The 52,500-nt window shown below is 41.8% G+C and overlaps 2 protein-coding genes across 7 annotated transcripts in view; both read right to left on the bottom strand.

The window, feature by feature from the left end:
* Positions 1 to 9,353: 9,353 nt before the first annotated feature.
* On the bottom strand, positions 9,354 to 44,450 carry ep400 (E1A binding protein p400). Of its 5 annotated transcripts, none has more exons than XM_053503605.1 (53): positions 44,331 to 44,450; positions 42,576 to 43,841; positions 41,772 to 41,936; positions 41,600 to 41,675; positions 39,168 to 39,529; positions 38,672 to 38,965; positions 38,253 to 38,438; positions 37,375 to 37,515; positions 37,182 to 37,260; positions 37,032 to 37,081; positions 36,886 to 36,943; positions 36,696 to 36,785; positions 36,415 to 36,528; positions 35,228 to 35,418; positions 34,757 to 34,934; positions 34,106 to 34,242; positions 33,835 to 34,004; positions 33,561 to 33,735; positions 33,219 to 33,355; positions 32,094 to 32,280; positions 31,806 to 31,975; positions 30,941 to 31,134; positions 29,930 to 30,109; positions 27,741 to 27,905; positions 27,146 to 27,298; positions 26,937 to 27,025; positions 26,444 to 26,742; positions 26,156 to 26,358; positions 25,008 to 25,177; positions 24,447 to 24,643; positions 24,195 to 24,306; positions 23,790 to 24,074; positions 23,596 to 23,670; positions 23,378 to 23,512; positions 23,236 to 23,280; positions 22,984 to 23,137; positions 22,152 to 22,387; positions 21,829 to 22,002; positions 21,689 to 21,736; positions 21,460 to 21,596; positions 21,299 to 21,355; positions 19,888 to 19,966; positions 18,870 to 19,067; positions 18,730 to 18,775; positions 18,491 to 18,600; positions 18,177 to 18,375; positions 17,103 to 17,248; positions 15,960 to 16,148; positions 14,863 to 15,022; positions 14,567 to 14,730; positions 14,146 to 14,274; positions 12,265 to 12,318; positions 9,354 to 11,251 (listed from the first exon to the last, which is right to left on the bottom strand). In XM_053503605.1, the coding sequence occupies exons 2-53, from the start codon at positions 43,797 to 43,799 to the stop codon at positions 10,880 to 10,882; spliced, it is 9,138 nt and encodes a 3,045-aa protein (XP_053359580.1). In that variant the 5' UTR covers positions 43,800 to 43,841; positions 44,331 to 44,450; the 3' UTR covers positions 9,354 to 10,879. The 5 variants fall into 5 exon arrangements, with proteins under 5 accessions (XP_053359580.1, XP_053359582.1, XP_053359581.1 ...); XM_053503607.1 differs by having other exon boundaries at positions 14,600 to 14,730; XM_053503606.1 differs by having other exon boundaries at positions 18,491 to 18,597.
* Positions 44,451 to 48,851: 4,401 nt separating this feature from the next.
* ulk1a (unc-51 like autophagy activating kinase 1a) overlaps positions 48,852 to 52,500 on the bottom strand; it is a 24,327-nt gene continuing 20,678 nt past the window's right edge. For both annotated transcript variants that reach the window (XM_053504562.1, XM_053504563.1), the window contains exons 23-28: positions 52,009 to 52,172; positions 51,600 to 51,775; positions 51,383 to 51,501; positions 51,055 to 51,212; positions 50,753 to 50,888; positions 48,852 to 50,639 (exon numbers count right to left, since the gene is read on the bottom strand). In XM_053504562.1, the coding sequence (XP_053360537.1) occupies positions 50,584 to 50,639; positions 50,753 to 50,888; positions 51,055 to 51,212; positions 51,383 to 51,501; positions 51,600 to 51,775; positions 52,009 to 52,172 (809 nt within the window). In that variant the 3' untranslated portion in view covers positions 48,852 to 50,583. The remainder of the gene's footprint in view (positions 50,640 to 50,752; positions 50,889 to 51,054; positions 51,213 to 51,382; positions 51,502 to 51,599; positions 51,776 to 52,008; positions 52,173 to 52,500) is intronic.

The raw sequence follows: 52,500 nt of genomic DNA, 5'->3' as shown, positions 1-52,500 counted from the left end.
GATCACCGTCTGACCCCACAGAACTCGATCAGGCGACTGAATATTTAGAGTCGACATTTCGCTATACCCTAGATAATGTAGCTCCAGTCAAAAGAAAAATTATTAGAGATAAAAAACTTGCTCCCTGGTATAACGATCACACGCGCACTTTAAAACAGACCGCTCGGAAATTAGAACGTAAATGGCGTCAAACTAAATTACTAGTATTTCAAATAGCATGGAAGGAGAGCATCCTGAACTATAGAAAAGCTCTTAGTGTAGCTAGATCAACATATCTCTCCACTCTTATAGAAGAAAATAAAAATAATCCTAGATTCTTATTTAATGCTGTAGCCAAATTAACCAGAAATAAGACCACTGCAGAAATCTCCACAACAACATCATGCAATAGTGAGGACTTCATGAACTTTTTTAATAATAAAATTGTAAATATTAGGCATAAAATTGAGGTTTTGAAACCGAACAATGTAATTGATGCAGATGTTAATCTAGCCATGTCAGACCAGAACCTAGAATACTTCACTCCCCTTGAAGAGAATGAACTAATTTCACTCATCTCTTCTTCAAATTCATCAACCTGTATATTAGATCCTGTACCGACACATTTTCTTAAACAGATAGTACCAGCAATAATAGAACCCCTGTTGAGAATAATTAATTCTTCACTCAGCATTGGATATGTTCCAAAATCTTTTAAATTAGCAGTTATCAAACCAATAATTAAGAAACCTGACCTCGACCCCTGTCAGCTGTCCAGTTACAGACCAATATCAAACCTCCCCTTTATCTCTAAGATCCTGGAAAAGATAGTAGCGGAGCAGCTATGCTCATATATACATAGGAATGGCATACATGAACTGTATCAGTCAGGATTTAGGCCTCATTACAGTACAGAGACGGCGCTCGTTAAAGTAGTAAATGACATTCTATTGGCCTCTGATCAGGGTTGTGTAACTATGCTTGTATTACTTGACCTCAGTGCAGCTTTTGACACTGTTGATCACGCTATTCTTCTTCACAGATTAGAAAATGTAGTGGGAATTAAGGGTACAGCCCTCTCCTGGCTCAGATCCTATCTGACCCATCGTTATCAGTATGTAGACTTAAATGGTGATTATTCTGCATGTTCTCTAGTGGAGTTTGGCGTTCCGCAGGGTTCAGTTTTAGGTCCACTGCTTTTTTCCCTTTACATGCTTCCTCTGGGCAACATAATCCGTAAGCATGGTATTAGTTTTCATTGTTATGCTGATGATACACAGTTATATGTCTCAGCAAAACCTGATGAGAAAAAACAGCTTACTAAAATTGAGCAATGTGTGCAGGACATAAGAAATTGGATGCTAACTAACTTCCTTCTGCTAAATCCGGATAAGACAGAAGTTCTAGTCATAGGACCGCATACAGCTAGGAGTAAAATTTTAGATCATACCGTAACTTTAGATGGCCTTTCTGTTCCATCAAATGCAACAGTAAAAGACCTTGGTGTGATTATTGATTCCAGCCTTTCATTTGAAGCACATGTAGATAATATTACCAGGATAGCATTCTTTCACCTCAGAAATATTGCCAGAATAAGAAATTTATTGTCGCTAAACGACGCAGAAAAACTAGTTCATGCTTTTATCACCTCTAGGTTGGACTATTGTAATGCCTTACTGTCTGGTTGTTCAGCTAGATGCATAAATAAGCTTCAGCTAGTCCAAAATGCAGCAGCGAGAGTCCTCACCAGAACCAGAAGATATGAGCACATCACCCCTATCTTATCTTCACTCCATTGGCTCCCTGTGAAATTTCGCATTGATTTTAAAATACTACTCTTGACATATAAAGCATTAAATGGTCTCGCGCCGCAGTACCTGAGCGAACTGCTAGTGTCTTACGATCCGCCACGCCTACTTCGATCAAAGGATGCAGGCTGCTTGTCAGTACCGCGTATTATGAAAAATACAGCTGGGGGCAGAGCTTTTTCTTACAAAGCCCCAAAGTTATGGAATAGTCTTCCAAATAGTGTTCGGGACTCAGACACAGTCTCAGTGTTTAAGTCCAGGCTAAAAACCTATTTATTTAGCCAAGCATTTTTATAAATAGATTTGCCATAGGTAAAGGAGCAGATCTGGGGGACTCATGGACGTAGAGTATTATGGTAAACTGGTATGTTTGGATGCTGTCTTCCTCACTCTCATTGATCACTCAGGTTTGCTGATGGTGAGGTGATTGTTTGCTTTACATGTCAGGAAGCCCTCATGTTTGTGTTTCCTTCTGGCTCCTCCCTTTTAGTTATGCTGTCATAGTTAGTCCTGCCGGAGTCTCTGCTTGCACGCTACAGTTAATATACATTCACATTATACATTGTGTGACTGTGACCATACCTAACTGCCATCTCTCCTCTTCTTCTCTTTCCCCCCCTCTTTCTTTTTCCTCTCTCCTCCTGTCCCCCCCTTTCACTCTTTCTCTCTCTCTCTGTCGAGCTACACATGTCGTTCCTGAGCTGCCAGTGATCCAGACTCCCTCTGCCCTCCGGACCTGTCTAACCCATCCTGGTGCCCCGCTTCTGGCTGAAGATCTCGTCACATGGATGCCCCGTGTGTCTCTCTGGGATGCGTCTGGTGTCTGGGAATGATTCTCTCTACCTAGAAAATGGTTCTGGCCTTGACTGGTGTTGGCAACTGTTTCTCTGGGGACTTGACAGTTCGATAGTTCATGACTGGAACTTCTTACAAGTCTACCTGGGTCTTCAATAACTACCTGGACTCCATATTAACATCAATTAACATCAGCTATTATAGCTGACATGCCTCCCACCCTACACACTGTATAAATGCAGATCATTTACTGCTTTTTGTTTCACCCAAATGAGGATGGGTTCCCTGTTGAGTCTGGTTCCTCTCAAGGTTTCTTCCTCTTACCATCTCAGGGAGTTTTTCCTTGCCACTGTCGCCCTCGGCTTGCTCACCAGGGACAAACTGACCATTTTGATTCATACAAATTCACATTTCATACAAACCTAAATAATTCTTTTGACTATGTAAAGCTGCTTTGCGGCAATGAAAATTGCTAAAAGCGCTATACAAATAAAATTGAATTGAATTGAATTGAAGTTACCTGAACACATTCCTTCCTATCAAATATCCCACACGCCACACGTTCAACAGGAAGCTGCGTCATCCAGATAGTGCTGACGATATCACCCATACCGTGGCCCTAAAGCATGTAGCGTGATCTTTTCTTGGAGGGTCGCGTAATAATCACGTGATGATCACATGGTTGTGTCAATCACATCTTGCGTACCGCTATGAGGAACAATAACCACTGTACTAATAGAATGTACTAATATGTACTGTATGATCATTAAATTTAGTTGTATATTCATTTCAACAATGGACGTAATCACAGAGCGGCCTTATAGAGAGAAAAAAAATAATCAGGATATTAATTGAAATCTTTTTTCAAGTTCAAGTAGCGGTGAAAATGTTTAAACGACGTGGCAATAACTCCCAGCTGAGGTCCTATAATGTGCAGGTAGTGTTGGTGTGCGATTGTCTGTACAGTACACACAGACAGATTAAGTTCTCCATCGATTTTCCAAGGATCGGGTGTTCCACTCGCTGAATGTTCACGGGAGCGACTGCAGTGGGCTCCGAGCCTTCTTCTTCGTTTGCCCTATTCAAATGTTTTACCGCGGCTAAGAGTTTCATCACCGTACCGTGCTTGAAGTCTTCTTTAAATCTCAATCAGGCTTTTACGCCTTCATTCGGCAGAAATCAAGTCCTGGTTTGTCTTGAATGGCCCGCGTTGTAAACAGATCCTCAGAGCGACGGCAGCTGCTGCACTTATCATAGGCATTTCCTCAGGCGTTTCCTACTCCTGATTTAGCAGTGCTTAGATAAAACAACAACAACAACAACAACAAAAAGACCAAAATAGGAACAACAACAACCTGTAACTCTTGTTACACGAGTCTGCGAGCGCGCGGTGCGGTTAAGTGTTGTTTCTACAGTATGTTTGAAAAAAAAACATTTCTAAATAATTTTTGTTTTTTTACAGAATGTTTCTACAATTTACTTGATACATTCTTATCTTATAATAAGAATCCACTGAATTAGCCAAGGCGGGTTTAATGTGTGAAGGAATAATTGCCCAGGCGACAGTAACCAGGCTAATTGAGCTAATAGCTGCGACTTAAACACCAGGGATTAAGAACACTTTTGTACAGTGAGATCCTGTTTAAACTGCAAGATAAAAAAAGATACAATTTTGGAACAATCACCAAATAAAATAAAAGTTTTAGAATGTTAAAAAGAGCATTATTAAGCACAATGCTAAGCTGCTAGCGACAAGCTATTTCTCTTTGCTAGCTTTGCTAGCTGCATTATGTTCAGGGAGTCAAACTAAAGGAGGAAACGCAGTAAAAGTCTCATTTTGGCGTAACTTTTGATTTGAGGAGAAAAAAAGCATAAATGCATAAATGTTTATCTTTTGGTCATTATGTTAGCTAGCTAGCCAGTTATGTTAGCTTTTAACTTCAAGCTTTCAACTTCTTAAGACTTCACCAACAAACCAGTTTGAACCAGATTACGCTGACAGCGCTAAGGACAATAAGGCTCCTGGGAGAACCAGGGCGTGATTTACTGGTCGCTGTCTGAGCGGCCAATTTAACTGGCTTTGTACATGTATTTTGCACATGACGCTAATGTGATCTGATCTAATTGAATCTAATATGATTTAACCTGATCTGATCTAATCTAATCTTTTCTAACATAATCTGATCTAATTGAATCTAATATGATTTAATGTAATCTGACTAATCTAACATGATCTAAACTAGTCAGATCTAATACATTTTTTTCTAACCTAATCTGATCTAATCTAATCTGATCTAATCCAACTTTTCTAATCTGATCTAACCTAATCTGATCTAATCCAACTTTTCTAATCTAATCTGATCTAACCTAATCTGATCTAATCCAACTTTTCTAATCTAATCTGATCTAACCTAATCTGATCTAATCCAACTTTTCTAATCTAATCTGATCTAACCTAATCTGATCTAATCCAACTTTTCTAATCTAATCTGATCTAACCTAATCTGATCGAATCCAATTTTTCTAATCTAATCTAACCTAATCTGATATAATCTAATCTGATCTAATCCAACCTTTCTAAACTAATCTGATCTAATCTAATCTGATCTAATCCAACCTTTCTAATCTAAACTGATCTAACGTAATTTGATATAATCAAATCTAATCTAATCTATATAATATTTTAGGTTTTTGCAAATAAGTTTTTTAGAGCTTAAAATTTTGAGGTACTAAAGATTTTTGTCAAATGTAGAATTGAAAACATGGCTCTGTGGTTGGCTTGGATTCTGTCTCGTGTAGCTTTGGATACAAGTGTGTGTGTGTGTGTGTGTGTGTGTGTGTGTGTGTGTGTGAATAAATGGAAATAAATGGAAATGTAAACATGTTCATAATAAATGTCCTGTTAGAAAGCACTGTCTGTTGCAACTGTGCTACCATGTTTGTGTGTGTGTGTGTGCCTGTGTGTGTGTGTGTGCCTGTGTGTGTGTGTGCCCCAGTTGATTTGGTAAGCAGGGAGTAGGCTCATATTGCCAGGCTGTTTCATAATCTGATTACGCAACAGCCTGAAGCAAACACACACACACACACATATACACACGCGCGCACACATACACACACGCGCGCGCACACACACACACACATGCACAGCAGGAGGCAGGAGCGTATCAGGCTAAGATCAATGACACTGTCAGACTGAGCAAAGAGGCTCCAGCAGATTTGAAGCATGACCAATAAATAACATCCTACCGTCCCTCTTTCTCTCTCTCTCTCTCTCTCTCTCTCTCTCTCCCACACACACACACACACACACACACACACGTCAGGTTTTAAAAAGAGTCTACTATTACAACACAAAGACAGAGAGAAGAGGAAGTGCAGGGCCTGCTGACCTTTCACCTCCATCCGCTAAATGTGTGTGTGTGTGTGTGTGTGTGTGTGAGTGTGAGTGAGAAGACAAGAAGCTGAACCTTAATGGTGTCTGCAGACACAGCCATCTCACTTTTTCACATGTTAATGTGTGTGTGTGTGTGTGTTTAAACTCTGTGCTGATGGCATCAGATTAACAGCCTCTCGCTGAACCTACAGTAAATGTCGCCATATTTGGTGAAACAAGGCAGCGGATGAACACCAGCCGACTTGCACGGGCACAGCGCGGGTGTGTGTGACGGAGTCAAGGCGGCGCTTTGCAGATGTGCAGCTGACGCCTATATGATGTCTCATATAACGAGCCGAGAGGCCGTGTTACAAAAAGCACAAACGGCATTTAATTCCAGGCCGAAGCGCTCATCCGATTGTCTCGTGTTCCTCAAAGTCACCTGAGGGACATGACGCTTGAAGGTCTTCTCCCCTGAGACGAGGAGTAACCTGAACCCCCCGGTCTCGGCGGGGAGATCACCGCGAATAAAACACAACCTCCATCGACAACCTGTTTCTCTTAACAAAGAGCAGAGAGAGAGAGAGAGAGAGAGAGAACGGATAAGCTCTTATTACATTTCTACCTTTTCTCTGCATTGTCGCAGACTCACAAATTCATCAGACATTCATGGGAAGCCACGGGTGCCAATACTTCTGGGTGTGGAGTTACCCAACTGTGTAGAGAAAGCCCTTTTAGGATTTGATGTTATTGGGGCGAAGAATGCAAAATTCAGGTAGATATGAAGTAAAGGAACACTTTACTGTGGGTGAATAAGGTTTAATCTGAAATGCAAGGGGCGTTCGAGTCAAAGCGGGACCTTTCATTCCGCAGAATAACAGAAGAGTTAAAACTCCCTTAATGTCTCTATATCATCCCCTCCTACACTAATGCACTCATCCCAGTGTTTCACTAGTTCTTGGACACCACCAGGGTGGAACGTTTTTCTATCGGACTGCCTGATTCACGTCTGACACGCCGGCCTCCCAGGAACTCCTTCAACGAGCCCAAACATGTGGAAACGGCAATAACTCCCGGTTCCTGAGTTCCTGTAATGTGCAAGTGGTGCCAATCCATCACAGGGCTCACACACTCATTCACAATTAGGGAAACTGCATGTCTTTGGACTGTGGGAGGAAACCGGAATCCCCAGAGGAAACCCACCAAGCACATGCAAACCCCATGCACACAGACCCCAAGGTGAGAATCGAACCCTTAACAGTAAACAAACACGAATAAAAAATAAATAAATAAATAAATTTTGTCCGTTTTTTTAAAAATGCAAATTGTCAAAGTGCTTATTCGCTCACGATGATCAAGAACTTCAAGAACTCATGTTGTCGGAAAACTCTCCAGATCTTCAGAGCCACACACACACACACACACACACACACACAAATTTCTCACAGTGATGTTGAATGTATGCAGGCTCAGATATATTCCGTACGTGCAGCCAAGTTTCTCTCACTCAAAGCGGGTGAAGAATCCACAGGCCAGTCTGAGACACTAGTCAGGCAGGAGAGGACGAGGAGGACGAGGAGGAGGAGGACGAGGAGGAGGAGGACATAAAGGAGGAGGAGGAGGATGTCAGTCAGTTTTGACATCTGGACAAATCTCTCTGCTATTGTCCTTGTGTTTTGTCCACTGGAGCTCAGATATGGACAACAGCGCCCCCTCTGGTCCACTACAGCAAATTGTGCCTTCTTCATTTAATTGTACTCATCTTTTCAGGTAAATGTGTTTCCAGACCCGCCCTAATGTTTCCCATATTACTACGATATCTTACATTTATGCTTCACAGTTCATGAGATCAAAAAGCTAATCGGTTCTTCCAAAACTTAATAACCTGAAGCTAGCTTAACATGATTGCTTTAGGTTTTATATATTTGAACTTTATCACTTGCCATAAAGCTTTAACCCTTAAAGCTCAGAGCAGTTTTAGTTTTTTTTTTTTGCATCACTGTTTTAATGATTATATTAAGGCTTATATCAAGGATTGCGCAATATAGTGTGTGTCATAGCCTTTTTTCAGCACAACCCAGGCAATATGATAATATATTACATACAATCTTGAACAATCCCTCCCACCCGCTATACAGAGTTTCTCTCCGAGCAGAGGAGCGATTTCAGCCAGAGACTGATTATGACCAGGTGTTCTACAGAGCGCCACAGGAAATCTTTTCTCCCAATGGCCATAACTACGGGATGGGGACTGTCGGTAGTTCCTGTTCAATAATATTTTACGACACTACTGTTCCCACAACTCAAGTTCCAAGTGTAAAATCTGATTACCAATACATTTACGCAACATTTCTTTTCCTTTACACAACATTTCTAGTGCAATATGTAACTTAATTGTGTGAAAATCCCACAATTTCTTTTTTAAATAAATTGTCAAACACACACACACTGATTACATCCAGCATAATGTGTAAAAAGGTTCTTACTGACTCACGACGTCCAGCTCTCGTATTGTAACATCAATTAATATCATTATTATTATTATAATCACCTTCATTGATAGAACGATTGTGGGAATGGTCATAGGGTTGGAGAGCCGATGGGGATGAGGACGGAGTAAAGGACAGAATCACAATCAGAATGCGGATCGTGTAATGATAGGATGAGGAATGAGAATAAAATCGAGAATGTTCATTATAAAAACGAGTGTAGACAAGAAGAGGATGGTGATGGAGTAAAGGATGAGCATGGGGATAAAGATGAGCAAACGTTATAAATGATGCATTTTAAACAATAAATAAACACAGATGGTACATAATCTCCCCTCGTTCCTCTGGAATGAAATGTGGTTTTTAATTAGTTTCCAGCGTGCTGGCTGAATCCTGCAGTGAGACGTCTAACACCAAAATTAAACCCGCTACTGAGCTGCAAAATCTGAATATCCACTCTGAGGCTCACCTCAACAGGGAGCACATGACACTGCAGAACTAGCGATTAAAGACTCGTGCGAACATGCACGATGTGACCGTCACATTCTTTTTTTTTTCTTTGCCGTCTAGAACGTCTTTGCTTGCTGTAGCTTCACTGGAACAAAGACGCCCAAACCCATTCTTGCATAACCGTGAATCTCAAAGACGTACTGTGTAGAAGAACTGGGGTACCGAGAAACCTCAAACACTTAGGTTTACGTGTTACCTCTCAGACAAAAAGAGCGAGAGCTTCTCCTCTCACTCCACGTTTTTTTTTTTTTTTTTTAACAATAAACATTAATAAATAGCAATGGCAACAAAAACTCAAATGCTAAATGAATAGCAATGAGAACGACAAGCAGGAAATGGAACTGCTTTTTAATGTCACGTCATCTTCAGAATCTCTAAATCAGAAACGAACACAGTGTATTGGTATAAAAACAACACTTTATATAGAGTTGAAAAAAAAAATCCAATGAAAACACAACTGCTTTACAGTTACAAATGTCTTCCCTTCTGTTATTTACACATTTGTTCCTCAGGAGTGAATTAAAAAAACAAACAAACAAAAAAAAATAATCACGACAAATTTCTATGAAAGATGAAGGAAATCTGAAACCTTACAGAAACATCAATACAATTTTACAGTGCAGCTGGTAGAGAATTAAGAGAGGAAAAAAACCCAAAAGAAAACGTCATTTGCACTCCGACGTTATGAGCCGTTCGACTATCAAACGTCAGTCACTGCTTAAATGTAACGTCCTCATACACACACACACACACACGGAGATGCACCAAACCTGTCTTTACTTTTTTTCCATATATATATTAAACACGAGGAACATTTTCCCTAATGTTTTTGTGTGAGTGAAATGGCTGCTGGATTCATTTTAGACCAAAGACGGATGGTTGAAACATTAGATGCCGGCCATGACAGTGACATTTTTTCAATATTTGTTGTGAACCACTGTGCGAGACGCTGTACCAATTCATTTATGTCTCACCCACTAGCACTACGCCATCATGCTGTCTTTAGCATATCTTCTCCTCTTCTTCTTCTAGGATCGGTGCGTCTCTGGTAAACAACATGACAATCGCACGTTTACGACACTTCTAACTTTAAAAAAAAAAAAAAAAAACGGTAAAATAAAAGAACGATGAGCAGGAGCATTCATAACACCAAACACTTCGTCTCCAAAGACAGATTTCGACCTGCTCGTTAATCCAACGTGGCGCCCGAGACGGCTAATCCTACACCCTGGACAGGATGTTCACGCGCTACTAGTCTCACCTGACCACGACTAAAGAGGACGTTCAGCTAAATATATATATATTTACACGAAGTGCACAGATGCACAAGGGATCTCAAAAAGGTCCTGGGGCTTTTAACTTTAACCCCCACACACATACAAACCTCAAACATCTAATCAGCAGATTAGTCCATCATCGAGACTGTAGAGTGGAGAGTAGGGACATGATTGCAGTGTATAATGCTTACACACTCAGACTTGTGTTTTAAAGGCTCGTGATTTTTGTCAGGATGTCTAGAATTACCTCAAAAAAAAAAACAAAAAAAAACGCTCATACGTAACGGGCGTCAGGGACACATTCGATTAGTTTTTTTGTTTGTTTTTTTTTCTTTTTCCAAAGATAACAAACGTCTAATGTTACTAGGTGTATAAACACAGAAAGATTGGTGTGACAACGTAAAAAAAAAAGAAAAAAAAAAAGACAAGTGTTAATAATCCTGTTAACATCTACGCTGTGGTGTGTCTTTTTTTTATTTTATTTTTATAAGTGTGTGTGTGTTGTGATCCTGTCCAGAGGGGTCTTTGCTCAAGTCTTTAGCTTTATGACACACTGATGATGATGACGACACTGGAAATGTGGAGGATGTCTGCTCAATGAACTCACAAACTGTGTGTGTGTAGCTTTTTCTGTGTGCGCGCGCGCGTTTAGCTGCCTCCGCCGGGTTTGGCGGGTGTTTTAGCGCGCATGGCGGTTCCTGCGCGGACGTTCCCTTTGCCCGGTTGTGGCTGCGGCGTCCCAGGCTGCTGTCCCGACGTGTCGGCTGCGGGGGTCACTGCAGAGTTCGGCTGCTGGGCGGGGCTTTGAGGAGCCGGCACCGAGATCTGAGGTGAGGACGCGGGTGCTGCCACGGTAACGGTAACCTGCTGCTGTGGCTGCTGGAGGAGTTTCTGATGGACTACCTTTGCGGCCGAGGCGGCGCCTGCGGGGATCACCTGCGCCTGAGGCTGAGGAGACGATCCGGCCGGAGCTGCGGGAGCTGCCTGGGTCAGAGTCACCGTCTGAGCCTGAACCTGGACCTACACGCATACACACACACACAAAGCGGAGAAAAAAACAGATAAAAAGGATGAATACAGATGATTAAACTCAACATGATGCTTGTGTGTGTGCATGTATGTATAATCTTTAGGTTCTCAAAATACACAATGCTAAATAACGTTCAGTCGATATAGTGTGTATATAACAAGCGCAACAAATAAAACTCCCAGTTTACATCGAATCATAAATCGGACCCATTTTTCAGATTAGCAACAGAATAACAACTTTTTTTTCCCCATTTATATAGACACACATAGAACTGGCACACTTTCAGGATGTCCAATGTTCAAATACAAATATTCAATACTCGGTTGGTAAAAGTGCAATGAGGCATAATGATTTATTTATTTCTGTGGACGCTGAGCCTTCTTCAATTTAAAAACAGTTAATAAAAAATAAAGAAATCGATACAACAAGTCAATTTGTCTCAGAGTCCACACATGTGGCACAAAAACAGCCAAATCAGGGACTTGAGGCTGGTTAGATCTGCTTGGTTGTTTCCTTTCCAAAAAAACTATCAGAGTTCACAGCATGTTGTCTTGCTGCCAGAGTCGGGTGTTTTTCCTGTAACCGGAATGATAGGTTGGAAGAAAAATAAAAATAAATAAAGGGTCTTGGGCTCGTAATAAGAACATACATTTGGTTGTATTGGAGTGGGGAGGTTTTTCTGCAACGGAAATGGGGATTTAGATTGTGTGATCTGGCAACCCTGGTCAGAGAAAGATCGACTACAGTGTGTTACACCATTACAGACGAAATACAATCCCCAGTGTTGACTGAACACTCAGCGCTGCATGGACTTTTGCTGTGTACTTAACACCAGACTAAATCTGAGGAGGTCAACAAGTTGCTAGTGTTTATTTATGCTATGTATTTGAAACCACAGTGATTATTAAACATCAGTTTAGCCTGCTAAAGTGTTGCATTCTAAACTGTAGGAGTGTAACATTCAAAAGATAAGAAGTGTGACGTCACACTTGGTCAGTCTTACCTGCTGGGGTGAGGAGACTATCTGCTGCTGCACTATCTGTGGCATTTTATTGACCTACAAGAATAGCAAAGGAGAAAGGTGGGAACTTAACCACAGAGCACGGGAAGCACATCCACACACACACACACACACTCAAATCTACACAAGTCGGTTAATAATCAGTGTTAAAATTTGAATACAGGTAGTCCCCGACGTACGAACAAGTTTCGTTCCAGAAGCAGGTTCATAAGTCGGATTTGTTCTTAAGTCCGACAAAGTGAGTCTTGTACACCTTTGACGTGAACATACAATGTAAAGCATAACAATCCACTTGACTAAATCTCTGTCCTCTATGGCGTCAGATTTATGTCAAAAGTCATGAGCGCGTAAGACATGCTCACGAGCACATTATGTTATTTCACACGCGCAAAAATGAACCTTCAGCTAGCATGATAAAAGTACTCGCGCACAAATTCAACAACCGGGAGGTGTACAGGCAGCTGCGCGCGAGCGCCTGGCATACTCTCATAGGTTAACTCTGCTCGCGCAGTGGAATCCTGCTCGCGCGCAGCGGGCTTCTGCTCGCGGAGCGCTGTTTTGCTCGCGCAGTGGATTTCTCCTCGCTCAGCTGATTTATGCTCGCTCGAGTCTAGATGACTTTTGACAATTTGGGGGCGGAAACCAAGGAGGGCACTGACTCTCTTATGATTGGTCACTTTCATCGTAATCACACCCACAGGGACATCCTTGTACCTTGATTGACAGCTCTCATTACAGGAAGGCACGGAGTCGTCTAAGATGCAGTTTTTAAAGATTACAAGTTTTAAAATGAGTGTCAGGCGATCAGCATCACAAGTGTTGGCTAAGGCGTTAGCTACAGAACGAATAGGCTAGCTAGTTACGTTACTTATTGCTCAAAAATATGGTAACTGATTTAACTATGATCTGCGCAGCATTTTATACGTGGATAGACAGTTTATGTATATTAGAAAATTAATTCCCACTCTTCTTCGGTGGTAACTTTAACCCAACTCCGTGCCTTCCTGTAATGAGAGCTGTCAATCAAGGTACAAGGATGTCCCTGTGGGTGTGATTACGATGAAAGTGACCAATCATAAGAGAGTCAGTGCCCTCCTTGGTTTCCGCTGAGCGAGGAGAAATCGCGCAGCTGCCTGTACACCTCCCGGTTGTTGAATTTGTGCGCGAGTACTTTTATCATGCTAGCTGAAGGTTCATTTTTGCGCGTGTGAAATAATGTGCTCGTGAGCATGTCTTACGCGCTCATGACTTTTGACATAAATCTGACGCCATAGTCCTCTTTCCCCAACACTGTGGGCAGAACCTGTTATGGCGCCCGAAGGAAATGGAATCTCACGTGTCGAATGTTACAGTCTTGTCTCTGTGCGAGGAGAATCCCCAACGCCATTTTGTCTCAGAGCTGTTTTCCACTGTATTGGACTGTGAACTGTTGAGGATTTTTCCAAAATGAGGATTTTTCTTTATCAGGACAGACATTTTCTATTACCGCGCTCCAGGACTGATTCTTTGAAACCGCTGAGGGCGACTCATTTCTCCTGCACCCCCACACATACTATACTGGACTTTAGACATTTAATACATTCACTTAAACACTGAAAATATTGTATTTAATTGTAAATATTATTTTACTATTTTTTGTACAATACATGCAAGCTATTTCCGCGATTTGTTCGCATCTACAAATGTTCATAGAACCACGATCTGTTCGTATCTATGGAAACTTACAACTCGAATGTTCATAAGTCGAGAACATAATCTAATTAAACTAATTCTGGTATTCTAATTTTATTGCAAATTATCTTTAACAGTTCTTTTGTGTGTAAGAGAGTTTAAGAGAGAGTGTGTGTGTGTGTGTGAGTATACCTGTAACTGCTGCGTGGCAGATTTCTGGAGCGGTATAGAAGTGAGTAACTGAGTCTTAATGCTCTGCTGGAGCTGCGTAGTGGTGTACGTCACCTTCTGAGTAGTCTGACCCGCCTGCTGAGTTGCCAGCTGCATCACACAGACAGAAAAACAAGGGCGAAAAAAAATTTAACCTAAGGATGAAAATGTCCCGACTCACACGATGTTCAACAACTGTGGCATTACAGATGCGTACAGGGACCTGAAACCGAAACTAAGTCTTATGAAAGCAGTGAAATGTTGGATTTTTTTTTTTTTTTTAATGCACAAATTAGTGACAAGACATTTTAATAAATCCCTTTTGAGCCTCATAATGGAAAGAACGTAATGTGTTAGAAGACAGACAGATATAATTATTATAAATAAAAAATAAATCACAAACTTGTGGTCTTTTCATATAAAGTGTGTGAGAGACCTTCTGCGGCACCGCAACCTGCGTCTGTTGCGGTTGTCCTGCTTTCTGCTGCACTGCCACCTGCTGCTTCTGTCGCAACAACTGCTGAACCTGCTGACCTTGATGAACGAACGAACCCACCATGGATCCAACTGCACACACACACAAAAACAATAAGTGTAATTTCATTCAAATTTAAGCCCAGAATTTAATCTCTTCAAACCTGCATCATCTTCATGTTGTGTTTTGAGACACGTGTGACGCGTTTCAGTTAGCACCTGTACCTTTCTGCGTCTGACCGATGGCCACGCTGATTCCAGCCACGGTCACGGGTAGGGTGGACGACACTACGGGCACAGACACCACCGGAGGAGGTTTGGTCAGAGTCACCTGGGCTGTCTGACCCGCCTGCGCTGGGACGGTGGCTGTAGCCGGGACTCGTGTCTGATACAGAGCGAGACAATAGCTTAATAAACCGTCTGTCTGCCTCTTATACACAGTCAGACATATCTAACATTTTAAAACAGTTTTTTTTTCTTTCATTGTAATTAAAATTAATGTTCCATATATCCGTGACAGTTTTTATTAGTCCGTTAAGAAGAAGAAGGAAAAAAAAAAACTTAACCGATGCTCGTCTACAAGAATCAATATAAATCTTGAACTTGAAACATTTCTTTTAATGGAAGGGCTGATTAAACTGTCGCAGATTTATTTCCCAAGTGAAACTGAGAAAACACTGAAAGGAAAATTGTAATAAAAAACAAAACAAAACACAGAAACCTTAATTGCTCTGGGACTTTAGACTTAAGCAAGTGCACTGTTATTATTATTATTATGTACTTGGGTTCGAGCTCCCCCGTCAGTGGGTTGCTACACCTCATGGGACAGTGGATGCTAAATGCTAAGGTACCGAGGTACTGATCGTAAGGTCGGCGGTTCGAGCCCCAGCTCCACCAGGTTGCCATTGTTGGGCCCTTAAGCAAGGCCCTTGCTCCAGGGGGCAACCGCAAAAATCTAAATTTCCCTTTCGGATTATAAACTAACACATTTGTTAACACAAATGTTAATTTTAAAAAAAGTAGAAGAAGAAGTTAAAAAAGCAATTTATTCTGATCTTTCTTGTTTTGGACCTGCGCATTTCTGTCATGAAAAAAAAATAGTGCAGTTGGTTGCTCTGGAGGCTAACTGGAGATTTCATTAAACTGCTTCATTTTCGCTCAATGTTGAGAAAATTACATGATAAATCTCGACCTGCTCTCGGAACAAAAACAAAAAATAATACGGTAGCACATTTGTATTCATACAAATTTAATTGGGCTGGTAGGCAGCAGTGTGTGTTGTGAGGGAGGAAGAGCAAGAGGGAGAGAGCGCGAACACTCACCAGTCTGGCCACCTGCAGGTTAGAGGCCGTGGTCCCAGTGATCATGGTTCCAGCTCTGTTCACGGTGGCCACTGCGGTGAGCTGCGTGCCCGCCTGAGGTGTTGCAGCAGTTTGGACCTGCTGGGGCTGCTGGGTAACGGTGGACTGCTGGCCCTGAGCAGCCACGACCTGCAACTTCTGTTTGTGCATCTTCAAAAAAAAAAACAACAACACACAAATACATTACTTCTAACCATCAACCTTTCATGTGTTTTGGCTCTCCACCAATTGTTCTCTTGGGTGACTTTATACCGATCTTTTTGCAAAAAAAAGCAAACAGCTCAGCTTTGCTTGGTTTGTGAGCCTTGATTCTGACATTCCAGAAGTTTATTACAGAGTAAATTGCAGTGGTCTCTTATTTCTCTCTCTCTCTCTCTCTCTCTCTCTCATATATATATATATATATATATATATATATATATATATATATATATATAAAAAAATTCGGACCTCGGCTCAAAGAAAATCTTATTGTAAGGACCCTTATTAAAATTTTTATTCAGTACCTAGGGCTTTAAAGAATATAAAGCATTATTTATAAAGAGAATAGAATGTTAGCTCCTGGCAAATCTATACCTGGCAAAGCTTCTGCTATTTTCTTGCTTATAATTTCTACAAGATTTTCTCACGGGAAAACGATTAACCATAGACCGCTTCCTGCGTGGTTGATGCCTGCGTTCTATGTTAGAACCTTCATATTACCTTGGAACAAGCTCCCATTTATAACAACACATCTGACCCATAGGAAATTAGAAAAGGAAATGAAACACCAACTCATTCGCTGTCTATGAAAAACTCGTCGTTCATTCGCAGATCGCACCGAACCGTTTTTGCGCTACTGATGACGGGACGCTTCTTGTGACAGAATGCGATTCGCACCCTGATGTTGTGTACTACAGCGAGAGGTGCTGACTCAACGTTAACCGCGTAGCAAACAAAGCGGCCGTTCGGCAAATCTCTGATCTGCATCTGCACTTCCTGCGTCGATGAAAACCGCACCAGTTTCAGACCTCCAGCGAAGTAGAGCGATGTCAGCGATTTGCTTGAGTGCAGCTGAGAGACAGGTGTGAAACCGTGTGTACGAGTGTGTGTGTGGGTGTGTACCTGTTGTGGTTTGTTCACTGCTTTGATCTGAGGAGACGCAGCCTGCTGCTGCTGAGGCTGTTGTTGCTGCTGTTGTTGTTGGAGCTGCTGCTGCCGGAGCAACTGTAGTTGAGCCGGGGAGAGTTTCGCCTGAGACATCCCAATCCCTGTTCACCAGGAGATAAAAAAAAAAAAAAAAAAATATATATATATATATATATATATATATATATATATATATATATATATAACAAAAAGGGATGTGATATGCACGATGGACTGATTCACGCTTGTGATTTGGGGCTTAAAAGTGTTTGGATATCTTCAGACAAAATGGACCGATACTCTGAGGAAGGTGAAAGTTGCTTAAAGAGAATCATCACTAGTGACGAGACACAGATTCATCACTATGACCCTGAGAGTAAACGCCAGAGTACGGAACGAAAACATCCTCAATTACGAACTGAGAAGAAGTTCAAAAGTCGCCCATCGGCTGGAAAACTCATCCATGTTTACAGTTTTCTGGGATTCTCAGGGGCCAGAAGTATTGGAACAATCAGGAAAAAGGTTTGACAATCAACAGTGCTCGTTACAGTGAGACGCATAATGAAGAGATGAAGACTAAACCTCAAATTAAATGCAGAGGGCGTTGTGATCTCGCATGACACACTTCTGCCCACACTGTCAATTATCCTCCCTACAGTCCTGATCTCGCTCCATCAGACTTTCATCTGTTTGGTCCCCTGAGAGCAGCCCTACAAGGACGAAGACAGCGGTGCATTCGTGGCTCGCAGCTTAGACCAAAACTTTTGTTTAATGAGAGAATAGAGAACTTGGTCGTCCTACAGCCAGAGTGCGGATAATTTTTGACTCACCCTCGTACTTTGTACTATGTAAGGAACAAAACGCTTGGGTGGTGTGCTGTTAAAAAAAACAACTAATCAGTGACATGGTGATGTGTAACAACTGGTAACAACGACTACCGTGAAGCTGATTAATTTCCTGTTAGAATCATGATGACAAATGGTTTAAAAACATGTCATATATTGTAATGCAAGTATTAAAAGAGGTGTGTGTGCGTGTGTGTGCTCATACCTTGAGCTACGAGCGAGCGTGCCTGCGACTGCACCTGAGCCAGACTCGTGGACACCACGGTCGAGGCGGTCACCGGGGTCACAGCGCGAACGCCCTGGTTAGTCGCTATGGCGACGACCTCAGCAGGGGTGGCGGTGGGAGCAGTAGCGACCGTCCTCTGCTGCGTGTGAACCACCTGAGCTGTAGCAGCAGCTGTAGCCTGGGGTAGAACGGTAACGTATTGAATCAGTGCATCAGTTACACAAAGTCAATATAAAAAAAAAATTAAATAAACAAACATCTCGATTGTGGTTCAGAGAGAAAGCATGGCTTACGGGTAAAGCTCCGGGAATGACAGGAGAAGCGAGTCGCTTGTTTCCTTGAAACTGGCCTGGAGGAACGCTGGCTACTGTGTTCACGATCACGTTCCCGCCAACTGCAGCTGCTGAGAGAAGGAGGGGAAAAAAAATATTAAAAAAAAAAATCCCCATCATCATCCTCACTTGAGTGCAAGACAGAGAGTGTCTGTCTTGATGTGACAACAGAGAGTGCAGTGCCCGAGACAAAAAGATACCTGTCTGAATGGCAGTGCCAGCAGCGGCTGTCTTAATAGCTCCGGTCTGAAAGTTAAGAATTAACGATACACAAACTTAATCATTTTTGCATTTTGCATAAATTCATAATAATAAAAATGTAGACGGGTTGAATCCTGACCAGCACGGCGGTGTTGGGGACTGCGGCAGCTCCTTGCTGTGTGCCCTGAGGAACTCCAGCAGCCTGTAGTCCAGCGGTGGCGACCTGCGGCTGGGCTTGAGGCTGAGCGGTGGCTCCTGGGGTCCCAGGGGCAGCTCCTGGTGCTTGCTGCTGCTGCTGCTGAGCTAACTGCTGAGCCCGCTGTTGCTCTGCCTGAGCCTTTGAAAGAGAGAGAGAGAGAGAGAGAGAGAGAGAGAGAGAGAGAGAGAAACGGCTCAGTGAAAAAGCTTTATTTATGCTGTTATCGCACAAACATGGTAGATGAAGCGAGTGCGTAATGACAGCAAATTCTCAAGATACTTAAAACAAATGCTACATTCCTTATTTCCACCGACTTCAGGACAGCAAAAGGATGTTACTAACCAGACACTAGTGCCAATCTAGCCGTAACTTTCAGCAAGAAAACCCATCTCACAATGTTACGCAATCTTAAACAACACTTTGTCAACTTTGTAACTGTGTGTACAGCTCTAACTAGCTTCTAACTAGCTTCTAACACAAGGCTCAATCCCAAATCCCTCTATAACCCCTGACCAAAGGCATAAGGTGTGGAACAAGGGGTTGTACACCTTACACAGCAAACTAGCATTTTATTGAACGCTATTTGGGATTCAAACCTGAAACTGTTATTAGCTATTGATTAAGCTCATCATTTTTTTCTTAAATCTTAAATTTGTACACTGAGGTAATCATAGTATGAAAACAAATAAAATTTCTGCAAATTAGTATCCTTATTGCCTTCATCAATTTCACACACTCTTTACTCTTTGAATAAGCTACCATGTGGTATAAAAAGGATTAAAAAGACTTCAGATGATGCTGTGATGAAAAAAAATTAACTATGGGTTGGCGACAGATCATTATTGATTATTTTTCTAAAAACAGCGAACCACTAAGTGTTTTATTGCGAGTAAATTTCAAGCACACATTTTATGTCAATAACAACAGCAACAATAATACAATTCCTCAGAAATCTCACCTTCTTCTCTTTAGCGATTCTCTCCGCTCTCTGAGAGGCCACCTGGATGGGAGGCAGGGGTTTATCATAGCTGATCCCGCTGTGCAACAGATTTAGAAAAGAAAATTTGGATTAGTAAAATCAGAAAGATTATGTGACAGTTTTTTTTCTACCAGACACAAGTACTCCTTAGGCTGCATTGTATCTCGAACATATTACTAGAACATGACCATCTTGATGATCATTCTACACTATGATCTTCTGGTGCCTTAGTTTTAGAAGTAAAGAATCAGGAAGTATCGATACATAGAGAAAATTCATAAAAGATTTTTTGGGTATTGTGACAACTCTTCTGCCTACCAACGGTCTCTCAAACTAAAGGCTAATATTCTTCACTTTCACCTGCAGCGCTGTTCTAACACTGTCGCGTACTGTAACTTTGGGCCAGTGTTGGGTCAAACAGTTATGGTTGTGGTTTACAGATCAGAAGGTCAAGGAGTTCAAGCCACCACTGTTAACCCTATCTGCTCCGAAGGACGCTGTATCCTGGCTGACCCTGCGCTCTCTGACTGGGATATGAGGGAAAAAAAATTTGAGCTGTAAGGTACGTGTGACACATAATTGAATCCTATCTCTTGTTATTTATGTTGTTTATTTGGAGAATTAAACAAAGTGTCCACTAAATGGCAGAGCAGAGCCAAAACATCTTTATATGTCCAATAGGTTTACAAGTTAATCTGTAAGTTTAACAAGTTAAGGTTAAGCAAAATTTTGAGCTCTATCTCTCTGGAAAAACCTTGTGCTATTGGTGTAATTGTTGTAGAGATTAAAAAAGGTTTTAGATTAACACTTAAATAATAACTGTAATTCAAAAACTAATACGACAATCTAAAATACAGATTCAAGTTACGAATATCCACAGCTACGGATGGACGGTGGGAACAAATTGTGTAATTAGCTCACGAGTACTGCGCAAAGAATAGACACTGCAGTGCACCAGATACCAATATTTACAATTATATATAATATTTTCAGCGTGTACGTGAATGTATAAAATGTCAAAGATTTAGTAAAGTGAATTGGTTTGCTTTACATTGTATATTCGTGTCAAAAGCGTATAAGACTCAGTTTGTCTGACTTAGGAACAAATCAGACTTACGAACATGCTCCTGGAACGTTTGTTTATTCAGTTTGGGACACTGTCACATGGCGCTATACCGCCTACATTGATTAAAGTGACATTTTCGACAATGTGCCAAATGACAAGAGAATAGCGGAGCATATAGTCGACATAGGGGAAAATACAATGGATACCAGTCCTAAGGCTGCAAATGTGTTTACTGAATATGACTGAGGTAATTACAATGCCAGGAAATACATAAAAAAAGCAAAAAAACAAGGCGGCACAGTTTGCATTATAGATCACACTTACCTTTCAGCCAAGACGGAAGCATGCTTAGGGTTCTTCTGGAACGGATTCATACCCAGCCTGGGGAAAGAGGGAAAAACAAACAAACAAACAAAAAGATGAAGAAGCAAGCAGGGTCATTGTGACCTCCTCCTTTTGAAGGCATATCCACTTTAAGCCCTTACAGAGGTTTTATCGGAGCACTCCTCTTGCTGGCGATGATCTTCATGAGCTCAAAGCGGTTGTTGTAGAGCTGGATCTGGGTGGCGTTGTCGTCCTGGGTGTAGATCTGACACGTGCGCAGCGGGCGGCTGTTTTTCGTCTGTAGAAGCAGGGGAAAAGGGAATAGAGATTGAGCATAAAAAACGTAATAAATAAAAATTTTTTTTAAAAATGCTGCATTTGTTATCCAACCTTATAGATGCTCTTGGTCTTCTTCTTGGGATTAGCCTCGTAAATCAACTGCAAGACGAGACGCGTGTTAAGTTATTACAATCAGGACAGACGCAAAAGAAAAACAGTTATGATGTGTCAGTTTAAACGCTCACGCGCACCTTGCCCTCCTCGCGGGGGATGATGACGTTCTCGTAGCGGCTGCGGCACTGTTTGGGCGAGCGGTAGATCCTGCTGCAGGAGCTCACCACGTCGCTCACCAAGTCCCAGTTGGGAGTGTGAGCCGGAGACACGATGGTCAGGTTCAGAGGGAGCTCGAGCAGCTGCTTCACAGCCTGATAAAGAGCACAGAATACACTGATCAGGATACACTGATATCTGTTACTGAGCTGAACCATTCCATAGGGGGGCAAGTGTGTGCGTGTTAAAAACGGTTAGAAAGAGTCCATTCGTGTGTGTGTGTGTATGTGTGTGTATGTGGTACCTGTAGCAGCGCCCAGTCTTCACTAATCAGCCACTCTGGGTTGTCCTGTCCCGGCTCCATGGTGGGTTTGACCAGCGAGGGCAGCGGCTTGGCGAACGGAGCTTGCTGTTTAAGAGAGAAGTTCTTCTTCTGGTCCTTTCCTTCTCTCCGCACCTTCAGCATGCTCGCCTTATCGAAGAGCGACCGTGGGGGGATCACCGCCTCGCCGTGACCCTTCTTCTTCTTACGACCCATGGCTGAGGAAACACCACCATGTGATATAAGTGTTGGCCAGAACAAATAAAAAAAATTTATGTTTCATTGTTCTGGTATAGCAGTTAGTCTAAAAAGTTTAGTTTTTTGTTTTTGTTTTTTTTAAGTTTGTTAAATGAAGTCATGTTTGTATCATTGGTTAAAATTAAATAAAAATTATGTTCATTCTGCACAATCCTGAGCCAGACAAAATAAAATGTATGCACACTTAAGGAAAAATAAAAAGGAGGGAAAAAAAAAAAAAACAGTATGAGGTATATTAATATAATATTAAAAATATTACCGTAGTATCATAATATCCTGTATATCAATATATAACCTATAGCAATAAATTTAATATAAAAATATTTATACGAGTTTTTTTTCTTAAAGTGTGTATAATTTTTTTGGGCTGATTCTGTGTATATATGAAAAATGCCGGCCTGGTCCGATTGCTACACCGCAAGTATATTTCAGAAATGTGATGCTTTGGAGGAGTTGATGTGATTTAAAAAAACAATACATTTTTTCTACTTATTAATTCACACTTGTTTGTCATCAACAAACTCTAATAACACTCTTCATGGTGTTGATTTCCTACCAGACGGGTCCATCTTGGGTCTCTTGTGCTCTTTGCGGATGTACACCGGGGGCAGTTTGGACTCGGGCATGGGGGCGGAGTCGTACATGAGGCAGATGACGGAGTCGATGTAGATGTCGTTATCGTCCTGAGGAGGCGTCGGGGGAGTCCACAGCTACAGACAGAGAAACGGGAGATCGTCATCGCACTGACACGTGACAAACACGGGCATGTGAGACGCTACACGGGAAAACGTACGCAGGATTAACTTACTGGCATCATTTCTGTCTGACCGTCTGCAGACTCGAACACGTACTCCTACAGAGCAGGAAAAAAAATGTAATAAAGAAAAAAAGAAGACTTGCAGAACCTTATTGGCTGACCATACAGAATTAAAAAGGGCGTGGCGGCGTACCATGTTGTAGGCATCCTCTCTGGTGTACGTGAAGAGATCCTCTTCGTCTTCCAGAGCAGCCTGCGCCTCTTCGTCCTGCTTTCGCTTCAGTTGCTGCCGCACCTCCCAGGTGCGTTTAGCGGCTTCGATGCGCTCCTAAAACAGGCACATCATAAAAATTATCTTTCTATAAAAGGATTTTTTTTTCCCCTTTAACATTTAAATGTCTCTCCTTTTACCTTTGCAGCAGCCTCGTCTTCGCTGATGTGAAGATATTCCAGGTACTGGAGTGCGTATCTCTCAATTGGAGTAAGCTACAGCAAATATATATATATATATATTTCTTACTTCTTCTAATAATAATAATAATAAATAATGATAAAAAACTGACAAAAATCTCCATTCCATTAGATCCGTGCTGGTAATTAATTACCTGTTCTACGACAGACGCCAGCTCTTCCAGCTGAGAAGTCTCATCCGTCACCTCAGACTCCTCAACCTGCTCCTTTTGCCCTTCCGCTTTCTCTCGCTTTTTCACCTCCAGCCCCTCGTCTGGGTGAAGCGTCTGCATCGTGATGGTGTTGAGGGCCTGGATGTACGGCCTGGCCACGTGAGGAGGGATGGATTCTGACGGAGACGGCTCCTGGTGCAGCACGACGAACTCCTCGACCTTCTCTCCGGATCCGGCTTCGACCTCAAACAGGTCTTGGATGGTGCGCTGAACAAAAAAAACCAAAAAAACAAAACAAAAAAGGGAACCCTTAGAGGCGATACTTCAAACGATGGGGAAAAAGAAGTTAACACGTACTATATAGCGTGTTGCTATAGGCGTGTGTACCTGTGTGAGGAAGGCGAGTGTGTAGTCTGTGCCTTGTGCTGCCACTTCTCTGATCAGGTCCTTAGTGCCGTTCTTCAGTAATTTCTCCTCTATGGAGTTTCCGCTCTCCAGCCTAAGGAAATCGACATTTAACCCTAAATTCCTCTTGCTCTTTCGGTTAGCATTTACAGTATATTCATTAAAATAAAGTTGGCCCAGATCTGTGTTTCATATTTTTTAATTTAATAGCGAGCCTCACTGTTAGACACGCACCTGTAGATGTGGATGTCTTTGGAGCGTCCGACTCTGTCACACCACTCCTGCGTGCGGGCGTCCATGCTGGGGTTGAGATCCGTGTCGTAGAACACGACCGTGTCCGCGTCGAACACGTGGCCCACGGCAGAGCAGCAACGGTTGGTCAGGATGGCACAGAAGAACCGCCTGTTGCAGTTAAACACCTTCATCTGATCCTAAAAAGGGGCGGGGCAAGAGTTGAAAAAGTTATAGCAAAAGGGTATACAAGTTCTCTGTTTTTAGAAATGTGATTGATGAAAGACAAAACACTTCTGAGAATCCAGAAAATTCTGGACACACATTAAAACTAAATTATTATCATCATCATTATCTACTGCTGGGAAAGGACAGGAAAACAAAAGCAACATGTGGTATAAGGATTGAGAAACCAGATTAAAAGATATTGCTTTTAAGACTTCTCGTGGTCCGTTTTTTTTATGTCTGCGTTAGAGAAAAATCATTCATATTCATCATACATACAAGCCTGCACTTTTTTTTATTCTCCCCGCCCCACCTCTTCTTCAAAATACACCTGTATACCTGTCTTTCATGGTGGGAGAGGCTTTCATCCAGTCGTACAAACGTAAAATGCCTGCGGTCCAGGAAAGTCTCCAGGATGTCGAGCATGCTGGCCATCTGAGTGAAGACGAGGACTCTCCTGCCCTCCGCCTTCAGCTTGTGTAGCAGGATAGACAACGCCTCCAGCTTACCTACACACACAAACACATTAAATCCGAAATTTCAACCAACAGAAAAATTAAATGTTTAATATATCACACACAGCGAGGTGTCGTTATATTACGTGTACCCTGTGATTATCCTTAATGGACAATCACACATATTTCAACTACGCTGTTTTACAGAAAAAACTTAAGTCCGGCACAAAACAGCCAAGCAGCTCTCCCGCTTACTACATACCTAAGGAGGATAAACATGCTGACGCAAATTCAATAACATTATAAAAATTTACAATATAAAGAGTTCTTTATGTAAATTAAAGTTTATTCCAAGAGTGAATAGCAATCATATGACTTTGCTGGCCATATACAGGGTGTTCCAAAAAACACAACATCATTTGAAATATGAATATCTAAGTAACTGAACGTCCTGGGCAAATGAAATTAAACAGGCTTCATGTTAAAAAACAAAAAATTTACTCATCAAATCCCAACAAAGTATTCGAACGTATATAGATTATATAACCGATTTCACAAAGCTGTAGCACCGGGATTTTCTTTCCCCCCAAATGCGAGGGTTATACCTTATTGACTTTGCCGCTCGTATGAAATGTAAACAAGATGCTTTTTCCAACTCCTCATCTTCAAGTTTTTTTTACAAAATTGGATGTAAAACAAACTTTTTGGGTTTTTACGCATCTCAGTAGAATCTGAGATCATTTCAGCGGGAATCGGCGATGTTGTTAGACTACAAAATAATGTGAAATTTTTTGGGACACCCTGTATTTGCACATCATGTATTTCTTCATCCATGTTTCAGCAGACTCTTTAACGTTCCCAAGCAACCACAACATCAGTTAGGTTAAATTCTTTTGGAAATATCAACGTTTTTATTATGACTTGCACTTTTGTCCCATTTGACTATATTATCTCTTTTATGAGGTCATTAATGCATTATCGATGGATTAGTGACTATCTGACATCATCAGACAACATGAAAACTCGTCCAACCTGAGTCCATCTCCAGCAGGTGTTTATCAGGGAGCTCAAACGTAACCGGGCACGCCAGAGCCCGGACCTCCGAGTTATAGGGGGCGGAGACTTCCCGAAGCTGACGCACCAACGATTTCTGCTCCAGACTGTATGGCGGCGGCGGGTTGGCTGCGTAAAGCTGAGGGGGCGGTGCTACAGAGACAGGAAGAATACAGGACAGCCTGCAAGGAGAAGTTTAGCTTTTATAATGTGACAATCACGAATAAAAAAAAATTGTTACTATGAGTCTAGCCAAAAAGAAAGCACCTTTTGATGAGGCTGCCTCCTTCCTGCAGTCTGTCTGTATGGGAGCGAAGAGTCAGTCGAAGTGAGTCTGTGGCGTAAACGCTGTTCTGCTGGGCCTTCAGACAGGCATCTCTGCCCACCCAGGCCCAGCGCGAGTGCTTGGGATCAGCGAGAGGAGGAGGAGCGCGTCCCCTGGTCACTGAGCAGGCCTCGATCAGGTCGGCCCCGTAGAGGACGGAGCGCTGGACGCGCCGCTCGTTAACGCTGAACAGGCGGCTCAGGCGCTCCTTCAGCTGCCTCTTCTTCTCCTCACTCGACTGCTGATGAGAGAATTTTTTTATTATTATTTTTTCAAGTGATGTGAAGTACAACCGGATTTGTACTTTTTTATTCTGGCCTTAAGTATGAACGGATCCATTAAAACACAAAAAGTCATGTTCCACATCTCTTGGTTAAAATTTAATAAATAAATAAATAAATAAATAAATAAGAAGAACCTCCTGATGTCACTCACTTGTGGTGCAGCGTTGGTGGAGGGTTTGGTGTTGTGTGTTGCGCCTGTGGGAGTCGACGTTGCAGCCGTAGCACCAACATTCGCGCCCACTGATTGACACAGATTTAAAATTACATAATTTTCACCAAAAAAAAAACCTAATCTAATAAAAAATGAAAGACGGACAGAAAGAAAAGATTACGGACAGAGAGGCGTGTGTGGATTCTCACCCTGTGGAGGTGTAGGGGTGGGTGGAGGGAGCGCCACCTGAGGGCCTGTGGAGTTTTGAACGGGAACGGGCTGGGGCATCGGCTGCATCACCAAGGGGCCCGTCGGCCTGGGGAGAGTCTGCCCCGGGGCGGGTACGATCTGCAGGATGTTACCTACGAGAGGAGGAAACCGGAAGAGAGAGTTAAAAACAAACACTTTGGGGGGGGGGGGGGGGGGGGGGGGGTTGAAGTAACGCGGTGACGTCCTGCCAGGTGGAACTGATGGAGAAAGAAAAACATTGCACTCAAGTGAAATCTGTCTAAAGATGTTATTTTTGTATGTTTTGTGTACAGTTTTTAAGTCAGATGCTAATGGTTCATCTGGCTCAGTATTTTTTTTTTTTTTTACAGAGCCAGGTTTGTAATATTCAGATTTTCTGCGGTTAAGCCTGCACTGAGCCGCTGAAAACTCCTCATCAGGAGCGGATAAATAAACCCACTCTCGAGTCAATTGCGACAAAGTCAGTGATTTATTACGTAATGGAAGGGAAAAGCAGAGTGCCCCCGAATGCACTGAGGGTGTAGAGAAGTAGGACAAGGCACTGCGTGACAGTACCTTGGAGCTGGAGAGGCTGTCCTGTGGTGAGCTGACGCAGCTGGCTGGGTGACAGAGTGAACTTGTTGCCCTGGAACTGTAACGTGACCGGGGTCTCGGTCTGCGCTATCCGATTCTGAGCGCCTGTTATAGACGCCAGCTGAGCCACTTTCACCGTGTCTCCACCTTCAGAGCGGCGCGCACACACACACACACACACACACACAAACACACACAGACGGAGGGGTTAGCTGCTAAAAGCTTAAAGCTGCTATAGGTAAACACACATACTGCTGAATAAACCTGGCTCAAGAAATCTCAAGAGAAAAGTTTACAAACAGACTAATTTTAGGTTTAAAAAAAAGAAGCTAACAAAACGTGTGGCTGAAAATTCCGGCGGTTCTGATCGTTTCTATAGTTTATAGTTTAACAATTCTATAGTTTAACAATTTAAACAGGAAAGTGTAACATGGATGTTACCAATAACCAGTTTGAAAACAAACAAACATAAAAAAAGTGTCTAAGGTGTTAATATGATGTTATTTATTAGATGTTTATTTAGCATTGATAAAAGGAGTTTCCAGAGCCATTGCTCACAGGTGAAGTCGTAACTAGGGTTTCTGAATCCGGAAAGTCTTTACGACAAACCAAAAAAAGTGTTTTTAACTTTAAATAAAATAATAAAAAAAAAAAAACTTTGTTGAGGGAGCGACTGCTTACAGCTGCTATAATGTAAAGAGATAACAGGAACTAATATGCAGAGCGAGATTAAATACAACTGATGGTAAGTTGGTGTGGTATAAGAGAATGTGCTGTTCTAGGAAAGTAATCAATTAATTAGCATTGCTTTGGTTGGATGTGTGTGTGTGTGCGCAGGCCTGAAAGAAACACAGCTTTAGTTTAAGGCTCATCATAATTTTTTTTTTTTTATCCTGTAGAAATTTCTATAAAATTTGTTAAACAATTTTTGAAAGACAACCAAAAAAAACAAAAGGGTTGAGAAAGTGAGTAAGGAAAAAAAAAAAGGAAAAAAAAAAGAAGAAAAAAAAAGAAGGTGCAAGGTGAAGGGAGCCATGCTCATGTGCACTTTCAGCCGGAGTACACTGGGGAAAAAATAAATATATACGTGTGAACAGATAGAGAAGAGCAAAGCCACTCGGTGCAAAATCCTTGAGCTGGATAAAGAAAAGGGTGGGTTAGTTGGTGAAAGAGCCGGTGCTGAAGGGGAAAGGAAAGCTTAAAGGAGTAATAAATAAACAAGTTATTAAAAAGAAAAACACTTTTTGTGTTTGTGTGCGAGAGAGAGATAGATAGAGACTGAGCTCATTCATGCAGCTGATGTCAGAATCTGGACATTTAGTATATGAATAGAATATACATCACACTATTTTCCTTTTCCTGAAGTGTGTATGTAATTTTTGGCTGACCCTGTATAAAGAATATTTATTTTTCTGAATGGGTCCACTGTTGTAAATTACAACCACCAAAAGTGTCCCTTTATCCAAGTGCCAGTGACCAGGGAATATGGTTTAATCACTTTCAATAACTTATTATTACCATCATTATTAGGCTATTATTAAAACTACAGCTGTAAATCACTAGTAGCCTCTCAATTTAACTTGTGACTGTTACAATTTCCTAATGTTAATTGTCAGATTTTTAAAGCAGTTATATTTCTTAAATGTTTAAAGCAGTTATATTTCTTAAATGTTTTAGTAGTACTCTTAAAAGTACTAAAACTGTTCATTAAACTGCAGTTTAATAAACTGAAATGCTGTGTAACTTTTTTTTTTATTGACTGTTTAAAGGTCACGCCTTATAGAAAAAGCATTTATATTTTTTAAGCGTCAGTCTCACAAAACCAGAGTATTTTTTTTTTGTATATTTTAGTGGCTGGGATTTCCACTACTCAATATTAGTTTTTATCGGATGATAATTCTATTCTCGCTTACTGTTAAAGTAATGCTAAGTGGTAGGATAAGACTGGGATTGAGATGAGAGGGGTGGGGCTTCCATTTTTACTTTCAAAGGAGTTCAAAACAGCTGTCAATCATTCCAGACTTACGATATCCGATTAAAAATATGTACTCTACAAATATGTCACACCAGACTCTTTCATCCCCAACATCCCACACTGCAGTCTCACGTATTCAAACTTTTATGCAGCTTGTCATCTGGTGTGTCTGAGGCGATGATACACGGCCACTTACTAGGCAAGCGAGCCTGGGCCTGGGAGCTGAGGACCAGCCTCTGGGGCAGCAGGGGGTGAGTGGATAGAGGCTGAGGGGTGAGAGCAGGTCTGGGGCCTACAGCACCCACCCCTGCTACACCTAAAGCCAGAGTGGCAGTGGAGGGGGCAGCTGCAACAGCGAGTCCTGGTGTGCTGCAGGCTGTGGGGTTTGGGGAAAGAAGAGACAAGTCAGTCTGTGTTTCTCCAGCTGGAATAAACAGGGAAGAGATGTAGGTTTAATGAAACTCAGCAAAAAACAAACAAACAAAAAAAGTGCAGATGACAACAGGTGTAGCGTGGAGGAACTTTGTAGGGATGGATCATGGGAAAGAAAAATTAAGTCCACAATATATTGTAAAAGTCTGGATTAAAACATCATTAAGAGTTTTAAATTACATGGCTAAGTGACTACATTATGCACTGCCTAGCCCAAAGGGGGGAAAAAAAATCAACAAAAAAACCAACACAAAAACTCTGCACAAGCCTCTGAAGACAGTGTTATGATGTGGGGTTGCTTCAGTTGCTGAGGTCTAGACTCAGCAACGTTACGTGGCAATAAAATTAGACACTTGACTCCAGAGAAGTCAAATGAAATCACTTTTTAAATTTTCAAAAATTCCTTCTTAAGAGCTGTTAAAAAAAAAAAAAACACCGTAACTCAGACATGCTCAAACATTAAACCATTCAGCGCTGTACAAGCTAGTCTCGTCCAGGATTACTGGGATAAACAAAACCCATATCTCAGCACTGAAACCAGACTCACAGGCTCTCACGCGGTCGTGGACGTCCTGCACAAAATGTCGTTATAAATAATAAAACAATATATTATAGCAACACAATTCAAAGGCACGGAATGAACTTCATTATACAAAAAAAATCTAACTTTTTGTTTTTTTTTCAAAAGCAGAAATGGTTCAGGACATAAAGACAAAGACTTGTTGTGTCTTCTGTACAATATAAACTTTATCAGAGCACGCTGCTAAGGTCTTACCCTGAGCGGATGAGGTGGTAGTAACGGGTGATTTGCCCCTGGCCTGGGCGTTCTGAGCAACAGCAGCAGGGGCAGAAGTGGTGGTGGGGGTGGTAGTGGTGGTGGCCGCGGTGGAGCGCTGAACTTGCGAGGTGTTGACCTGGGGCACGAGACGTCCTTCTGGTTTTGTCCCGTACTGCACTGGCAGGAACAACCTAAAGCACACAAACACGGGACTGATCAGTCTCACGTAATCCTGCTATCGCAAGAAGGGGAGGGGGGGTTAGTGAGGGAGAGACAGAGCATGAGAGACATATAAAGACACAGAAGATTTAAGATATAAAACAAGCAGAAAAAAAGAAAAAGAGACAGACGGGGAAGAAAAGAGACTAGGAAAAAACAAAGTGCGAGGAAGAAGACAAAGAATCAGTTAGAGCAACACAGAGGAGTGGAAGGACAGAGACATGTAGAGTGAGAGGGACAGACAGAAAGTGAGGAAGGAGAAAGAAGATGAAATGTGAGAGGGACACTGAAAGATTGAAAAATAGGGAGGGGACAAGAGAGAAAGTAAGGGAAAAAGAAAGATTATATTACAATAAAAGTAAGAGATGGAATGTGAGACATACAGTGAGAAAAATAGGGAGACCAAAAAAAAGAGAAAGAGATGGAATGTGACTGGACACAAGAGAGAGGTAGAGAGAAAGAAATTGAGAGCGAGGGACAAAAACAAAGAGAGACAGATGGAGTGAAACAAGAGGCACTGAGAGAAAGAGAGACAGAGAAGAAGCGAGCAAAATTATATAAACCGGTTAATTATTACAGTTAATTAGAAATAAAGCCTGATGATCCATGTGACTATTCATCTTCAGACTGGTGTGTTTCCGACCTGCTGGGTTTGATCTTGCAGACTCGGGGTCTGGGTGGAGGCTCAGGGGCGCTGTGGATCTCCTCGATCAGCTGCTGCCTCAGACGCAGTTTGGGAAGAACCTCTGTGCTCTCGAAGCGCGTCAGTCTGCCCTCGTTACTGATCAGATCAAACAGGGACAGGTCCACCGTCTGGGGGGGAGGGGAGGAGGACATTAAACACTGTTTACTTCACCACAACAATCACTCACTCAATCTCTCACACACAAACAGGCGCACACACTCACACGCAACATGTACACACACACACCTTCCACTGGTCCTTGTGCAGGGCTGTGAGCAGTAACGACGGCGTGTTGTACTGCAGGCTTTGGCACGTGTACGAGCTGGCGGTCTCTCTGATCTGGATCAAGTCTGGGTGATTACAGATCCTCTGCAGCTGCATTAGAACTTGCAGCACGCTTACGAAGTGTCCGGTCTTTAGGGCCTCCTGAGCACTGCACAAAAAAAAAAAACTATTTTAGCTGAAACAGATTTGCCAATCTATCAGAAGAAATACTGTAGAAAGATGTGGGCTCTCTGAGCAAACTACAGGTCGTCCCCTACTTACGAACGAGTTCCGTCCCGGGGCATGTTCGTAAGTCGGATTTGTTCTTAACTCCGACAAAGTGAGTCTTATATATGCCTTTGACACGAATATACAACGTAAAGCATACCAATCCATTTGACTAAATCTCTGTCCCCTGCCAACATGTGGCCAAAAACTGTAACTGTGCCTAAAGAAATTAATCATGCGCATCAAATGTAACAACGTTGTCTCTGCACCTTTAAATCATGAGGGAAATTCCATATGCCATTTTGTCTCTGAGCTGTTTTCCACTGTATTGGACTCCGTTTTGTTGAGGATTTTTTCAAAATTAGGATTATTCACCATCAGGACAACTTTACAGGACAGGAATTTTCTGTTATCGTGCTCCTGGATTGATTCATTGAAAGCGGTGAGGCCTACTCATTTCTTCACACACTAAAAATATTGCATATTATTGCAAATATTGGTATCTGGTGCACTGCAGTGTGTATTTTTTTTTTTTGTACAATACTACCACAATGTGCTACTTCCGTGTCTGTTCTTCTCTGTGGAAATTCGTAACTCGGTTATTCGTAAGTTGGGGACTTCCTGTGGTCTCAAACACACTCACTAAACACTCACTAATGTGAGAAAAGTAATGTTATAAGGAATTATAATAAATTTTAATCAATCATTAAACTTTGTTTTTTAAGATTTAAAAATGTAATAAAATCGGTTGAAAATGTAATATCGAATCGGAAAACGTATAAAATCATGATAAAATCTCGAATCAGCGCCTAAGAATCAAGATTATATCGTTTCAGGAGGTGATTGATCATCAGTAATAAGGATGCAGCTGGTACAGACCTGGGCTGCGTCAGGATGTCCTCGTACATGCTCTTCTGTCTCGCCGAGAGCCGGCACTTCAGGATGTGCTCGTACTTCTTGGGCAGCTGCTTCTCCACGTCTCTCTTGGAGCGACGCAGGATGAAGGGCTGGATCATCTACACAAAGCAAGAGAAAGCGAGATGAAGGGAAAGTTTGCTAGTGCGTAAGTAAGTTGTTTAAACAATGATTTCACTTTTTCCCCCCGGCAGATAAACATGACGTCTAGACAGTAAAAATAACGACACCGTATCAATTAGTGTTATAACATTCGCCAATACAGCTACATTTAATAGGGCGACACATTTGCGAGCACACGCCTACCCTGTGGAGTCTGATGACCAGCTTGTGGCAGTAGTCCTGGTTCTGGTCTGCTCCGGGTTGGATGGGGAAGTCAAGAAACGAGCGAGTGATCCCAGGCAGGAGGAAGTGAATCATGGTCCACAGCTCCCTCAGTGTGTTCTGTAGAGGGGTGTTGATCAGCAAGATCCTCTGCTGACTGTGTGACACACAAAAAACACAACACAATCAGCTAACACATAAAAACTCAATTAGGTCTCGTTTATTAGAGGGCAGACGTCTAGAGCTGGCATCTGACCTCCTCAGGGTGAAGATGGTCTCCCAGTGTTTCTCGGTCAGGTTCTTGATCAGCTGCACTTCGTCCAGCACCAGGTGCCTCCAGCGACGCTTCAGGAAGTGAGCCTGGTCTTTCAGCAGCAGCTTGTATGACGTGACGCAAACGTGGAAGCTGTTGCGTTCGGACCACCACTGTGAAGAAATAAGGGCAAAAAGAGAATAAGGAGAAATTTCACAAACCTACATCCACCACCTGTGTGAGAAGAACGGATTAGATGCCTTCTGATGTTTACCGATCGTTTGTATCTGCGTTCTCTCTTGCCGCCCAAGTACAGGAGGATTTTGAGGCCCGGGCACCAGCGCTTAAACTCCAGTTCCCAGTTGAGCAGCTTGCACGTTCTCACCACCACCAGATGGGGGCCCCATATACCTGTAAATAAGACATGTTAACCAAACATCTGGACTTTCTATTACATCTTAAAAGTGTTGTTTATTTGTTAAGCAGTTTAACACAGCCATGCTTTTTTCCTGGACTGTACTTCAGATAAAAATAAGTAAATTAGCTTTATTAACCTAGGGCTACACACTTTTGCGATTATTTACACACACTCTTATACGATACTTATGACTTATTTAATAAAAGTGCCATTTTTAAAATTCTAAATATTTATCTAGACTAACAGCATGAGAAATTCGCTCATTTCCCAATATTGTGTTATAAACTGTACATAAATTCCCAACTACGTGTAAGTGTAATAAATTGCAGACTTTTAAGAATAAAGAATCACACAGGTCCATATTACAAATTCAATATCTGTGTAATTAATCGTGCAGCACTAATCTATAAACAAGGTGTTATACAAAAAAATTTTATAAAATCCATGTCAGATCTAGCACATCCACCCCATTAATCAACAACATTACAGTCATAGTTGAAGACGGACCTTCTTGACAGGCCAGGTGCGCGAGGTACGCCACCGTCTGGACGGTCTTGCCCAGTCCGGTCTCGTCTGCCAGAATGCCGTTGAGGTGTTTCCGGTGCAGGTTAGCCAACCACTCGACACCCACCAGCTGGTAATCTCTTAGAGAGCCATGAAGGAGGGAAGGCATGGAAAGACGAGACTAAAATATAAGGAAAAAAAAAAAAGGAGAGGATATTGTAAGAAGAGTTAAATATGACGGTTAAATGACCTCAGCCACCAGAATGAGCTAAGAACGCCATCTAGTAACCAGACATCATCTTAAGTCTAGATGACCATGTTTCCACTTCAGCAACAGAAATAAGAGTACTTCCTACTTTCTACTATTTCTTTGATGACAAAACTAAAACAAAAAAATTGTAGCCGAACAGCTAATAAAATGTTCTCCAACGTGTCCACTGTGATATTTATAAACATAAGTGTAAGGAAGCTCACAGTAGGTGTAGTCCTGGCGCTGCCTTTGGGCAGGATCAGATCTGTTGCCCGGGACACTTCCGCTATATCCTTTGTGGGTTTGCCGTCGGCGCTGCCGGTGCTCCGGTCGGGTCCGCGGTACTGCTCCTCGCTCAAGAGCGTATCGATGAGAACCGCCTCGTGAGGACTGTCCAGGGGACAACTGTCCATGTCTAATGCAGCAGAGAAGATGTAAAAGATTTCATATCGCATACCGAAAGAACATATCTATTTAATTAAGCATGTTTTTTTATTGTTGACGGATGCAAAAATAATGGCACAGAGGGGAGGTGTTGTGCTAAATGGCGGGAAGAATTTTGGTTAATGAAATACAGGTAGTCCCTGACTTACGAACTAGTTCCGTTCCGGGGGGCATGTTCGTAAGTCAATTTGTTCTCAACTCGGATATTCAATGTTAAAGCATATCAATCCACTTGACTAAATATCTGTGCCCTTCCTCCACACTGCCATCATGTGGCCAAAAACCATAATCTGCACCTTTAGAGTCGCGAGGGGAATCCCCAATACCATTTTGTCTCTGAGCTGTTTTCCAATGTATTGGACTATGAACTATGAAGTTTTGTTGAGGATTTTCTGAAATTAGGATTATTCAGCATCAGGACAGACGTTTTTCCATCCCGAACTGATTCACTGAAACTGATGTGTTGAAGGCCGACTCATTTCTCCCGCAACCCCACACACAATATACTTTAGACATTTTATACATTCACTGACACACTGACAATATTGTAAATAATGGTATCTGATGCACTACAGTGTCTATTTTTTGTACAATACACGTGAGCTACTTCTGTGATTGAACCAGAAAAGTTCTGCTGAATCTGCGGAAATTCATAACTTGAATGTTCGGAAATCAGTGACTACCTGTACGTTTGTTCTTTTCTACAACAGTTACAATGCATTTTATTTTAAGACTACACGTTTAAAGACTTTAATATTTTATCATTTAGTCTAGTAGTCTGACTATAAAATACTCTTCTTTGTTTTTAAATAGTTCACAACATTTTTAACTAACTAGACTTTACAAATAAAGTCATGACAACATGGTTAATATGACAATACAACAAAACTATGTATAATCTGAAGTCGGAGAATGTGTGTAATACTCTGGTGTGATTTATTGACTTATAGTGAGGATGAAACCATGCCTTCGACTTCATCTTTGTCCTCGTCCTCGCTCTGGCAGGCAGGCTGCGGCCACTCGAATCCCTCAGCGTACGCGCCGGCGTATTTCTTCACCAGGGTTTCCAATGGCACCTCGGCTATAAACAAAAATCGATGCACACTGCATTTTAAAAATATCTCAAGTACTACAAAATAGCTTTTTCTGCTTAGCATTTAAAATGTATTTGTACACAAGTTCCATAAAAGGAATTTAAATAGAGAAAAAAAAAATCCTTTGGATAATTGTGTGAAAGCGGTCTCTGACCTTCCTTGGTGAGCTCAACAAGCTCCTCTTTTTGCTCAGCAGGGACTTCCATAGCCTCCTGCTCCTCTATAGTGCTCTCCTCATCTTCAGCTGCAAAAACACACACACGCAAAAGGGTTAAGTCCCATCATCAAGCTAATGAACACTCAAGAGCACGGTACCATGATGGTCACACAATTACAGCACGTACCTTCCTCATCAGACATAGTGGTGCTCGACTTCCTCTTGCGGGTGGAGCTCCCGGACTCCTGATAAAATGAAAGGAAGCTTTAAACTAAAAGAAACCCCATGTAGTCTCAATTTAAAAAAGAAAAAAGACGTATAGGAAACACTGACCACTCTGCTGTCCTTGTCTCCTGAGGCTTGAGAAGATTTACCGCTTTGTCCTGGATCAACAACAATCAGTATTTTCAATCTTAATTTTACTTTAAATACGCAAGTGTATTTGACGTGAAAAAAAAAAAAAAAAACACACAAAACTCTCACCTTTGCTTTTTGATTTCTGTAGCCTGAGTGCTTTCTGTCTTTTGTCTGAGATTTCCAAATGGAGTTTGATTTCCACAACCTGCAACGACAATCATCGAACACATTCACAATAAAATCAGGAAAGGGTTCACATGAGAACACAAATGAGAATAAATAACCTACAACATGTATGGGTTTTCTTCCGCGTTTTCACCTGTTCAATGTTGGACCAGAAGTAGTCCACCTCACGCGCAATGACGCTGGCGATGTTCCTCAGCCTCAGCTCCTCCTCCGTCTTCTTCCTCTCCTCGGCCTTCCTCACCTCGACATGGTAACGAGCACAAGTGCGCACCAGCTGCAAAATCAAACAAAAAACACATCAGTGCAGGTTAAATCGACAGGACAGTCACGCTGAGTGTCTGTCTTTCTGTTTGTGTGTATTGTGGCATGGGGTAATAATACATTTATACAGCCTTAAAATTGAAAGGTTTCTATATTAACTCGCACAACAAACCAACACGTTTTCATGAACCTTTACCATAAATAAGATTATGATAAAAAAATAAAGCTTGGGGAAAAAACTGCTATGAGAGGGATGCGTCCTTTGAAGTGGATGATACTGATTGATTAAGTAATAATAAATAATAATGTTTACATTAAAAAAAAAAGTTTATACTAACGGTATGTTTGTGTCAAAAGGGAGAAATGTAAAACTCTGCAGCAAAACCAAAAAACTAAAGCGTGAAAAAAAAAATAAGTAAAGAAATGGAGGGACTTAAATGAACTTCTCCTCTGCAGCAGAAGTAACGTTTTGGTCTCGCCTTCCTGGGAAGGTCTTGTTTTGGGGAGAAAAAAAAAAATAAAAAATCAGTACAGTTCTACAATATAGAAAATAAATCACTAAACAGAAAGTGTGTCCAAACTCTTCACTGGTACTGTACCTCACCCACCACTCTGGACAGCCTTTTTGGACAATCTTTTTGGACAAAAATCAAATTCCATAGTGCTGCATTACTATAAATTATAACCATTTTAACAGCCTCTTGTTGCCTTTTATGGGGAAGAAAAAACATGCAGTGTTGCACAACTGACCTTTTTGGCAGCAGCCATCTTCCAGCGCCTCTCCTGGGCAAAATCAGCAGCCATCCACTGCATCTCCTCCAGCAGATAGTCCCAGTGAGATTTGGGCCTGCTGGCTTCCTGCAGTTTGGGGAGGCGGCTAGCTGACCACTGGCCCTCCTTCCTGAGCTCAGCAATGCGTTGATGCACTTGGCTTTCCTACACAGGGTCACACATGCATCTCATCTGGATTAATTCAGTAATTTTAAACTTGCTGAACATTTGCGCCAAGAGGCCACTTGCTTTCTGACCAAACTACCCCTTTAAGGACACTATTAAAACAGTCTAAATATACTGAATAACAGTATATAGTTATTATAATAAAATAATAAACTATACAAATAAACTATAAAATATAACTTCTATAAAAATGAATATTTCGAAGGTCTCACCAGTTTAGCCTGCTCTGCCTGCTTGTCCTGTGAGCTCTCCTGGGCGCTGCTTGTAGCCGAACCCTGGCTCAGAGTGGGGAGCTTCAGAGCCGCAGTGCCGTTGGCGGCCGCGAGTTTGGAGTGCGAGGCGGGGGACAGCGTGTGAGGCACAGGGGTACGGAGCGGGGCGGACGGGAGAGGGGACGGCAAAGAGGATAAGGGTGTAGTGGCCACAGCGGAGGAGGAAAGGGGGTTGGACATCAGACGCTGCGCGGCCTGGGACATCTCCGCTCCGGGTCGGACGAGCGTCACGGTCTTGGGGGACAGAAGGAAGAATGATGAGATGATGACATCATTAAAAATGACATTATAAACAGGGCTACTTCTCTTAAACTGGTGTTGCTTAGTCTGAATTAGCATACTTAAAACTGAAAGGCTTTTATGTTTTATAAAGTAATAACACTTGTATTCTCGTATTATTAAAAAAAAAAAAAAAAAAAAACACATCTGTACTCACGGCCTGTCCTGGCTGCATGACCGGCTGCGTCTGCTGCTGTATTTGGAGCTGCATCTGCAGCTGTGGGTGTGGGTTCACTGCAGCCAGTACAGCCCCTGCCCCCTGCAGCTTCACCTGGGCCTGGAGCTGCCCACCGGGTGCCTGGCACTGCTGCTCCAACACCACGGGCTGCGTCTGAGAGAGAGCTGGGGGCAAAGTGGCCATGGGTAGTGTAGCTTGAGGGAGTCGCCCAGGCAGCTGGGGCGGGGGTGTGTGGAGACTGGCAGCGTTCTGCACCGGGGGGCCTTTGGATGGGTCGTACCGCTGCTGGTTTTGGTTCTGGCCACCTATCTGGACAGTCTGTGGTGTTGGGGGCATACCGCCTGAGAAAGAATGGAGGAAGGATATATATACAGAGAGAGAGCAGGATGAAAAGGGAAAAAATAAATAAAATAGGCGGAGTAGGGGGAAGGAAGAAAGGAATGTTGAGAAGTATCATGAAATTAATAACAGAGGAAGTAGAAATCGAAAAAGAGTAACGAGAAAGGAAGTGATAAAGAAGAAGCAGAGAAAATGGAAAAAGGAGAGAAAAGGTGACGGAGGGAGAGGAGAAAGATACAGGAAAGTCGCCAGAAAAAAAGGATAAAACATTTTGGAGGGGGGAAAAAAAACATATTTTCAAATATTTATTAATATATACATCATAACAATAACAAATTCTAAAAATCTAAAAAAAAGAAAGAAACAATACTATCCTATGGTATAAATTAACTTTTAATGAATGTGATTGTTAATGATATCCAACTAAATATCCACTGCGTGGTGTTAAAGAAAAATAACACTCACGTTATAACAATGATTACATAAGAAACAAGGTTTGAAGTTTAATAAATAAATTCATAAATAAAACAAACAACAATGTACTTTTATGTTTAATAATTCTATAAAATAACAAGTTTCATGCATTATTCAGTCAAACAATTAAAATAAAAAGGATGAGGAAAAAAAAAGCACTGACGAGATAAGAACAGCAAAGGAAAAAAGAAAAAAGATAGAAATAGATTAAAATAAAAAAAATAAAATGCAACTAAGCACAGACACCATAGGATGAGCATGCGTGTTACACTTGATACGTTACACTGCATTTAGACAGCTTATACAGTACAACAGAGCAAAGCGGGGTGTAAGAGCAGAATAAAGACAAGGTGGACAGATTAGGGGCGAAAAGCAGGACAGTGCTGGGCTTGAAGTGCACACTTAAAAGTAAAGCTAGCTTCTACGCCAATTCTCTTCACCTTTGACGGAGAGGGGGGGGTTCTTTAAGACTCCTGAGTCACGTCAGGTTCGCTAATTTACCTGGACTGAGGGATGAAGGCCAAGTTGTGACAAAGAAAAATGCTCGAGAAACCAAGGATGATGGATGGAACATGTCGAGGATGGCGTGTGTCGACGCTATACAACGATGCGATGGGAACCAAGGAAAAGGGGGCGGAGCCAGGGACTCCGGGTAAGACGTGTCAGATGAACATGGATTTGAAATAATAATAATAATGTGACGTATCGGCTGAGACAGATCGTCCAGTGAACTGGTGAAGAAGAAGAAGAAAAATGATGTTGAATGATTTCAAAATAATTATAAAGGAAAGGGAAAAGATGTGGATTCTTTCCTTTCAGACGCTCCTGGATCTCCTTCTGGATCTCCTCGTACCTCTCGAAGCCTGAACTTCCACCGGGCAAGGTCAAAGGGAGTGCATAGAATTTGGGTTTAAAGAAATTAAATTTTTATCTAAAATGCGATAAATGATTAAAGAGAGGGGGGAGGTATCATCACTGAGAACTCTCTGGGTTGACCTCTGACCTCCAGCAGCGTCTCTCTCTCTCTCTACACCAATGCACATGAGAGTAGTGGGACCGGGGGGGCCGTGGGAGGAAGAAAACACATCGGCGCTCCTACCTTGCGCTGTAGGCATAAGCTGCTGGAGGGGAACGCCGGGAGATCCTAAAGGAGCTACAACGGGGTGCTGGAATATCATCCCGTGGCGAACCACTTCGATCCGGGACCGCTTAGCCTGATCTGGGATGCAAAACACACAACACCCTCAACACGCAAAAAAAAAAAAAAAAAAGGGGGGAAGATTGAAAAGGGGAGGAAAAAAAAGAACAAGAAAACACGGATTTTTCAAAAAAAGAAAGAGAAAAAAAAAACACTAGGCACACAGCAATGACGGTTGCACACCAGCAGTCGGACGCTAGGAAGCGAAAGCTCCCCGTTTCATGGGCTTCGAACACACAGCGCTGGGGAAAGATGCTGAATATTGATTAAGCAGAAGCAAATCTGAGGAGGAAATGAAGGAAAGGAAGAGGGAGGGGGGAAAAAGAAGGGGGGAGAAACAAAAACAAACAAAAAAAAACAAAAACAAACAAAAATAATCCTTTGTCGACGCCCGGTCTACCTGCTTGAGCCAAAGCCTGCTGCCGTTTAAAAGCCTCCATGTCCACGGGATTGGAAATGTTGCCACCTGATGACGCCTGATGGCAGATGACACGGTATTTAACATTTTGTCCGAATCCATCAGAGATCTTTTTCCAGAGAACCGGCGTCTGTGTGTGTGAGGTCTTTCTCACCTGAAACTGCGGCTGGGTGGAGAACGCCGCCGAGACGTTGGGCGGGAGCTGGGTGGATATGGCGACGGGCGTCACCGCCTGGCCATCCTTTCCCGTCACTACTTTCACCTGAGTGGTTGTCATAGAAACAGACGTACATACAACGCTCGCACAACGCTCGTGTCCCTGAAATAAAAATGGCTGCTGAATGAAATGATCTCAGGCAAGTCATTATTTATTGCACTGCTAATAAATACAAGTAGGGACAGGAACTAAAGGTACTTAGGTGTACTGATTATATCTGACTGGTTACGTATAGGCCGTTAGACAATGTATACCACACACACACACATAAATAAACACAAATTCTGGTTTTACTGATTGCAAAAAAATTTTCAGAAATGATAGATGGATGACGCCACTGAATGAGTCACTATCTGTGCAGTTCTTTAACAAATTTAAACTGGTTATATCATCATCTTATGTATATTGTCTTAATGCACATCATGAAAAATCAAGCCAAAAGAAAAACACTGACAAAAAGGCGGCAGATGAGATGGCATAAACACTTTTTTCGCCCAAAGTCTGTTTTTTCTCATTAATTTCACCCAGTCAGTATAATCCAGTTATTTAAATATCCAATACGTTAACACTAGCACTTTCTCCATTCCTCCCAAAGTACCTTTAGTTCTTATACAAGTAATTTTTGCCTCTAAATGGAAATACAGCTGTTAAAAAAAAAAAAAAAAAAAAAAAAAACACCACCACTCATACATGACTGCAATATAAATCAAAAAGCTTCAAGAAGCTCAAAACACGCTTTACCTCGTCGTTGATGACTTCGGATTGTTCTTCTTCTTCCTCCTCGTCTTCGAGGTCCAGATCGTTCTGCCTCAGGTAGGTGAAGAGCGGCACGCACGGCTTTTTCTTAAAGGCCAGGTAGTCCATCATGTTGCCCTGCAGGTGTTGGAGAAAGAACAGCTCGATCAGGTAGTCCTTGAAGACATCCTTCAGGCCGTCCATCTTCTTGGTGTGATGCTCCAAGCACTGCTTCCTCAGCTGGGCCACCTCGGCGTTAGCAGGCGCGATCTCCTCCAGCTTCTTGGGCTGTACCTTCTTTGGGGTCAGCGGGGGGTTCGCGGTACTCCGAGAAGGACTGGAAGGTGGGGCGGCTCCGAAGGACGTCATTCCGGACGTCGTGACAACGGGCCGAAGCTGTCCCTGTATAATGCTGCTGATCTGAGGAGGAAGGTTGGATGTGGTGATGTGACCAGGACTGACTAAAGCCGGGAGAGTGGCACCGGAGGCGACAGGACTCTGCGGGCCGAGGTGATGGATAGTGCCGCCGGTCTGGGAATGGGGCTGAGAGAGGCGTCTCTCCCTAACAGACGCCGGCGTCCCGGCCGGGGAAGCCAGCTGCACCGTGCCGACCGCCGTCGGGGCCAGCGGGGTCAAACCGGCGTTATCCTGGTACACATAAGATCCGCTTCCGGGCGGGCTGTTGATGTTGATCTGCCGCATTATGATTCCAGTTTCGACAAACCGTGTAGGGCTTTGCGCGCACACCCCGAGAGCGGCACCCGGCCTGGACACGGCCTGCAGGGAGACGGGGCTGTGCTGGGTCGGACTCTGAGGCTGAATCGACTGAGGAAGCGACGGAGTCACTTGGATATAAGACGGGTGCTCGAACCTCCACTGCGAAGCTTGGTGCTGGAACCCAGGCGACGCTGGACTCTGCAGGGGCAGCGGCGTCAGCGTGATCTGCTGGTTCGGCCCCATGGGCCCCACGTTCTGTAACGTGATGTTCATGTTCTGCCCGGCCACGGGACTTCGACTCATGATGATCTGGTAGTTCGGGGATTGAGGAGCTGGGACTGCGGGGCTCGCTGCCGTTGTGAACGTCGTCACCGGCGACTGTGGATGAGTGACAGCTGTGGGTTGTTGTTGTGTGACTGGTTGCTGTTGCTGCTCCTCTGTTTCAGAGCCAGTGAAGGATTTGGATCTTTGAGGATTTCGCTGTGCGTTTGGTGGACCTCCTCCATGGTGCATCGCGTGGCACGGACACAGTGATGCTTAAAAATAACCACACCCCTTAGAAAAAAAGTGACAAAATTAGGATACAATAAACACTAAAGATTAAGTTAAAATAAAACCATAATTTATTGAATTATTATTATTTCTTAAACATAAATAAATCAAAACAAAACCAACTTGAACATATTCATGCTTCTCACCAAAGATTAAATCCTAATTTAGATTCCTGACAAAAAAGTAAACGCATCTCATTGTTATCATAGCAGTGATGTGACTAGCATGCTAGGTCTGATTAGCCGCATCCTTGCTAGCGGCTAACCAGCTAGCAAAATGTAACACAAAACAAACCATGTCATTGACAATTTATTTCTTGACCGTGTTAATAATATTAACAATTAAACAGTTAATATGTTTTATGGTGTAAATATAATAATAACCCCCGCAGTAGTGGTGATGTTTTCGTTATGCGCTCGCGAGATAAACAACACACAGCTAAGCTAAGTAGCTAACTAGCATAAAATTCATGTGAAATTCACCAGGACTTACACGTAAATTAGCGGCCGCAGAGGTTCACCATTCAGTCTTACGATAAACCCCTGACCTTACACACGGCTGCACTGAGACTGTGACTGACACACACACACACACACACACACACACACACACACACACACTGACCGCGGGCAGTTTAACAGACGCGTCGCGGCGGCGCTGTGTGGAACATGGCGAGAGAGCTCGCGCTACCTCCGCCGCTCGGGCCAGACGCACGCACACACACACTACGCATGCGCACTGAATCTGGATCGTGAATAATGATGTAATTTCATGAATAAAATATTAACTTATAAGATAAATGTACTGCCCTGTGTGTCTAATTGAGTGTAATTTACGATTTAAAAAACAGTCTGTTTAATGATGCGACACTTCCTTTCTTCTCCCGTTACCCGGAAATACTTGTTGGGTGGGTTGTTTTTTTTTACTTTTTTAAAAGGCGGGTCTTTAGTATAATTGACCAATCAGAAAGAGGAATTCTAACTGTCAAATAACTCATAAAGTGGAAAGGACAGAATAAGTTTTTTTTTGTCAGATATTCTTGTTGTTGTTGTTTTTTAAGTTTTGTTTAATCCTGAGTTTCTTTTTTTTTTTTAAGGCCAAAAAAAAAAACATTTATATACATTTATACATTTACAGTGCATTCCAAAAGTATTAGCACCCCTTGAACTTTTCCATATTTTGAATTACTAGAATTTTATGTGATGAAGTGGCATATAATTGTGAAGCGCAAGAAAAATGATAAATGTTTTATATTCCAACAATATTTTTATCGATTTTAAACAGGAATACAACAGGGTAAATATGTAATGTTTCAATACAGATTTTATAACCCCCTTATAAACCCTATAGCACCCACCTCACATGCATAAGAAAGGCTAGACTTTATGCCTGGCATAAAAAAATATTAATAATAAAGGAGAAAAACGAAAAGAAAAAAAAAAGAAGAATATGGAGTTGGAAGTTTTTTGGTGCTGCATGCAAAAAAAAAAGGAAAAAGAAAACAAACAGACAAACAATTAAATAAGAATGGAATCAAACTATTAATGTATATGAAAAAAGCGAAGGAAGGGCCCCCGCACCTGTTGAAATTTCAAGTCTGAATAACGGATTGAGTAGTGAATCTTCTCCAGGGACAAACAGGACATAATATCTCTGAGCCACTGGGCGTGAGTGGGTGACATGGAATCCTTCCACTTGAATAAAAGAGAACGCCTGGCCAGGAGTGTCGCAAAAGATAATAAACACTGTTTAGTTTGAGTTAGACGCTTATCTTCCTCTCCAGTAATACCGAAAAGCAAGGTTTTAAAAACATCCCTTCAGAATTTTTCCAAATTCGGGCATGTCCAAATGTCCAGCACATATGATTAAGAGACGCCTCTCCTCTTTTACATTTCTCACAACGTGGATCAACGTCTGGGTAGAAACGGGAAAGTTTAAGTTTGGAGAAATGAGCCCTGTGTACAACCTTAACCTGTAATAAAGAGTGGCGAGCACATAAGGAGGTTGAGTTGACAAGTTTAAGAATTGAATTCCAAGTATCATCTGACAGTGACAGATTTAAATCTTTCTCCCAAGCAGTTTTAATTTTACACAAAGGGGTGTGACTCAAACCCATCAGTCCACCATAAATAGTGGACATTAGGCCTTTACAGCGGGGACAGACAGAAGAGATTAACTAGAATGTTTGGCGCACGAGCCTCAGGGAAATTCGGTATTAAAGAGCCAATGAAGTGTCTTACTTCCAGGTATGTGAAAAAATGAGAATTGGGTACCTTTTAGAGAGCTGTTCAAATGATGCAAACCTATGGTCAACAAACAGATCTTTACAAAGCTTGATGCCCTTATTGTACCATTCCTAAAACACTGAATCATGTAAAGAAGGTTGGAAGAGATGGTTAGAGACGATGGGACTGGACAGAGAGAAGCCCAGAAGACCGCAGTGCTTTCTGAACTGAGCCCATACTCTTAAGGTATGCCTAATAACTGAATTATTGATAGATTTAATTGAGGGGTTGGGGAGTGCAGATCCAAGGAGTGCAGAGACAGAGAGGGTTTTTACAGACTTTATCTCTATTTCCACCCAGGTAGGCTGTTTAGGTTGGTTATGAAAATATGACCAAAAAATGACGCATGGAATGTTTGCTGCCCAGTAGTAAAAACGAAAATTAGGTAGAGCCAAGCCACCGTCTCTTTTAGATCTTTGAAGTGAGGACTTATTCAGACGTGATGATTTGTGTGAATGGAGTTTTCATGTTCTTCCTGTGCTAAATATACATTTATTATTAGTAATACCCCAGTTATTATTAGTACCCCAGTTTCATTTATTCAAAAATATTCAGAAAGTATTAAGTTTATAAAAGTCCTAATGCCGTTAGAATTTGACGTTTACGTTTAAAAAAAAAACGTTTTTGCATGTTGCTGTTTTGTGCAAAATATTAATCAAAGGTTGATTGAAAAATTTATCAAGTTGATGGAAAGGAAGAGCGCTGTACATCTTTATAAACTGTTAGTGGAACTTGGGCTCACACAGAACTCCTAGATCCTCATTTATTTATTTGTTTGTTTAAATAATAAATTTCATTTATTATTTATCTGTTCCTCCCTCCCGCAACCTTTTGTACTTTATACAGTATATGCTTGTATTTTGTAATAATGTACCACGCCATTGGTTTTTCAAATATTATTTGTCCTGGTTTGTTTTATATATATATACATATACATATATATATATATATATATATATATATATATATAAAAATACAAGTTTCTTGTTGAGAAGAAAAAAGTAAATAAAAAAAAGCTTTAGAAGCAACACACATAATACTTCAGAATATATTTTTTTATTTCCTGCTTGGCTCTATCTATCTATCTATCTATCTATCTATCTATCTATCTATCTATCTATCTATCTATCCATCTATCCATTTATCTATCTATTTATTTATGTCTGGCTATCTATCTATCCATTTATCTATCCATCGATCTATCTATCTATCTATCTATCTATCTATCTATCTATCTATCTGTCTGGCTATCTATCCATTTATCTATCTATCTATCTATCTGGCTGATTATCTATCTATCTATCTATCTATCTATCTATCTATCTATCTATCTATCTATCCATTTATCTATCTATTTATTTATGTCTGGCTATCTATCTATCCATTTATCTATCCATCGATCTATCTATCCATCGATCTATCTGGCTGACTATCTATCTATCTATCTATCTATCTATCTATCTATCTGTCTGGCTATCTATCCATTTATCTATCTATCTATCTATCTGGCTGATTATCTATCTATCTATCTATCTATCTATCTATCTATCTATCTATCTATCTATCTATCTATCTATCCATCCATCCATCCATTTATCTATCTATCTATCTATCTATCTATCTATCTATCTATCTATCTATCTATCCATCTATCCATTTATCTATCTATTTATTTATGTCTGGCTATCTATCTATCCATTTATCTATCCATTGATCTATCTATCTATCTATCTATCTATCTATCTATCTATCTATCTATCTATCTATCTATCCATCCATCCATCCATCCATTTATCTATCTATCTATCTATCTATCTATCTATCTATCTATCTATCTATCTATCCATCTATCCATTTATCTATCTATTTATTTATGTCTGGCTATCTATCTATCCATTTATCTATCCATTGATCTATCTATCTATCTATCTATCTATCTATCTATCTATCTATCTATCTATCTATCTATCTATCTATCTATCTGTCTGTCTGGCTATCTATCCATTTATCCATCTATCTATCTATCTGGCTGATTATCTATCTATCTATCTATCTATCTATCTATCCATTTATCTATCTATTTATTTATGTCTGGCTATCTATCTATCCATTTATCTATCCATCGATCTATCTATCCATCTATCTATCTGGCTGACTATCTATCTATCTATCTATCTATCTATCTATCTATCTATCTATCCATTTATCTATCTATTTATTTATGTCTGGCTATCTATCTATCCATTTATCTATCCATCGATCTATCTATCCATCTATCTATCTGGCTGACTATCTATCTATCTATCTATCTATCTATCTATCTATCTGTCTGGCTATCTATCCATTTATCTATCTATCTATCTATCTGGCTGATTATCTATCTATCTATCTATCTATCTATCTATCTATCCATCTATCCATTTATCTATCTATTTATTTATGTCTGGCTATCTATCTATCCATTTATCTATCCATCGATCTATCTATCCATCTATCTATCTATCTATCTATCTGTCTATCTATCTATCTATCTATCTATGTATCTATCTATCTATCTATCTATCTAATTGTTTATTATGGTGTTTGTTTGTTTGTTTGTAACTGGGATGAGCTGGGTGTGCCTACTGCCTAGTCCAGTGTTCCTGGGATAGTTTTCAACTCGATCACCTCTTAGTTTTCTTAGAAGCCTTTTTATGTAATTTAAAAGATATAAAAGACAAGATAAAAATGCAACCAAACTTTATTTTTAATCAATACAAATCCACACATCACGAACATTACAAACCTTGGCTTTTTGAAAATAAAAAGACAAACATTCAAACTTCACAAACATCATACAACAGGTGCTCATGTGCATTTGGTGTTAAGGCCATTGTCTAAAATATGTAAAAAAAACACAGACACACACACACACACACACATACACAAAAAGGCAACATAATAATAATAATAATAATACAATTTTAAAAAATTCAAAAACACCAAAAAAAAAAAAAAGTTTTAAACACTTGATCCATGTGAGTCGTGTGCATTTAAAAAAATGTGCTCCATAAAACAGAATAAGTTAAATGAAAGCTATTAAGCGAGTTTTGCTACAGTAGACTCGTTCGGGCGCTCGGCCGGCGCTCTCCTTCTCAGTAAAGTGCTTCATCGTAAAGACATTTGTAAAGAATAAAAGCTACAGCAGCTGTTTCATCAAAGTACATCCAGATCTGATAAATATTGAGTACAGCATAAGAGTTAAAAGATCACACGGCAATTCAACGGTCAGAAAAGAATGCTTTCGCTTGGTCTAATCACTGACACATCACTTGATCACCAGCGGTCCGTCTGCCATGGCTGCGAACGGCTCCACCTCAATCACCGGCCTGGTTCTTTGTTCATGCAAATCCATGCTTTAGAGAGCGTAAGAAGCAAAAGTGCTCATTCTGCACTTTTCACACAAACACACACAATCTCTCTAATGAGAAACTATGATTTGGAATTGGATGTGGTGTTATTAATCGTAGTCAAGGACTTATGATGCTAAAGTCCTGCATGAAGCCTGATGAACTGATTCACACACATTTCAAAACACCCTTCAAACCAGTTTAATCTAAGAGCTTCAAACTAATAATAATCTAGCCTTAAATCTAGACTTATCATAAATGAGTTCCTATTGGTTATAATCGTTCATTTGTTTTCTGTAATTTACGGAAGGAGTCTCCAGTGTCAGAGCTGGTAAGCTAGAGCTCCATCTCCAAATATATATAAAAAACAACAACACCTACTGTATCGTAACATTCTGTGCGCCACATTAACTATGAATGGACAAAAAGTACAAAATACTGTTTGTTTTTAAAAAAATGAACAAACAAGCAATTGCAATAGTATTTTTTCCCGATTTTCTCCCTAATTTAGTCGTGTCCAATTCCTCCCCGTCACTAGGGGGCTCCCACATTAAGGCTACTACTACCACTCGGTCGGAAGAGCTGAAGACTATCACGTGTTTCCTCCGAACCACGTGACGCCAGCCGACCGCATCTTTTCGAACTGCTTGCTCATGCACCGTTAGGGGCGGAGTAACACACTCGGAGGACCGCGCTATCCGCTCCTTCCGCGTGCGTGAGCTCACAGACTCCCCTGATTGGCTGTAGAGCCGAGATTAATGTAGGCGCACTAAAGACCTCTCATCCCTCCCCTGTGAGAGAGCTCGGCCAATCAGCTCTCTCTAAACCTCCAGCTGCGAGAGGTTACAGCATCACCCGGGAATCGAACCAACGATCGAAAAATAATAAGCTTAATCAGCTTCTTTAGTAGTTTCATCCTGTTGTTGATGGTTTTCCTGTAACCGCACACCTTTTATGTTTTTCCTTACTAGATATCGGTGTTATTCAGCACACGGAAGCAGGTCGCATAAATTAAGACGTGTGCGTGAATAAGGGATGAAGATTCGTTTGGTATGAGAGGAAAACGTGTGGTCACAAACACGGTCCTGGCTGCAGGGAGGAGAGACGCCGCTCGATACACTGCTTACCTGCCAACACACACACACACACACACACACACACATACACAAAGGTGGTGAGATTCTTTCTTTACTCACACCCCAATCCTAAGGTCGGATCCGTATTAAGGGTCGCTCCTTACATTTGTTGATGTTGTTGAGGTCGGAGCTCTCGGTGATGATTGAGGACAGGCCTTCCATCAGCAGCAAGGCTTTGTGGTAGCGCTGGACCGAGGCCTCGCCGTGGTGGAACATCTCATCCAGAGCTGCAGCCTGAACCTAATCACGTTAGAACAGAAGAGAGAACAAGCTGGAGCCGCTGCTGTAACGTGAGCCACGGTTTCACCGTTTAACTATAAACAGATGCCTTGATGATTCGCTGCGGAATGTGGTGTAAGTGTGTGTGTGTGTGTGTGTGTTTGTGTGTTTGTGTGTGTGTGTGTACCATCTGGACGGTGTTAGAGTAGATGATTTTCTCGGCGGTGATGTTGTTCATGCGGTCCATCAGCCTTTGCTTGGTGCTGAAGAAGAGCTGAAGCCTCGCAGTGAGAGCGCGAGACGACATCACACACTCCTTGTACAGCTCGTTCAGCTTACGCACTACTACACACACACACACACACACACACAGAGAAAAAGACACACACAAAATATCTTCAACCAACAATTTTAGATTTGTTTCTAAAGACTTCTGTCATTTTTTGTTTTTAACAATAAAAATGATGCTTTTGAGTGTCTGAGTGTGTGTGTGTGTGTGTGTGTGTGTCCTTTACCCTGTTTGACAGACGCGGATGGGTAGAGTTTGCCCTGTTTGATCGCCTCCTTGGCCGTGTGTAAGGCGCTGGATAGGAGCTCGGCACACTTCATATACAGGACCAACTGCTCTGCACAACTAAACACACGTACAAATGACGTATTTTTACTTTCGAATGAAAATAAAACCATATCACAATGTGTGTGTGTGTGTAAGATGTAAAAGCGGAGCGTCACCTCCACTCTCGGCTCAGCTGGCTTATCTGATCGGCCACCTGACTCTGCTCCAGGAAGGAGGCGTCGGACGACTCGCTCCTCTCGATCCCAGCATCCTTTGCGGCGGCCATGTCCATCACGCAGTGTGCGAAGGCCAGGGTGAAGCGCAGCTGAGTGAGCGTGTCCGTGTGATCCTGCTGCACACCCACAACACACAGACGAGGTCACGCCGCAGCGTCTCTAATCTTAAATCATTTCAAATTCCTTTAACCAGCTGTGACGCAGTTATCTGTCGGCGTAGTCGCTTCGTAACTAGTGAATTATCATCGCACAGTGCGTTTTCAGAATACAAAACGAGGTACCTAAATAAACCCTGCCTAGAAAGCATAAAACCATAGATCTCCAGGATCTCCATACTGAAAGTCAGTACCTCCATCAGCGTCTCCGCCGGGAGCTCAGGAGGCACGAAGGCCGTGTCCGCGGGCAGATCGGAGGACATGATGTCATGAGCGCAGCAGTACCTCTCTGGTGAGTTGTAGGGCTTCGGGGAGTGACCGCACGTCCAGCCGGGACTCTCAGGACTGGACGAGGACACTGAAAGCGGACATCATTTAATGACTTTGTTAAATACCCGCCGTTGATGGGTTGGTTGAAGAGTTTGTAGAAAGAGTTAAAAGGGTAAAAGATAAAAATAATCTGCTGATCTTTAATGTAATCAGTGATAATATTATTATTATTATTATTATTATTATTTCAGGTTGAAGCCCACGTACACGTCTGTCTGTCTGTCTGTCTGTCTCTCTGTCTGTACAGCAGAACTCTGTCTAACTTATTAATACGTAAAAGAAATCCCATTCTGTAAGGTTGAGTATCTTACGCCTTGTTTACACTAAGTTGTCCTTCTTTCTTTCGTCGTCACACA

The sequence above is a fragment of the Clarias gariepinus genome, chromosome 9, assembly GCF_024256425.1.
Source record: "Clarias gariepinus isolate MV-2021 ecotype Netherlands chromosome 9, CGAR_prim_01v2, whole genome shotgun sequence".
Lineage (NCBI taxonomy): Eukaryota > Metazoa > Chordata > Actinopteri > Siluriformes > Clariidae > Clarias > Clarias gariepinus.
Note: the sequence above shows the minus strand (reverse complement) of the source record. Positions and strands in the feature narration are given on the sequence as shown.

What these genes read in the sequence shown, in the direction of transcription:
- ep400 (XM_053503605.1), bottom strand. Translation starts at nt 43,799, where the DNA reads ATGCACCATGGAGGAGGTCCACCAAACGCACAGCGAAATCCTCAAAGA. An exon ending in AGACCAAGAGCATCTATAAG is followed by an intron (nt 21,597 to 21,688) that starts GTTGGATAACAA and finishes CTGCTTCTACAG; the next exon opens with ACGAAAAACAGCCGCCCGCT. An exon ending in CAGTGAACAAACCACAACAG is followed by an intron (nt 16,149 to 17,102) that starts GTACACACCCAC and finishes TTTTTTTTGAAG; the next exon opens with ATGCACAAACAGAAGTTGCA.